This window comes from Cibotium barometz, chromosome 46, assembly GCF_041138505.1.
Source record: "Cibotium barometz isolate CiBa-2024 chromosome 46, ASM4113850v1, whole genome shotgun sequence".
Taxonomy (NCBI): Eukaryota; Viridiplantae; Streptophyta; class Polypodiopsida; order Cyatheales; family Cibotiaceae; genus Cibotium; species Cibotium barometz.
This window is the reverse complement of record NC_141091.1, coordinates 11,343,997-11,416,085: the sequence shown is the minus strand read 5'-3', so window position 1 is coordinate 11,416,085 and position 72,089 is coordinate 11,343,997. Positions and strand designations below refer to the sequence as shown.

At 40.4% G+C, this 72,089-nt stretch overlaps 3 protein-coding genes across 3 annotated transcripts; 1 reads left to right on the top strand and 2 right to left on the bottom strand.

The window, feature by feature from the left end:
• Positions 1–37,160: 37,160 nt before the first annotated feature.
• LOC147611885 (uncharacterized) lies at positions 37,161–38,105 on the bottom strand. Its single transcript, XM_086783918.1, has one exon. It carries the CDS (start codon positions 38,103–38,105, stop codon positions 37,161–37,163), a length of 945 nt encoding a protein of 314 aa, XP_086640044.1.
• Positions 38,106–40,339: 2,234 nt separating this feature from the next.
• On the bottom strand, positions 40,340–41,971 carry LOC147611884 (chalcone synthase-like). Its single transcript, XM_086784218.1, has 2 exons — positions 41,723–41,971; positions 40,340–41,592 (listed from the first exon to the last, which is right to left on the bottom strand). Exons 1-2 carry the CDS (start codon positions 41,907–41,909, stop codon positions 40,544–40,546), a joined length of 1,236 nt encoding a protein of 411 aa, XP_086640344.1. The 5' UTR covers positions 41,910–41,971; the 3' UTR covers positions 40,340–40,543.
• A 9,640-nt stretch (positions 41,972–51,611) lies between these two features.
• LOC147611883 (chalcone synthase-like) lies at positions 51,612–53,208 on the top strand. The gene is made up of 2 exons (XM_086784217.1): positions 51,612–51,876; positions 52,007–53,208. Exons 1-2 carry the CDS (start codon positions 51,690–51,692, stop codon positions 53,053–53,055), a joined length of 1,236 nt encoding a protein of 411 aa, XP_086640343.1. The 5' UTR covers positions 51,612–51,689; the 3' UTR covers positions 53,056–53,208.
• Positions 53,209–72,089: the final 18,881 nt, after the last annotated feature.

The following is a 72,089-nucleotide window of genomic DNA, read 5'->3' as shown; positions in this document are numbered from 1 at the left end:
CATCATTATATAGAGTAGGTCAAGTAGGTTAATGCAGCCATTATATAGAGTGGACTCACAAAAAAGCCCTCATGTTTTTTATGAGAGAAAAATGTAATCCGTCAAATCTTGTCTAATTTGAGACCATGTTTTTAGGTCAAGATAAGCTGTATACACACAAAAAATTACATTCAATGGGTTCCTTGAAACTCTCAATTTATTGGTACCATGCTCAAGGGGTATTTTTTAGTCCGTAGTGTCTTTTAAGGTCTAGAAACTTTATTTCTTATACCAAGGAAAAAAACCTTAGTAGCTACATAACATATATCTCTACTCCTTGAGATGAACATTTTAAAAAGTTCATTTCACATCCGTCTACATGACTTACCACCACTTCTTTGTAGATATATCCATGACCGTGTAAATTGTGGTGAGTCTAGCTATGGGGGTGAAGGACTCATGGAAGTTAATTCCCTCAACTTGTGTAAATCCATTTTCTACTTGGGAGTTTTGTATTTTTCTAATGAGCCATCAAATCTATATTTGGATTTGTACACCTAGTTGGTGCTGCTGATGATCTTACATTTTTATTGTCACTCCAAGTGGTAACACTTACTTGTCAAAATGTTATGGGAAATTTATCAAAGGGATGCCAAGGGAACTTCTCATTGTGGGTACAATAGCCCATCACACGGATCCTCCTCTTCTCCTTGCCCAACATGTCTATGAAGGTAATCATACCATATGGATCCCCAAACCTCTCCAACCTAAGTCCCTACCTTGTGTCACACCACAGTCACCCACACTTCAATGGGTACCTGAGGTCACATTTGCAGTGAAGATTACTCGGGACAAAGGAAAACAGAGGGTCCAGTGCGACACACCCACCCCCATGCTATTGCTAACACACTTTCTTACACATATACCTTCAACGTCAACAATTCCTCTACCTATCATTCAGAGGCTCAACAAGACTGCAAAACTCTCATCAACCCCCTCAACCCTAACTACTTCCTCACCACCTTCATCAGAATCTCTTCAGGAAGCGCTACCACCTACCTCGCCACCATTGCCTAATTAGAATAGACTCCTCTCCTTGGCAAACTAGGCACGCGGTTAGTACAAAACCCACAATGGAAAGCCTAGCCTCTGTGTACAAAACCTATTACAGGGTGCACACCAAAAAAAAAAAACTTTCCATAGCTGTACCAAGTTTGCCACACGGCCGTTCTCTTCTCAAAATCTAGATTTCCACAAATGTTTCAAGTTTGGAACAACCGTTCCTTCTTTCAACTGTTGCCATGGCCATACCAATTCTTGATCCAAATCCCTCACTGTTCCAACCATTTTTGGCAAGCCCGCGGACATTCCTTCTGATTTTATAAGATCCCATAGCCGTTTGCTGAAGTTCCCATGCCTATTTGCCTGACTTGCTATGCCTGTTCACTCACAGTGTCTAACTTTGCATGCCTGTTCGTTTATAGTCCCATGCATGTTTCCTAGATTTGCCTCCTAGATTTGCCACAGCCATGTCTTCCCCCCCAGAACTATAAATATGGGCCCACCCCATCCAATTCCTCACTTTTCACTTTCACCCTAGCCAAACTATTGCAAAATTTTCTCCTGAGCTTTTGCCTTCACCTACCAGCCTAGCAATATGTCAAAAGCTATGTCATAAGCTTCCGACTGAAGGGAATTTTTGTTATGCAATATGCATAAGGGTGGCAGGAAGAAATTGTAGCCTATATCATGTACATATGTGGTGGTCGCAAAAATTCATAGTATGCATATGTTGATGTTTGATCCAGATAGCCATTATCATGAACATAGGTGATGGTATATCTAAGAGTAGTGTAGGAATGAGCTGTAGTTATAATTATTTATAGTGCATGTGAAGGATTTTGAAAGATGGTATGTCTAAGGGTAGTGTAGAATGAACTCTGGTTATAATTATTTAGAGGATATGCAAAGGATGTTGAGAGATGCAATCTTCGCTCTCGCGACATTGTCTTTGTGTACAAAGAGAAAAGAGAGGAGCTTAGGGCTTTTGGAATGGTGGTAGAGAAGAGCTTAGAGCTTTCACGATGATGGTAGATTCAAGGTCCCCTATGCTAGAGAGCATACTACTACACAGGCATGGCAGAGTCCAGGCTCACATGCACCCCCCTCCTCGACATAGATGGTCGCACCAGGTGTATTTGCTTACAGTTCTTCAACTTTAAAATTAAATTATAGAACAAAAATCAGGATTGGTGAATCAATCGACTTATGGTATTCCAAATCAATGGAGCCTTGCACATTTGGATTAAAGCTAATGGATTCAAACCAATTAATTAAAACCAATGGATTACATATCATCATGGAAATCTTATCTAGCTCTTCTGTTATCATGATTTTTTGGCATCTACTGTGTAGCGATATTATTATTATTTATGATACAAAGGATACATGGTTACATAGACAAGCATTTTTTTTAACGATCTCCTCTCAAATTTGTAGTCAAAGGTTGTGACCATAAGTGTTTTTCACGTCCTTAGCCGTAAACCTATGTTCTACCTATATCACCTTATCCAAGGTATATTTTTTCTTTAATTCTATGCAAAACATCAAGTTTTATGAAAAAGTTGATGTTTTGCATAAAATCTATATAAAACATCAACTTTTTCATAAAACTTAATGTTTTGAGTTGTGTAGAAAAGTTGATATTTTGCATCGAGTTGATGCAAAACATCAATTTTTCCACACAACTCGATGTTGTGCATCGAGTTGATGCAAAACATCAACTTTTCCACACAACTTAATGTTTTGCATCAAAGTTGATGCAAAACATCAAATTTTCCACACAACTTGATGTTTTGCATCAAAGTTGATGCAAAACATCAACTCTACCACACAACTTGATGTTTTGCATCAAAGTTAATGCAAAACATCAACTCTACCACAAAACATCAACTCTACCACAAAACGTGATGTTTTGCATCAAGTTTCAGATGCTCTGGAGAAAAAAGTTAGAGGATCGGAGGTTGATTTTCACAAATATCATTTTTTAGTGATTCCGTCCGCAATGCCATGCTCAGACGACCTATTCCACAAAGTTTGAGTATGAACACGACTATGTTTTGATGCGCTTTACAGATGTCACAAAGTAACTTACTGATGCAGCAAGTCGCTTTGTGACGTTTGCAAATTACATCAAAACATAGTCATGTTGGTACTCAAAATGTGTGGAATAGATTGTTTGAGCATGCTTGAGCAGACAGAATTGCTAAAACAGGCCGTTTGTGAAAATCGATCTCCGATCCTCCAACTTTCTTTTCCTCCCCCCCCCGGAGCATCTGAAACTTGATGCAAAACATCAAGTTTTGTGGTAGAGTTGATGTTTTGCATCAACTTTGATGCAAAACATTGAGTTGTGTGAAAAAGTTGATGTTTTGCATCAACTTTGATGCAAAACATGGAGTTGTGTGGAAAAGTTGATATTTTGCAGCATCAACTCGATGCAAAACATCGAGTTGTGTGAAAAAGTTGATGTTTTGCATCGAGTTGATGCAAAACATCAGGTTTTATGAAAAAGTTGATGTTTTACATCGATTTTATGCAAAACATCAACTTTTCCATAAAACTTGATGTTTTGCATTAAAGTTGATGTAAAACATCAAGTTTTGTGGGAAAGTTGATGTTTTGTATAATGTTGATACAAAACATCAAGTATTGTAAAAAAGTTGATCTTTTGCATAGAAAGTTAATGTTTTGAATATAAAGTTAATGTTTTACATCAACTTGATGCAAAATATCAAATTTTCATAAAAGTTGATGTTTTGTATCAAGTTGATGGAAAACATCAACTCTTAGTTGAGAAGTTCTTACTCAGCATTAAGTTGGCCGCAAATGTTATAGCTAAAACATCCTTACTATGTGTAGTAACCAGTAGGATTCGAATCTAAGTCCTTGCCTGATATTTTACAAAAAAGTATTTTGGAAAGTATAAACTTTTGTTTCTTAAAGAGACATTTTTCATACTTTTTAAACTCATTTAATAACTAAAATTACCATTTAACCCTTTTTTTGTCATATCAAGGACACATCTTCTTTAAAATGAGTGTGGAATTATTTTTCAAAATTAGACAACTTTTAAATAGCTTATTCATGATATTTTAAAATTCATATGTACGTAACGAACTCTTTTAAAAAAAGTATATATTATCAATTAAGAAATTGTGATACTTAAGAGCTTCAAAATGGATTTTAATACTACTCTTATTGAGAGCCAAAATAGGGTTTTATAATTAAGATTATAATTGTATCAAGATAACGCTTTGTAATATAATTATACAAATAGTTTTTTATAGTTACACTCTGTAGCACATCCTCAATCATGCTAGCATGGCAAATGCCCCAAGGAGTCTAAGCTTCAAGTGTATACATAGAAGAAAAAAATTATATTTGTGGATAGTGAAGAAGAGGATGCCTCGTCTACTTTCTCAGGGAAAGACACATCGAGCCTCGTCTACCTTCTCAGGGAAAGACACATCGACTAGTGATGGTGTAGCAATGATTATGAGGAACCATACCTATGCCATAAACTATATGTTTAGAAAATGGCTTCTTTTATAGTTGTATCATTTTTTAATGGATTGAAGATGGAAATAATAAACATTGTCTCTATTTTGGCATGTTTTTTGAAAACTTATTGTTAGATTTTTAATTATAATCTCAAAAAGCAAGAAAAATGAAGTCCTTTTTTTCATGTCAATTTTTGTAAGAAACATGTAAAGTGCCCAAAATATTATCGTTTTTTGGCAGTGTTGTAAGAAACATGTAAAGTGCCCAAAATATTATCGTTTTGTGGCAGTGTTGTACGCATGCATAGACCACTTTTTAAAAAGAGGTAAAAAACTAAACTTTTTTGATTGAAAGATGCCAAATGTTTCTCATTTTTAGGAAATATTACCTATTTTGTCTGCAACAGTGTTATCATCACTTTGCTAGAGTCGTTTCCCACCTGGGACCATTAATTTGAAGGAGCCCAAGGCCTTGCCTTTGACATCAACAAAGGGCCAACTCTTAAGCAACTATTTGACTACTATGAGTGCATCATGTGGATGCCAATTTGGAGGCTCCAGACCTTTGAAGACATGATGGAGACCACATTTTGGACCAGCTACCGGGTCTTCCATCGTGCCCCTCCCACTCCTACCTCATAATGGGACTTTGTCCACACTTATTCCATCTACTACACACATAGCTTCTTTGACCAGTTTCAAGGACAAACATGCTATCAGGAGGGGGGTATGTTAACCACTCCAGTTAACATGACCTTTCTCGTAGGCTACTATGCCTTTTTATAACTCATCTTTTTGTAACCGCGCTAAGTGCTTATTGTAAAAGAGACATGAGATGACCGAGCTTACAGCTTGTGTAATGCCAATCACATAAGGAATTGATGTACATAGAGCTAGTTAAACTAGGAAGACTAGTTTTGGACCCCCATTTGTAATTGGGTGGCCGAACATTGTAAATATGAGCTCATGTATATAAGACATTTCATGAAATATGAAAGGGAAAATCCCATTTGTCTCAATTGAGTTTTTCCTTCTCTGTCTCTGTCTCTCTGTCTCTCTCTCTCTCATTTGAGTTTTTCCTTCTCTGTCTCTCTCTCTCTCATTTGAGTTTATGGTTGCTTTCTTGCTTGTGTTGTGCCTTGCTTGCTTAGATTGCTGGTGAATGGTAGTGCTCTCCCTTCTCTTCTCTTCTACCTTCTATCTACCATGCCCTATTTTCATACGATTGGCATGAGGAGGTAGAGATTGAGCTCTTCATAGCTCTTTCCCTCTTGCTCATTACCTAGCCTTAGATCTCTCTTTGGGTGACACAAGGAGAGTGTGGAGTGGCCTCACATCGGGGAGTTAACCATCATAAGGTTGGCTAAGTGCCATTCACTGGATTCGACCCTTGCATGCACCTTTCTCTTCTTCTTTCTCTTGTGTGTGTGAGGAAGTATGTTATTTAACATTAACAGGGGTGCACTACTAAGAAACCCTATGTATCACGTGCGTTCAAGGGGTATTAAAAAAACCCCTTACCTTTGATTTTTTCATGAATAAAATGACCCCTTTTTCTTTATATACTTATAATTTTTTTCAAAATCAATTAAAAAACCCCCTTCTATAAATGTATTTCTGTAATTCTACCTTAAAATTTTGAATTAAAAAAACCGTTCATTTGAACTCATGTTCTATACTTACATATTTCTAGATTAACTCCTTGAGAATGAGAGGAAAATGAAATGGTTATCTAAAGGGGTCCAATAGAAATTGTTGGGAATTGAAGGGACCAATAGGATAAAGCTAAAGGCCAAGTGGCATGATGATGTGTAAATACAAGGTGTTGAGTGTGCCTATCTTGTTTAGTGTGCCTATCTTGTCTACATCTCACTAGTGTGCAATTAGTATTATGGAGCTTCTTGACTACTATGAGCCTCCTTAAGCATGACATGTTTAATATGTAATTAGCACTGGCTTAGAACAATTCTCAAATTATTAACCAATAAGTAATTTTAAACCAATCAAAAGCAAGAGAAATACAAGAAAAAGGTAAAAAATGCGCTATAAATAGAAATAATATCACTTGGATTGGCTTTGGAGCTTGATGTAGATGCTATTAGAGATAATCAACGCCTACAAAACTCCATGTTAGATGACCTATAGATTTAGGGTTAGGGTTTATAATAGGAATGCACACACATAGTGATAGTCTCGGGAGGGAGTGAGAGGCATATAACTCAATATAGATTGAATAACAGGAAAATGTGCCCAAGTACTATAAAAATAAAGTATATCTTATATGTGGATAAGAGGATTTACGTGTTCATAGGAAAACCTCCTGGTGAGGAAAACGTGCCCCAGCCAACTAAGTGTGTTCACACACATTATTGCTTGTGACATAAATGTCTATAAAATCCCCTACAGTGATGATATGAACATGTATAGAGACCAAAGCTTTGCAAAAATCTTCAAACTTCTCATAGGGAGGAAGAGCCTTTGTGAACAAATATGGACGTTCGTAAAGCCCTGTACCGATCCTAACCTGGTCCCTTCAAGGGTGAAGGGGAACATTTCGGAGAAAGAGTGGAAAAATGGATCGAGGCAATGGAAGAGTATTTTGATGTAACCGGTTATAATGAGAGGAGCAAGATGGCTCTTGCCAAATTGAAAATTATGGAAACGGCCAGGATCACGCATGGAGGAACCATTGCGAGACAAACTGTCTCGATCGAAATACCCAGACCTGGTCAGATCTTAAAGCTTACCTCAGGAAGAGGTTCTGTCCTCTGGGCTTCCTCGAAACAAAAATGAATGAGTTCTTAGAATTGAAGCAGGATAGCCGGAAAATTGAAGAATACCATTAGGCATTTGCCCTTCTCCTTAAATATTCTCCACTTTTGGATGAAGAGCAACTGCCAGATTCATTCGAGGGATGAACGAGCCATTGGAAACTTTAGTGAAAAATGCCAAACTAGTCTCAATGGCAGAAGCTGTTAGAATGGCAAAGGACTTTGCCAAAGCATTTGTTGTTAAGGTCTCGCCAAAGCCTGCACCCTTAAACTTTAAAAGGTTCCAAACCCCGAGAAGTGCTTCAAACTTTCCACCCCCAAAAAGGTAGCAAGGCCCTAATCAGAATTAAGATGCTGGGAGATTCAGAAGTGAAGGAAGACCCTTCCCCCAGAACACTTTCTCAAGAGCCCCACCTTTTTCAAGGATTCAGAGGGATGAGCTTAGAAGTGAGAACAGGTGTTTTGGGTGTTAGGGTTTTGGTCACCAGCTTAAAGACTATCCGACTCCTACCATGCCAAGAGGACAGGGAAGTCAAGGATCCAGAGTGCAGAGACCAGCCCCTTTGTATTAGTCATCAGGGTCCGTCTCGCCAAAATCAAGGTAATCCCAGGAGGACTCCAGCTCATCAACCATCTGCCTCTGTTCAGAGTAATCTCAGAACTCCCTCTCAGAACAGGGGTAACCAAAGCGAAAGAGTTCCGCCCCAATCTGGAGCAACCAGAGCAGTTACGATAGCAGCAGTGGAAGAGGAAAGAGGTCAGATTTATGCCGCAATTGAAAACCAAGGGCCAAATCATCAATTCTCTGTCATCCATACTCCAGCTGAGTATAAGGGTAATCCATTTAAGCTTTTGATTGATTCAGGCAGTACTCATTCATTTATTTTCCCAGGATCCTTGTGTAAGCTAGTCTTAGAACAACAGAAATCAGGGAAACCTATGCAAGGATCAACTAACTACCAGTTCAGAGTCTTACCTTTGGGATTTTTTGACGGAATCCTTGGAATGGATTGGCTCCACAAAAATCAAGCTGACATTCACTGTCATAATAAAACCATTTCCTTCCGTGACCTTCATGGGAACAAAGTTCAAGGAACTGGAATTTTCGGATCCCTAGATCTGCAATTAGTAAAAGCTTCTAGGTTACTGAAAGGACTTAGAAAGAAGTAGCTCATTTATGTTGTCAAAATGAACCCAGTAGACACAAAGTTAAAGGCTAAAGAACCAGAATGGTTAAGTGAGTATGATGATTTATTCCCAGCAGTAGAGCTAATTGAGATGCCTCTGATTCGGGAAGTAGATCATGAGATAGAATTGACCCTCGGAGCTCAGCCCAGTAGCCCAGTGCACGTACAAAATGCCAGTCCCTGAAGCCATTGAACTCAAGGAACAGCTTAGGCAGCTGTTAGAACAAGGGTTGGTAAGACCCAGTGTTTCACCTTGGGGAGCGCTAGTTCTCTTTCAGAAAAAGAAGGATGGAACGTTAAGACTCTGTGTGGATTACAGAGGTCTCAATCAGCTGACAGTTAAGAATAAGTATCCTATCCCCAGAATTGATGAGCTTCTGGACAAGCTAAATGGAGCCCAGATCTTCACAAAGATAGATCTCAAATCAGGGTATTACTAAATCAAGATTAATGATCAAGATATCCCAAAGACAGCCATCAATATGCACTATGGGCACTATGAATTTACAGTCATGTCGTTTGGATTAACAAATGCCCCAGCTACATTCGATCGCCTAATGCAGGACATTCTCAGAGAATACTTGGATGATTTTGTTCTTGTTTTCTTTGATGATATTCTGGTTTACTCAAAGAATGCAGCTGACCATGAAGCTCACGTCCGTAAAGTTCTTGAGATTCTAAGGAAGCACAAACTCTTTGCAAAAAAGAGCAAATACACTTTCTCTGTCGGCCATGTTGAATACTTGGGCTTTCTGGTATCCAAAGATAGAATTTCTCCAGACTCTGCAAAAGTCCAAGCAGTCATAGATTGGCCTGAACCTAAGACAATGAAAGAAGTCAGGGGATTCTTGGGATGAACTGGTTGGTATAGAATTTTTATACCTAAGTATGCTCTCATAGCTTCCCCCCTGACTAATCTTCTCAAGAAGAATACCCTGTTTCAATGGTCTGCCAGGTGTCAGAGCCCTTTTGAAAAGTTGAAGACCGCCTTGGTAACCAATCCCGTTTTGAAGTTGCCGAATTTCTCTCTACTCTTTGAGGTAGTAAAACTGATGCCAGTGGTTTTGCCCTGGGAGGTGCGCTCATGCAGGAAGGTCATGCAGTGGCCTATGAATCCCGAAAACTCAGAACGCATGAGAGAAATTATGTTGTCCACGACGACCTGGAGCTACTTTCAGTAGTCCATGCCCTGAAGTTGTGGAGACATTACCTACTGGGTCAAAGATTCACTTTGATGACAGATCATCAGAGCTTAAAGTGGATCTTCACTCAGAAGGATCTCAACATGTGCCAAAGAAGATGGATGCAGACCCTGCAGGAATTTGATTTTGAAATCAAGTATCGCCCAAGCAAAGAAAATATGGTAGCAGATGCCCTCAGCAGAAAAGCCTCCTTGCTTGCAATCACAGCGGTGTCAAATCCAATGATTATTGAAGCAAGAGAGAAGATCATGCAGGATAGATGCTTTGGCTCTATTGCTACCCTACTTATGCAGGAAAGCAAAACTCCTTAGGAGTTGAACCGAATTCAAGGGTACAGAGCCTGGTTGAAGGAATTATGTATTATAATAGCAGGCTATGCATTCCCAATGATGAGGGGACTAAGGGTCAAATTCTGAATGAAGCCCATGATAGCCTTATAGCAGGACATCTAGGTTTCATCAAGACCTACATGTCTGTAAAAAAAAGCTTCTTTTGGCTTGGACTAAAAAAGGATATACTTAACCATGTACGTCAATGCCTGATATGTCAGAAAGTCAAAGTCGAGAGAGTAAAAATGCCTGGGAAGTTACATCCATTAGACATCCCCTAGATGAAGTGGGAATGTATCAGTATGGATTTTATTACTCGACTACGTTCAGTGCAATCAGGTTACAACTCCATCTTTGATCACCGAAGTATCGAGATGAGCCCTTTCCAAGCTCTGTATGGACAAGACTACGCCTAACACCATTAACTTGGACCAACCCATTGATTAGGGTCAAGATGTCTAGACAGATACTTGACGACATGGAGTAGCAGATGCAGTCAATCCGTAAGGATATAAAAGCTTCCCAGGATAGACATAAGCAGTATGCAGATAAGAAGAGGTCAGACAGAAAATTCAAAGAAGCAAATATTGTCTTCATTCGAGTACGCCCCAAAAGAAGTTCTCTATCTCTTGGGAAGTACAAGAAGTTATCCCCCAGATACTATGGGCCATATCTGATTACAAAGAAAGTAGGCGACTTAGCCTATGAACTTCTTCTGCCTCCTCATCTCAAGTACATAATGTATATCATGTCAGCCTACTTAAGAAGTATGTACCGAGCCCGAATCATGTGCTTAATGAACTCTTAACTTCTTCAACCCAAGGGCAGATGGAACTCCAACCTGAAAAAATCCTTGATGTTCGAGAGAAGGTTCTCAAGAATAGATTTCTGAGAGAATTATTAGTCAAATGGAAGTTCTATACTTTTGAAGACGCCACTTGGGAGAAAGAAGCCGAACTGATGCGGGATTACCCCCAATTTGCGAGATGAGGACATCTCGCGTTTTTCAAGTAGGAGAGGATGTAAGATTCCTCCCCAACCCCTCAAGATGTCCAGTTTCTTCCCCTGTAATCAATCCCCTTTTTAGAATAATAAAAGATCTTATTTCTACCCGTTTTGGTCTAGAGAGAGAAAATATTCTAGAGAGAGATAATTCAGTTTTTAGATATCTTTGGATAGAAAAATATCCTTTCTTATTAAAATAAATTCCCTCGAAACAGAAGTTTAAAAAGAAATTCCTAAGGTGCATTAGCAATAAATTATAATCTGCACAAAAGACCTTAGCAAGGGTCTAGATTTTCTGAAAATTTTGGATTAAGGTTCTTATGGACCAATAAGATTAATCCAAATCTAGGGAGGAGATAAATTGAAGAATAAAAGAAAAACCCCCCAAAAATGAGTAAATGGTCACATAGTGGACTAAAGAAAAGATTAAGAAAACTGAATTTTGACACTTCAGAGTGGGGATCTCCCCTCATGAAGTAGGCACCTTTTTCTCATCATTACCCCCCAATTTTAAATCAATTAAATGAGATATTTTATCTCTCCTCTCTCCTATTTCAAAACTAGATCCAAAAAGTAAGCTGAACTAACCCAAAAATGGTCAAAATTTGACCCAATTGATATGGAAAATTCTAGAATCAGTTTGCTTGGTTTGAGGCTCACTTTTTCCTATAAATAGAAGCGTCCCCCTTTGTAAAAGCTTAATGGTGTTTATGCACTGTTACTCTACTCCTGCCCTGAGCCATCTACATTGAATTTCTTGATAATTCAATTGTTTTTGGCCTAATACTCTCCAAAGTGAATTGGTGGCCACTCTTGCTTCAAACAAGACTAGAACCCTCAATCCCTCAAGCTAAAAGAAAGCTTACAAGCTCCATGTGAGCCAATTTTTTTAACTTGTTTAATTTTTAAATGTATGGTTTTCTTGATTTTCATGTTTTACTGTTGATTGAATTAAATTTAAATGCTATGCCTTTGAGGAAAAGCCACCCCCTTCTCTTCTTTACATTCTAGCCTTTCTTAATCCTAGAAAGATTAACTAAGAGATTAATTAAACTTTTCTTATTGTTTACTCTCTTAAATTTTAAAAATTGTGTAGATTAGAGTCCTATACATCTAATTTGGGTTAATTTAAGTCAATTAAAGAATGATAAAAATGAGAAATGGTCAGCCATACAAAAAGGAGGTTATGGCAACATTTTCCAAAATTTTGTGGAAAAGAAAGTTTATTTTTATGTTATTTCGAAAGAGTAATTCCCACCATTTTTGCATCTAAAAGAAATATTCTAATTACTCCATGTACATATTCACCTATGAATATGCATGGATATCACTGACATTAATTATTAAAATTGATTTCTATGCATAAAAAGATGCATGATGAAATTTTTTTATTATAAAAGTGTTATTTTTATTAAATTTAATTTCTATGCATAGAAAGATGCATAATGGAAGCTTCTTTATTGTAAGAGTGTTATTCTCATTAAATTTAATTTCTATGCATAGAAAGATGCATAATGGAAATTTTTTTAATTATAAAAGTGTTATTCTCCTTAAATTTAATTTCTATGCATAGAAAAATGCATAATGAAATTTTTTTAATTATAAAAGTGTTATTCTCATTAAATTTAATGTCTATGCTTAGAAAGATGCATAATGGAGTTTTTTTTAATTATAAAAGTTTTATTCTCATTAAATTTGATTCTTATGCATAGAAAGATGCATAAAGAAAATTTTTATTATAAAAGTGTTATTCTTGTAAAACTTGATTGTTATGAATAAATAGATGCATAAAGAAATTATTTTTATTTTAAAAGTTTTATTCCTATTAAAATTGATTTTATGCATAAATAGATGCATAAAGAAATTATTTTTATTTTAAAAGTGTTATTTCTATTAAAATTGATTTTATGCATAAAAGGATTTTTTCTAAGTGTTATTGCCATTGAAGTAGATTTTTATGCATAAATAGATGCATAAAAAATTTTTATATCAAAAATATAATTCTTTTAAATTTTATGAGAAATTGATAAATGAATAATTAAATACTATAAGAGAGAAATTTCTATCGTTTTATACTCACACGGATTGTAAAAAGAAAATTCAAGAAATCTATCGAGATCGAAATATTCAAATAAATGATTAATTTATTCCTCATTGGAATTCATAACTAATTTAGAAATCAGTTAATTGAATATTCAAAGAAAGAAATTCAGTAAAATAGTAACTGAATTATCAAACCTTTTCGAGAAAGATAGTTAAGGAAAAATCTTATCAGACTCGAACCTTGAATCAGACTATGACCAAGACCAAACTCTTTTCTCAGTTTCGAGGAAAGAAGATGTGACCAGTTTAGAAAAATACCCTCGAAACTCCCGCCAAATCTGAAACTACGTTTGAGACCCTTCGAATTGATATGTGGATCAAGGTTACAGAATTTGAGGAATTCTAGTATAAAATTCATAATTCCGTTCAAAAAGTTTTGGGGATACTGATTCAAGATATACTTATTGTAATCAAAAGAAAATCAAATTGAAAACTTGCATAGAAACCCTATTTTCTTAAAGGACTGTCTTACGCCAGAATGCTGGAGCGAGCATTTGTTGGTATATGTTTTTCTAAGGGAAGTTCGGTTTTGCAACAGCTGGCGGAGAGTGTTCAAAGGACAACTCACGCGGCAAAGCCTGCCCAGGTTGACCAACCTTGGTACAGTTAAAATGGTGCGCTTTTGGTACGATGGATGTGAGATCCTTGTTCCCACCGAGCAACGGATTCGGGGTACTAGCAACGGAAGTAGCACTTCTCGCGTGGGACAGGGGTCCCACATTCGGGGCCTCGCCCACGAATATCCAGACAAGAGACTAATTCGTCGGTTTCTCCAAAACCGAACCCGGAAAAACTTCCTTTACCCGGAAAGCACGGGCGATTCCACCAGGATAACTCTTTACTCTAACGTAGTCAAGACCATTACTGATCAAACTGATCCGACTGCACCTATAAAGGTACTCGGTCGTCAGATTAAGGAAGAAACTTGCACTTGGATCATTGGGATCAACGCTTTTTTCCCCATCAAGAGGCACAGCCGTTGATTCCTATCCATAGAACAATTACTATCCGGGATTTACTTCATCTATCATCGTAATAACAGAAATTTAGTCTCGATTTACGGATCCATCAGTCCAGCCTAACCCCATCCAGTCCCATGGGTTAGCCAACTGCCCAACCACTGTAGTGATGGGATCCAATTAGGAATTTGGTTAGGTTTTGTCCCGGGTACCAAGGAAAAGAGTTCCAAGGCCCCCTAGCCGGAAGTTCATGCAAACATAAAACTAGTCACACCACTTACACACCCATTATGAAATTGCCTTTTTCTCAGCATCAGCTGACTTTAAAACAATCCTTTAATAAAACCATTATGTCACTGATGACAATCCTCAAAGTCTCTGGTTGAATCTTTATTTCCAGTCATTCATTCATCGGGGTACTTATAGCATCATTGGCAACCAGAACGCTCACCACCTGTTCACTCAGGGGCCTTTTCAATAGTTCCTAGCTCATAGTACCCGACAATATTTTCACATATAAAATCAAGATGGAATCCTCGTTGAAGATCAGCAAGATCAACCAACAGACCTATATAAAAGAGCCATGGACTCATCCGTTGAGGACCAGCAAGGTCAGTCAACCAGATCCATGCCCGATTTCAGAAAACAATTCTTACTCTTGTTCCAATATCTTCCATGACGCACGTGTGGGTATCTTCGGCGACCCAGAGCCCGAGCACCGTATGGTCAGCACCCTCTAGGATCCTTCGTAGGTGACCTAGCGCTTCACTCATAGGCCGCTTCCTTGGTCCCTAATCCACCGTACCGGAAGCTCACCATTTAAATCGAACCGAGGCTGGTCAAGACCTCGGCCGACCTTGCTACGCGAGATGTCATCCATTGACTCTCCGTCAGCAGTTGCAACTTTATCAATTAGGTCTTCATGACCTTAATCCATAAGACGGTCAAAATGCTTTCCCAGCATTCTTGACATAAAACAGTCATTTACAAACAGGTCACAAAATACAGTTTCTATATCGACTCTCGTCTTTCCACATTATCCCTCCTCAGTCCACATTACTTATTCCATTTTCCATTCATATGTGTACTCTCGTCTTTCCACATTATCCCTCCTCAGTCCACATTACTTATTCCATTTTCCATTCATATGTGTACTCATTCTCATCCATTCACTCATATCGACAACACATTATTTCACATACACATTCACATTTATTATTCTACATTCACCTCCATATTCGTACATCCACATCATACCTCCAATCCCACATCCACATACATACATCCACATCCGCATTCACACATGTACATCTATATGCATACATCCACATCTCCATGCATAAATCCACATCCACATTCTCATTCACATCCATACATCTACATCTACATGCATACATCCACATTTCCATGTATACATCCACATCCACATTCTTATTCACATCCATACTTCTACATCTACATGCATACATCCACATCTCCATGTATACATCCACATCCACATTCTCTTTCACATCCATACATCTACATCTACATGCATACATCCACATCTCCATGTATACATCCACATCCACATTCTCATTCACATCCATACTTCTATATCTACATGCATACATCCACATCTCCATGTATACATCCACATCCACATTCTCATTCACATCCATACATCTACATCTATATGCATACATCCACATCTCCATGTATACATCCACATCCACATACTCATTCACATCCATACTTCTACATCTACATGCATACATCCACATCTCCATGTATACATCCACATCCACATTCTCATTTCCACATCCACACATCCACATACATACATCCATTTCCACATTCCCATTCATATAGCCCCATACGCCTTCACATCTATTCTTTTACATCACATCCATTCTCACCCTATCACAATCCATATACATCTTATCTCATCACATACACTTCTTATCTCATCACATACACTTCTTATCTCATCCCATACGTATCTTATCACATCTGAACTCATCTTATCGCATCCTAACTCATCTTATATGCATCTTATCACATCTTAACTCATCTTATCACATCTTAACTCATCTTATCACATCCTAACTCATCTCATATGCATCTTATCACATCTTATCACATCCCATACACCTCTTATCACATCTCATACACCTCTTATCACATCCTAACTCATCTTATCACATCCTAACTCATCTCATATACATCTTATCCCATCACATACACTTCTTACCTGATCCCATACACATCTTATGATATCTTAACTCATCTTTTCACATCCTAACTCATCCCATATGTATCTTATCACATCTTAACTCATCTTATCACATCCTAACTCATCCCATAAGTATCTTATCACATCTCATCACATCTCTTATCACATCCTATCCCTTCCCATATCTATTTATAGAATACAAGGGAATTCTTATATTGATATAAGATTTCTTTATGCATCTAATTATGCATAAATTTCATTTAAGGAGACTAACACTTTCGAAATAAAAATCAATCTTTTATGCATCTTCCTATGCATAAATTCATTTTAAATGAGAATGACACTTTGAATTTCAATCTTTTATGCATCTTCCTATGCATAAATTCACTTTAGATGAGAATGACACTTTTGAATTAAAATCAATCTTTTATGCATCTTCTTATGCATAAATTCAATTTAGATGAGAATGACACTTTTGAATTAAAATCAATCTTTTATGCATCTTCTTATGCATAAAATTCAATCTTTTATGCATCTTCTTATGCATAAAATTCAAATGTGATAAAAGTAACACTTTTATAATAAAATAATTATTTTTTTGTAACATTTTTATAATAAAATAATAATTTTTTTTCACCTCTATGCACGAAATTCAATATGATAAAAGTAATATTTTTATAATAAAATAATTATTTTTTTTCTTTATAGATTTATAATAAAATAATCATTTTTTTTCATACGTCTATGCATGAAATTCAATTATGCTAAAAGTAACACTTTTATAATAAAATATTCATCTTTTATGCATACCTCTATGCATGAAATTCAATTATGCTAAAAGCAACACTTTTATAATAAAATATTCATCTTTTATGCATACCTCTATGCATGAAATTCAATTATGCTAAAAGCAACACTTTTATAATAAAATATTCATCTTTTATGCATACCTCTATGCATGAAATTCAATTATGCTAAAAGCAACACTTTTATAATAAAATATTCATCTTTTATGCATACCTCTATGCATGAAATTCAATTATGCTAAAAGCAACACTTTTATAATAAAATATTCATCTTTTATGCATACCTCTATGCATGAAATTCAATTATGTAAAAGTAACACTTTTATAATAAAATATTCATATTTTATGCATACCTCTATGCATGAAATTCAATTATGCTAAAAGTAACACTTTTATAATAAAATATTCATCTTTTATGCATACCTCTATGCATGAAATTTAATTATGCTAAAAGTAATACTTTTTTAATAAAATATTCATCTTTTATGCATACCTCTATGCATGAAATTCAATTATGCTAAAAGTAACACTTTTATAATAAAATAATCATTATAAAAAACTTGACATTAATCAATTAACCATTCACCTAGGTTAGAGAATGGTTGGTTTTGTTAGAAAAGAGAGGGAAATATCTTTTTGTAATGGAAATTTATTTTAATAATATGAGAAATTTTTCTATCTAAAAATATTCAAAATCTGAATATTCTCTCTCTAGAATATTTTCTCTCTCTAAGTCAAAACAGGCAGAGACAATATCTTTTATATTTCTAAAGAGGGTATTGATTATAGGAGAAGATGCTGGACATTTTGAGAGGCTGGGGAGGAATCTTACATTCTCTCCCACTTGAAAAACGCGAGATGTCCTCATCTCGCAAACTGGGGTAATTTCGCAAGATGCACGAATATGAGACTAAGAGAAAATTTAATTAAGATTAACCACTAAGAAAAGTCTCAAAGAGAGCAAGACTCAAGACAAGAACAAAGATTTCAACTTTATTCACTCTTGGAACATCTACAGCAAGATAGAAGAACTTTTTACAATTCCATAAGCCCATCCATCATATGGTCACAAAAGCAGCACTCACAAGCTGCACACGTATAAGGTAACTCATCTATGGGAATAATTCGGCTGGTTATTGCAGTACCTATCTCATTGGTATGAGGTGACCTATTAAAAGGACCTCTGAGAGGCAAGCCAAAAACGGGATAAAGGCATATCTTCTGATGAGGAAGAAAGCACGCTAGTAAGAAGACCCGCTCAGAAAATCCACCATGCCTTGATCTCATCACGCAGTAGTATCAGGGACCCAAACCCAAAGCTTCAATAACCATGGCCAAGCGGACATTGTTACGAAAAAGCTGTCGACCCCACGGTGTTACCCTAGTTATGTCTCGACAGGTCCGCCATTTGGTCTGAGCTACAGAAGTTCCCAAGTGAGGGAAAAGTGAGCGCTCATACAGTTCTATAAAATCCTTCTTCACAGACTCGCTTGCGTCTTGAAGGTGAGAAATCGTCATGGATAAAACTAAGTCTTGCTGCCAAGCCATAAGAGAGATTAAGAAGAAAGGAGATCGATAGAAGTAAGATTACTGCGAAAGCGAGCGACAAGTAAGAGTTACGCTTATATAAAAGAAAGAACTAGCGTAACCTAGAAGCCAACGGGGTATCTTGCCACTAAAGTTTTACCGTCTTTCCACGATTTGGTTTTGGCACATATTTCTATAGAAGGCTTACATGAAATACATTATGAACTTTGAGATGAGGAGGTAAAAGAAGCTCGTAGGCTAAGTCACCTACTTTCTTTGAAATCACATATGGCCCACTATATCTGGGGGATAACTTCTTATACTTCCCAGAGATAAAGAACTTCTTTTAGCCGTACTCGAATGAAGACCATATCTGCTTCTTTGCATTCTCTGACTGTCCTCTTCTTATCTGCCTACTGCTTTTGTCAATCCTGGGCAGCTTTTATATCTTTATGAATTGTTTGCATGTGCTGCTCTATGTCGTCAAGTATTTGTCTAGACTTCTCGACCCTAATCAATGGGTCGGACCTAGTTGGAGTTAAGCAATCTTGTCCGAGACGGACCCTGATTAGATTGGTATGAAGGAATCGGTCTCTGAATTTGGGTTCTTGACTTCCCTCTGCCCTTGTCATGGTAGGAGTCGGGCAGTCTTTTAATTGATGACCAAAACCTTGACATCCAAAACACCAGTTCTCACTTCTGAACTCATCGTTCTGAGTCCTTAAAACAGGTGGGGCTCCTGAGAAGTATTCTGGGGAGAAGGCCTTCCCTTTTTAAACAGAATCTTTCTTTTATTTTAGAGAGGGAATAATTATAAGATCAGAAAGGGAGGTTCTTACTCCTGTATACCTCGAAGGCTGGGGGATGAATCTTACATTCTACCCCACTTAAAAAGTGCGAGATGTCCTCATCTTGCAAAGTAGAGGACAATTCTTTTTCTTAAGATCCAGTTTATTCTGGGGTTCCTTATATTAAGGTCAACCCAACAAAATACGGGGATAATTATCCCTTATATAGAACTCATCATTAAGTAACAATTCATTCAGATCATATATATCTTTAACACGATAATGGTCCATTAGACCGAAAAATTTCCTTCAGAACATTCCTCCACGGAAATTTCAGTTAAGCAAGTTCTCAATTTGTTATCCCTTAACTTGATCTACCGTCAAGTGTTAACAGTAGCAATTTGACAGCACAATCCACTAATCTCATAGTGATTTGCTGAAATCATTATCATCATTCTAGTTATGAATATCATCACAGGGACTCGTCCCATTCATCCTTATTGTGGTTTCGCTCAGCTTATTACATTTCAACCAATTTTCAGGAATCATCATTTTCAATTCAGAATCCAAATCAACTCAACCGTTCTCAAACAGAATTAAAAATCATATCAACCACATTCGAATTCATCAACTGGATAGCATTAATGCTTATAATTTCAAGTCTTAGATTTACTCATATATACTGCCGGTAAAGAGCTGCAGTTATACCCTTAGTATATACGGGTAGTCATGATACTTGGAACTATAAGGTAAATACCATCATGTCTAGGCCTCAAGCAAGTCAGAGTTCCATACAATTGCGGTACTTCCATCTGAAGACCCAATTACTAATTTACGAATTTTTCAGTTTGAATATCAAATTGTATGAATTTATATCACACAATTCGCTTCTTAGTTGATCTTTATTAGCCAATTTGCTCTGATACCAACTGTGAGATCCCTATTCCCACCGAGCAACGGATTCGGGGTACTAGCAGCGGAAGTAGCACTTCTCACGTGGGACAGGGGTCCCACATTCGGAGCCTCGCCCCCACGGATATCCGGACAAGAGACTAATCCGTCGGTTTCCCCAAAACTGAAACCCGGAAAAACTTCCTTTACCCGGAAAGCACGGGTGATTCCACCAGGATAACTCTTTTCTCTAACGTAGTCAAAACCATTACTGATCAAACTGATCTGACTGCACCTATAAAGGTACTCGGTCAGATTAAGGAAGAAACTTGCACTTGGATCATTGGGATCAACGCTTTTTTCCCCATCAAGAGGCACAGCCATTAATTCCTATCCATAGAACAATTACTATCCGGGATTTACTTCATCTATCGTCGTAATAAAAGAAATTTAGTCTCGATTTACGGATCCATCAGTCCAGCCTAACCCCATCCAGTCCCATGGGTTAGCCAACCGCCCAACCACTGTAGTGTGATGGGATCCAATAAGGAATTTGGTTAGGTTTTGTCTTGGGTACCAAGGAAAAGAGTTCCAAGGCCCCCTAGCGGAAGTTCATGCAAACATAAAACTAGTCACACCACTTACACACCCATTATGAAATTGCCTTTTTCTCAGCATCAACTGACTTTAAAACAATCCTTTAATAAAACCATTATGTCACTGATGACAATCCTCAAAGTCTCTGGTTGAATCTTTATTTCCAGTCATTCATTCATCGGGGTACTTATAGCATCATTGGCAACCAGAACGCTCACCACCTGTTCACTCAGGGGCCTTTTCAATAGTTCCTAGCTCATAGTACCCGACAATATTTTCACATATAAAATCAAGATGGAATCCCTATTGAAGATCAGCAAGATCAACCAACAGACCCATATAAAAGAGCCATGGACTCATCCGTTGAGGACCAGCAAGGTCAGTCAACCAGATCCATGCCCGGTTCCAATATCTTCCACGACGCACATGTGGGTATCTTCGGCGACCCAGAGCCCCCGAGCACCATATGGTCAGCACCCTCTAGGATCCTTCGCAGGTGACCTAGCGCTTCACTCATAGGCCGCTTCCTTGGTCCCTAATCCACCGTACCAGAAGCTCACCATTTAAATCGAACCGAGGCTGGTCAAGACCTTGGCGACCTTGCTACGCGAGACGTCATCCATTGACTCTCCGTCAGCAGTTGCAACTTTATCAATTAGGTCTCCATGACCTTAATCCATAAGATGGTCAAAATGCTTTCCCAGCATTCTTGACATAAAACAGTCATTTATTTACAAACAGGTCACAAAATACAGTTTCTATATCGACTCTCGTATTTCCACATTATCCCTTCTCAGTCCACATTACTTATTCCATTTTCCATTCATATGTGTACTCATTCTCATCCATTCACTCATATCGACAACACATTATTTCACATACACATTCACATTTATTATTCTACATTCACCTCCATATTCGTACATCCACATCATACCTCCAATCCCACATCCACATACATACATCCACATCTGCATTCACACATGTACATCTATATGCATACATCCACATCTCCATGCATACATCCACATCCACATTCTCATTCACATCCATACATCTACATCTATATGCATACATCCACATTTCCATGTATACATCCACATTCACATTCTCATTCACATTCATACTTCTACATCTACATGCATACATCCACATCTCCATGTATACATCCACATCCACATTCTCTTTCACATCCATACATCTACATCTACATGCATACATCCACATCTCCATGTATACATCCACATCCACATTTTCATTCACATCCATACTTCTACATCTACATGCATACATCCACATCTCCATGTATACATCCACATCCACATTCTCATTCACATCCATACATCTACATCTACATGTATACATCCACATCTCCATGTATACATCCACATCCACATCCACATTCTCATTCACATCCATACATCTACATCTACATGCATACATCCACATCTCCATGTATACATCCACATCCACATTCTCATTCACATCCATACTTCTACATCTACATGTATACATCCACATCTCCATGTATACATCCACATCCACATTCTCATTTTCACATCCACACATCCACATACATACATCCATTTTCACATTCCCATTCGTATAGCCCCATACGCCTTCACATCTATTCTTTTACATTCTCGCCCTATCACAACCCATATACATCTTATCTCATCACATACACTTCTTATCTCATCCCATACACATCTTATCACATCTTAACTCATCTTATCGCATCCTAACTCATCTTATATGCATCTTATCACATCTTAACTCATCTTATCATATCCTAACTCATCTCATATGCAGCTTATCACATCTTATCACATCCCATACACCTCTTATCACATCTCATACACCTCTTATCACATCCTAACTCATCTTATCACATCCTAACTCATCTCATATACATCTTATCCCATCACATACACTTCTTACCTCATCCCATACACATCTTATGACATCTTAACTCATCTTATCACATCCTAACTCATCCCATATGTATCTTATCACATCTTAACTCATCTTATCACATCCTAACTCATCCCATAAGTATCTTATCACATCTCATCACATCTCTTATCACATCCTATCCCTTCACATATCTATTTATAGAATACAAGAAAATTCTTATATTTATATAAGATTTCTTTATGCATCGAATTATGCATAAATTCCATTTAAGGAGACTAACACTTTTCAACAATCAATCTTTTTTTCTTTTCAATCAATCTTTAAAAATCAATCTTTTATGCATCTCCTATGCATAAATTCATTTTAAATGAGAATGACACTTTGAATTAAAATTCAATCTTTTATGCATCTTCCTATGCATAAATTCACTTTAGATGAGAAGGACACTTTTGAATTAAAATCAATCTTTTATGCATCTTCTTATGCATAAATTCAATTTAGATGAGAATGACACTTTTGAATTAAAATCAATCTTTTATGCATCTTCTTATGCATAAAATTCAAATGTGATAAAAGTAACACTTTTACAATAAAATAATTATTTTTTTCTGTAACATTTTTACAATAAAAATAAAAATAATTTTTTTTCATCTCTATGCATAAAATTCAATATGATAAAAGTAACATTTTTATAATAAAATAATTATTTTTTTCTTTATAGTTATATAATAAAATAATCATTTTTTTTCATACCTCTATGCATGAAATTCAATTATGCTAAAAGTAACACTTTTATAATAAAATATTCATCTTTTATACATACCTCTATGCATGAAATTCAATTATGCTAAAAGTAACACTTTTATAATAAAATATTCATCTTTTACGCATACCTCTATGCATGAAATTCAATCATGTAAAAGTAACACTTTTATAATAAAATATTCATCTTTTATGCATACCTCTATGCATGAAATTCAATCATGTAAAAGTAACACTTTTATAATAAAATATTCATCTTTTATGCATACCTCTATGCATGAAATTCAATCATGTAAAAGTAACACTTTTATAATAAAATATTCATCTTTTATGCATACCTCTATGCATGAAATTCAATCATGTAAAAGTAACACTTTTATAATAAAATATTCATCTTTTATGCATACCTCTATGCATGAAATTCAATTATGCTAAAAGTAACACTTTTTTAATAAAATATTCATCTTTTATGCATACCTCTATGCATGAAATTCAATTATGCTAAAAGTAACACTTTTATAATAAAATAATCATTATAAAAAACTTGACATTAATCAATTAACCATTCACCTAGGATAGAGAATGGTTGGTTTTGTTAGAAAAGAGAGGGAAATACCTTTTTATAATGAGGTATAACATTTTTAGAGAAGACATAAAATATAAGAACCATTAAAGTCATAAAAATCATAAAATAAGTGAAAAGAAGAATCACCAACTTACTAATGGCTTTGAAAGCTTTCCTTTGGCTTGATGGTTTGAGGATTCAACTCTTGTTTGGACAAGAGTGGCCAACCAATCTTTGGAAGAGGAAAATGTCAAAAACTAATGAATAATTGTCTGGTTCTACCAATTCCAGTGGTTGGGTGGTGGCTAAGGGTGGTGGCTAACCCATGGGCCAGAGGCTGGAATCAGTGGAGTAATCCATGGGGTCACACCAATGGCTCTCAACACATTTCATTCAATACACAAGCCCTGTTACGACATATTTGAAACCATGGATGTAGTAAGTAAAGAAGCTGTCTTGTTGAATGCATGTACAACTACATTCTCCTTCCTTGTACTTGATCTCAAAATCAAACTCTTAAACAATATTTATCCATCTTTTCTTTTGCTCATTGAGTTCATTATATGAGTGAAAATCCACTTCAAGCTCTTGTGGTTAGAGTCGTTAATGTGAATTTATGTCCTAGAAGATAATGTCTCCATAATTTCAAGGCATATACTACTGCAAGTAGTTATAAATCATGGATGACATAATTTCTCTCATGGGGTCTGAGCTTTGTGGATTAATATGCCACCAGATTTCCTTCTTGTATAAGAACCCCTTCTATGGTAAATACACTACATCGCTAACCACTTCAAAAGTGTACCAAAATTTGGTAGCTTAAGAACATGGTTAGTCATTAAGGCAAGCTCCATCTTGTCAAAAGAACTTTGTCACAAAGGGGTTCACTCACATGGGATATTCTTCTTTAGAAGAAAGGTCAATGGAGATGATATTTTTGCATATCATGGTATGAAGATTTGATACCATCTAGTCAACCCTAAGAATCCTCTAACTTCTTTTTACTACCTTGGGTGTTTTGGCCAATCTATGACTGCTTAAATCTTGGTGGGATTTACAAATAGGCCATCCTTAGATACTATGTATCCCAAGTATTCCACACGATTATCGCTAAAGAAATTACACTTACTCTTTTTGGCAAAGAGTTGGTGCTTCCTTAGGATTTCTTGGACTTTGTACACATGAATCTCATGATTAGAAGCATTTACGGAATATACCAAAACGTCATCAAAGAAGACAAGAACAAAATCATCAAAGTCTCTCAAGACTTCTTGCATGAGGTGGTTGAATGTGGCAAGATAATTTATCAACCCAAATGGCATACTTAGAATGCCTATACAGAGTATTAAAACCTATTTTTGAAATCTCTTGCACCCTGAATAAAATTTTGTAAAGATTTGGAGGACCATCTAACAGCTTATCAATTCTAGGAATAGAGTACTTATTATTTATGGTTAATTGATTTAGCCCGTGATAAAATATGCATAGCCGAAGCATACCATCCTTCTTCTTTTGAAAAATAACTAGAGCCCCCTAACGTGATACATTGGGTCATATTAATCCTTGCTTGAGAAGGTGTTGTACCTACCCCTTAATCTCTCAATGGCCTCACAAACTGCCATTTTTATAAGGTTTCTTGGTTGTAGGCTTGGATCTAGGCATTAGTTTTACCTCATGATCTACTTTTGAAGGCGTTTCAGGCAACTCCTCAGGAAACACATCAACATAATTTTTTAACCATTTTGGCTCGGGATTTTTCTCCTTGGTTTTTGGATTTAGTTGATGATATGAATTTCTTGCCACCTTTTCTAAAGCCCCTTTAATAATTTGGAAGCTTTCACTAGCTATAGTTTGGGCGATCCAGACGTTTGAATAGCTTGCACCTTATTCCCTTGGAGACCCAAAAGAAGTGGATTTCCACTTGATTCTTGGTAAACAACCCATACCTGAAATGCCATCATAAAATCCTAGGGGCAACACTTTGAAATTGCATTTAGTAGAATTTCCATCCACCAAGATAAAGTGAATTTCCATCCATCAAGATAAAGTGAATTACATCTGTCTTGATGGCATCATAGAATCCTAGGGGGAAACACTTTGAGCTTACATTGAGTAGAATTCCAACCAAGAGATAGTGAATTACATTTGTCTCATGGTGATAAGTGAAGAGAAGCTTTCCACTAGCTAATTCCACTTGCATGGGTGATCTTGCTTTTTGATCTAGAACTAATTTACCACACATCCGCTAGTGATATGAAAGGATGCATACTACTAGAATTAATCAAAGGTTAAAACTTCTTACCCTGGTAGTCTGTTGGGTTTCGAATCACTAAAATTGTTTGTTCTAACCCTAGAGCTCTATGGCTACACGGACTTTTCCTCTTTCCTCCTCCTATTGGTGTATAATTGTGACAACTTTTGGAAGTGGCTGGCTCAATGGGAAACTGACCCTTAGGATTTCTTCGATTTGGTGGTGCAAGACCTTGATTACTTTGGATAGAGACTACTAATCTTTGGTAGTGAGGGTTACGTGGTTACTTTGACCAATCACAAATAAATTCTTGCATTCTTGACTAGATGGTCAAGAATGAAAACCAGATATGGCCATACTACATAGCTTTGAGATTGATGTGTGGGTTTTGCAGTCTTGACCAGATGGTCAAGTGGCTTGTCAAGCTTTATAACAAGCCAATTTAGAAGAGCAACTTCATCCATTATACTAGAGAAAATAGAAGGAGATTTGTAAAAGCCTAGTGGTACTCTTCCTGCCTCGGCTAATTTCATTCACTTAAAGTGTTCATCTTATCTTCATGAAACCTTAAGGGAAAAAATCTCTTACAAAGATACCTCTTCATGTCATTCCACCCCATATGATTTTTCTCGAGCCATTTGAAATCAAAATAATTCCTCCATCTTGTTTGAGCTATCGGAATGACCTTCCATCGAGTGAGAGCCATTTAAATTCTCTCATTATATCCGCATACCTCAAAATACTCATCCTTATAATTGATCCATGTTTCTAGGCATTCAACTAGGTTGTTTCCTTCACCTTTGAATGGACACAGGTTGAGCTTTATGGAGTGCCTCTCTTTGATGTCATTGTTGGGGGTCCAGGATGTCATCGATTTAAACTCATGATTTTGAAGTGAATCAAGAGAAAATTGTCACACAAAGTTACTTTGGCAAAGTTGAATTTATTTTTCTTATAGCTTTGGGGAGGTCACTAACCAAATGCTTTAACGCGATGCATGTGGCTTCTTGTTATAGTGCCAAGGCTTGAATTTGAGCCATAGACTGAAACAACATATATTACAACAAGTACATGAGACTATAGCTAAATCCCAAACAAAATATACTACTCAAGAAAATAAGAAACATAAGCCATTTTTATTCAACCAAGATGATCATGTATGGCTTCGTGTTGAAAAAAGAAGACTCAAAAGTGTTGACATACATCCCATAATGAAATCAATCCCTAGATTTTATGGCCCATTCAAGGTTCTAAAAATAAATAAATGACAATGCTTATCATGGATATTCCATCACATTGGCATATTCATAACTCTTTTCGCATTAGTCTACTAAAACCATTTAGAGGGACCTTGTTAACCACTCTGGTTAACATGACCTTTCGCACATGGCTACTATACTTCCTTTGTAACTCATCTTTTTGTAACTCCGCTAAGCACTAATTGTAAAAGAGACATGGGATGGTTGAGCTTATGGCTCAGTCATAAGGAATTGATGTACATAGAGCTAGTTAAACTAGGAAGACTAGTTTTGGGCCCCCATTTGTAGTTGGGCGGCCAAACATTGTAAATATGAGCTCATGTATATAAGAAATTTTACGAAATATGAAAAGGGACAATCCCATTTGTCTCCATAGCTCCTTCCCTCTTACTCCTACCTAGATTGCTTGGATCTCTCTTTGGGTGACATAAGGAGAGTGTCGAGTGAGCCCCTAGTGGCCTCACATCGGAGAGTTAATCCTAATAGGGTTGGCCAAGTGCTAAACACCAAATTCGACCCTTGCACTTCCTTCTTCTTCTCTCGTGCTTGTGAGGTAGTATGTTATTCCTGAGTGAGCTCCTAGTGGCCTCACATCGGAGAGTTAATCCTAATAGGGTTGGCCAAGTGATAATCACCAAATTCGACCCTTGCATGCACTTTCTTCTTCTCTCGTTCTTGTGAGGTAGTATGTTATTCCATTAACATCTTTGGCGCCACTACTGGCTCGGGGAGTGGCATTTGGCTTAGGGTGCTCTATTTGATTCATTAGCTAGAGCTTGATTTAGCTTGGTTGGAGTGAAAATCCACCAGTTGGTTGATTGACATTGTTTGTTTTGTGTTTTGTTTGAGATTACTTGGAGTTTGGATCGTGATAGAGCATCAAAGCATTCGAGTCTTCACCAAGAGAGCAAGGAGAAGCTAGTAAGTGCTCCTATTTTCCCTCAACATTTAAGAAATTTTAATTTTTGTGGTTTTTCTTCATGTTTGTATGTTTATTTAATCATTCAATTAATCTCAATCCATTAGCTTAAACTATGCATTGTAGGTATCAATAAGTAGCTAGAGACTAGCTCTAGCTCCTTGTAAAACCAAAAACATTAAAAAACCATGGAAAGGTGTCTGAATTAGCTGCTGATTGAAGAGGTTCCTAGGATAAATTACATTTTTCTAGGCTTCTCTGAGAAGCAAATGTTCATGGGCAAGTTCAAGGAATGCCCATTCCAACTCTAGCGCGCTCTTTCCTTCTGCCTCTACTACAATCCAAATTTGGTAGATTTGATGCCTAAATTTGGTAAGAGCATTAAAATTAGTTTAATTGCATTTAATTGGGCCTCATGTGCATTTAAGTGCATTTAAATTAAGAGAATTTTGTACTATCAGAGTGGTTGTTAGACTTGCAGAGCAGCCATTAGGCCACTCAAATTTGAAAATTCCCTGCCTAATAGTGCAACGGCCGTACGCTCCAAAGTGCACGTCTATTCCAAAGATTGCCATGCTAGTTCACTCCTCATCCTAGAGAGAATGCCCGTTTGAGTTCCCTTTTGCAGCTTGCCACATATATTCCACTCAGACCCCATACACTTGCATGTCCGTTCCTTCTCCTCTTGGTGAGCAAACACCCATGTGGCATCTGCTTGCCTTGCCCATTCAAATTTGTTTCATCTTGAACACCCGTTCCTTCCTGCCTTGAAAGCGAGCACCCGTTCCTTCCTGCCTTGAAAGTGAACACCCGTTCCATTTTGCAATCTCATTCCAAACATCTGTTCCCTTCCTCACCTAAATTAAACACCCATTCCATGTCAATTTCTTCGAAGCGCACGTCGTGTTAGTCGAGAAGCAAACGTTCGTTCTTTCTCTCACCAACTGAGGAGCATACGCCCGTTTGCTCACAAGTGTACGGTTGTTCCTTTAAAAAACCAAAAAAATTTCTTTGAGGACTCAACACAATACTTCTATATTCCCATGCACCTACGCTTGGGTAGGTTGGTGAGAAATAACCCTCTCTTCGATGAAGTGAGCTCTCTAGATGCCCCTTCGCAACAAGTTAGATTGGACCCATCGGTAAATACCGCGTGGAGTCAAACGATGCTTGTCTTTCACAATACTAGAAAGAGCGAGGACCTCCTTCCCAGTAGTGGACGAGGGACTCTAGACCCTTAGGTAAGAGGGCCTGAAACCACAGTGTATGGATGACATACCATCTTTCTAGGAACCCGCTCCTATCTCCTCTCAAACTCATTCTCAGCAAAGCCTTGCATCAAGGCTTCACAATTTTATCCTAGGAAACACACAATTTGTAGAACCACAACCCAGGGTGAGAGATATGGATCAACCTCAAGAAAGTGGGTCCACTCCTACTTTTAGACCTAGAGTGGAAGTCGGCCAGAGCGAGAGCCATCAAACCCAGACCTAGCTACCAAACTGGAGAGCCATAACTATCTCAAGGGTGGCAAACTCATTCAGATCTCTGGAAACCTTGCCAAACCAAGAACATGGTCCATCTTCCCAAAGGCTTGAGAAATCATACCAAAGAGAATGGGTCTACCCAAGCCCATTGCCACAAAAGGGCCCGTTGATGTATCAGCAGTATTACCCACCTCAAGGGGCACACCCAATGTACCAAATTGGACCACGTGGGACATAACCTGGTCCTCCTAGAGGGCAAAGACCCTCACTCGTCTACTATCCACTCGGTCTCACTCCTCCACAACCTATTCCCTAACCTGCATGCACCACTTGCTCCCACCATGACAGGGTTGATACCTAAAATGGTAAGGATTGCCATGAAAATAGGGAGGGGGGTAGCCATTGGCATTACTCCCCTTGCACCAAGTCAACCTAGGTAGGAACAAACCAAACCAGCAAACATCTCTATCCTCATTGTGAAGTTTGATGGAACAGGTGACCCTATTACACACCTGGAGATGTTTAATCAGATTTGCAAAGCATTTGGCCTTACCTCCTTGGATAGAAAAGCTGGCCAATGGTTTAGATATCTGAAAGCAGAAGATAAAGCTTCCTTGGAGGCTGTAAAAAGAAGCTTTTAAAGTGGGGTATTCTCGTCAAGGTACCTGATGAAGCCCTGTTGAACAACTCAATAATGTCAAACAAAATGAGGGCGAAACCATTAGAGATTACATAAATAGAGTCAGATATCTCCACTCACGTTGTAGTACTGCAGACAAGTTCTCTGGTGAGAGACTAATTGGGAGATTTTTGGAGGGGCTTGAAGATATTCACTTGCACACCTCCTTGTTTGCCTTGGCTCACACCTCTTCTGAACAATGCTGTAGGAGTGCTCTGAAGTTTGAGGATAACTTCAAGGAAACATGTTCCTGACAACTCCACGAAGGTGCATCAGAAGCCTCCTTCAAGACCACCACCAGAAAGCCTAATGAAAAGGGTAAGGAGTCCACATCTAAACAAAGTGTGGAGCAACTAGCTGCCACCCTAATGCAACAAATGACCCAGCAATGTAGAATCAACCAAGGCTGGGATTGAGGGGGCCATACACATCTTTATACTAGAAGGGCACTCGTATGGTGCCCGACTTGTCAAGAAAACCATACTGGCACCAAATGTCCTCATCTGAGACCTCGACCAAGTCTCTATTGTACCTACTATGTAAAGTGGGGTAATCATGAGATATCTAATTGCTACCATCAGAAGGCTACTTTAGCTCGAGTGATGCCTCAGCGCAGCCAGGTAGCGCAGTCAGGTACTACCCTGCAAACCCCAGGTAACCACTGGCTTTGCGAGCTCCTGCACATCATAATGCTCCTCAACCTGGCCAAAAAGTGGCCCAAAGAAGAATCTTTAGGGTACCAAAAATTCCCTTGCCACCCCTAGTTCTCCCACCTCAACCCCCGTTGCCTAGAGTTGCACCAGCTCGTTAGATAACCCTGATAGAACTCTCTGAGGATGGGAATGAAAGAGAAAATCCTAGAGACTCCCACTTATGAAACCCAAGAGCCCATGAGCCTTCCCTCACAAATTCGCCAGTCACTATGTTATGGAGGGAGATCAAATGTACCATGTGTTCTTATTAGCAGCCCTAATATTGCAGGCTAGGGATATGAATTGGACAACCACCAAAAGACCGCCCATACAATGTTATGATTGTGGTGGACCTCACCGAGTGGCTAAGTGTCCCAACATGAAAAGAACTACGAGTGCCCTTGCAGGTGCTCTCCCCTTGACTCCACTGTCTATTGGATGTGGTATCGATCATATATACAAGGATTTCCCACTAAGACCACGAACAAATAGAAAGTCTCATGGAGCTAATCCCAGCACTAGCCTTAACCTGCTGAGTGTTAGAGAAGGTTTCATTCGAGCAGTCCCTCTCAACACGGTGACCAAGCTACAAAATAGGCAAAGGGCTACGGCACATGTTGCTACAGGGGCATTCACCTCTCAAAACCAAGACCAAGCAAGAGCCTCTCAAACAAGCCCAAATAACTCGGCACATTCATGAAAGAAAGCCACCAAGGTTGGGAGGAGAAGTGAGAAAGCCGAGTGATTATCAAAAGTGGTTTTGACTCTGTCACAACAACTCATCCTTTGACTTCTTCATCTGAAGAAGAAGATATGCTACGTGCCACCACCCACGCCCAAGAACCCATTGACACCCGTCAACTATACCCAAAAATCTTATGGAATATCCAAATCCTATTGAGGAAAAAGAAAGACTCCAAGCCACCCAAGTGTTAGCTCATGAGTGCCAAGCTCAGTTTGGAAGCTGATCCTCCTACTGCCTTGAACCATGCCCGTCTGTCTCAAACCAGAGAGACATGTGCATGATGTTGAGGTTTTCCCTTGCAAGCTTCAAGAACAACCACTCCCACAAGAGTTAGCAGAAGAAGATGCTACCCCCCAATAGAAAGATAGGGCGACGAAATATCTTAGAGAATTGGGAGATGAACATCATAGGGGAACCAATGAAGAAATCCCTGTCCCATCCCATACACCTCAAAAAGCTTGAGACAAAGTAGACCTGACCTTCCTCAAAGGACAACCTCCGTTCCAAGAGAAATTGCAGGTCTCTCTTCTTAGGTCCAAATCTCTATCGGCACCTTGCTCCAAGGTAGCCCAAGCCTATGGAACAACCTGAAAGACTAGATGGAGGGATTGGATGTGATGTAATGTGGATGGAATGAATGAGATGTGATATGGAGGTATGTGGATGTGATGTAATGTGGATGGAATGAATGTGATGTGAAGTGGATGGATGTGAACGAGACGTGACAAGATGAGAATGGATGTGAATGAATATGGGATGTGAATGGGTGTGATGGATGTGAATGGATGTGATGTGGTGTGGATCTGGTTAGATATGAATGGATGAGATATGATGCGGATAGAATGTGATGTGATGTGGACTTGGGTAGATGTGAATGGATGTGAATTGATGTAAATAGATGTGATGTGGTGTGGACTTGGGTAGATGTGAATGGATGTGAATTGATGTAAATAGATGTGAATGTGATGTGATGATATGTGGATGTGATGTGGATCTGAATGAATGTAGATGGATGTGATATGATATGAATGGATGAGATGTGATGTGGATATGTTGTGACGTGATGTGATGAGGATAGATGTGATGAGATGTAATATGATGTGATTGGATGAGAATGGATGCAGACGATGGGAATACGTATGACTTGATGTGGAATAAGCAATGTGAATTGATGTAGAAGAATGTGGAATAACGAGAAATGATGTGGAACAATGTGGAAAGATGAGAGTTCGTTAGAAACTATATTTATGAAACTTGTTTTTAAATGACTGTTTTATGTCAAGAATGCTGGGGAAGCATTTTAACCATCTTCTGAATGAGGTCCTGGAGACCTAAGTGATAAAGTTACAACAGCTAAGTAACGAAGAGTCCATGGAGGACGTCTCGTGTAGCAAGGTCGGCCGAGGTCCGCCGGCCGAGGTCCGTTGAATGGTGAGCTTCCGGTATATGGTCGATGAGGGACCAAGGAAGCGGCCTATGAGTGAAGCGCTAGGTGACCTGTGAAAGGAGCCTAGAGGGTGCTGACTATACGGTGCTCGGGCTCTGGGTAGCCGAAGATACCTACACGTGCGTCGGGGAAGAAAATGGAACAAGGAGTTAGAGTTATATTTTGAACTCGGGCATGGATTGAGTTGATTGGCCTTGCTGGTTCTCAACGGATGAGTCCATGGCTCTTTTATAGTATGGATCTGTTGGTTGATCTTACTAATCTTCAATGGAGAGTCCATTTGGATTTTCTTATGTGATTATATTTCTGGGTACTATGAGCTAGGAACTATTGAAAAGGCCCCTGCATGAATAGATGGTGAGTGTTATGATTGCCAATGATGCCATAGGTACACCGATGAAGGAATGATTGGAAATTAGAATTAAAGCTAGATTTTTTAGAGTATTATGATCAGTGATACTATGGTTTCATTAATAAAAGATTGTTTTAAAGACAGCTGAATCTGTGAAACAGGCAATTTTTTAGAGTATTACGATCAGTGATACTATGGTTTCATTAAAAGATTGTTTTAAAGACAGCTGAATCTGTGAAACAAGCAATTTCATCTTGGGTGTGTAAGTGGTGGGACTATCTTGAAGTTAGCTTGAAGCACCGGCTAGGGGGCCTGGGAACTCTTTTCCCTTATACCGGGGAAAAAACATAAGCAAATTCCTAAATGGATCCTATCACTACAATGGTGGTGGGCGGTTGGCTAACCCGTGGGATTGGATGGGGTTAAGTGTGACTGATGGATCCCAAAAATAAGACTCAATTCTGTTAAGTTATGATAGTTGAAGTAAATCCCAGATAGTCCTTGTTTGATGGAAACGAATCAATGGCTGTGTCTCTTGATGAGAAAAAAAGTGTTGGTTTCTATGATCCAAGTACAAGTCTCTTCCTTGATCTGACCATGTGACTTACGGGTTCGGTTAGATCAGTTTGGTTGGTTAAGGTTCTTGACTACATTAGAATAGAAGTTTTCGAGTGGAATCGCCTGCGCTTTCTAGGAGAGGGAAGTTTTTCTAGGTTCGATTTTGAAAGAACCGAGGGATTAGTCTCTTGTCTAGATTTCTGTTGGGTGAGGCTCCAATTGGGAGACTCTGCCCTACGCAAGAAGTGCTACTTCCGTTGCTAGCACCCCATAATTCGTTGCGCGGAATGGGCATGGATCTTTCACATGCAGGCAGTTTCAGTTCTAGCCCTAAGGATGCAGAGAGCATTCATGCGGCCCAGGAGATGTGCCTAACTTTGCCCATGGATTTGACAACATGGCATGGGAACTAATCCAACAAATGATAGGCTGCATCTCCAAAGAGCAAGAAGTAGCACAACTTTCACAGAGGGAAATGCTATTAGCCAAATCCCAGGAGAGAGCAGTGTCTAAGGAGTTATACTAGACCAACGTAAAGTTCATGGAGCTATAGAAAAAGTTTGACCAACAAACACAGTAGTTGGGCATGGCTATCAATAGAATCACTGAGCTCCAGCAACAACATGTCATCAACCAAGGCCATGTAGTAGCCACGACAACATGTAAAGAGAATACAATCATTGAAGGACTACATTAGGAGGCCATGAGCCGGGCCCAGATAGCAGAGGATGCTCTAGTCTGTACCACTACAAATTTTGCAAATATTGCAGCACAAACATTGCCTTTCGCTCCTGTGGAGGAAGATAGCCTCCAATGATGCCTGCTTTAGCATTTTCCTCTCAGGGGTCTTCTTAGGCTTGGGTTCCTTACCCCCTCAACTAGAGCTAGGACTCTTGTCTGTCTTAGTATCTTTAGAAGACAAGTTACCCTTCCCCGGTTGGGGTTTGGTACTGCACTGTGATGACTGCTTGGGCTTGCCTCCGTTCTTCTTCATTTTGAGCGAGAGTCAAATCCCAGTCATATGTACTAGGTTCAAAGTTACAAACTGTGAGCCGAATGTTAGGATCCAACCACAAATGAATTCCTCCATCTTGGCCTGCACAGATAGCCTTAACTATTATACTAAAGTAATAACCTTTTCGAAAAACTGAAGCACTGGGGATCTGTTCTGTCTGAGTCCATAGAACTCATTTGCCAGACCAGTCATGTACTCGGGCGGGAGGAATCTAGTCTTCAGGTCATGGACAAAGGTATCCCAACTGAAAGCTATGACGCTTGTGGTCTTGTTTGTATAGAGATTAGACCAATCCTGCCACCAAGTGACTGCCTCACCAATGAGATGGAAAGCCACTACGTGGACTCTATCCTGAGGATCAGTGATCCTAGCCAATGGAAAATGAGAAGTAAACTGATGAATAAACTGATTTACTACTAAATGATCACACTTACCATCATACTTACTGAAATTTGGTTGACTGCGAATGATGCTGCTAGACTGCTGGCTGGTGGCATGCACCTGTGAGGTGGAGGATGCTGAAAAGAGGCACCCGGGTATCTAAGATGGATGGCCTCCTTTTCCCTTTGGTGCTTGAGTAACGTACGTTCTCGATGGGCCTCTCGTTGGTGCTCCCGAGCGATGAGTTTAGCCTGACACTAGTCTTCATCGATCTTACGTTGGGGCTTCCTCATAGTCCCGTCTTTTTGCTTTTTCTTGTTGCTTTCTAGCTTCTGCTTCTACTTTTGCTTTTTCTTCTCTCCTTCGGGCCTCATCTTCTCTTTTTTCTTGTTCCATCTGAAAGAAGAGGGAGATGTAGTCGGGTGCTATTGGAGGCGGAGGAGGACATGTTGTTGCTGCCTCCAAGAGTTGGAGACGCTCCATGAGCAGCTGGTTCTGAGCTCTAAGAAGAGCTATGGTGTCTGCGGTACACGGAAGAGAAAGGTCTCCTTCGGGGGAGACGTCTTCTGTGGTGGCTGATGAGTACTCTCTTCTCTAGACATGATGCTGAAGTCGGTGGTCATGCTGGAATGCAATCTGACCATCCAAGGATGCCCTCACGCTAGGATACGACATGTGTGGACAAGATGAATCTGATACCAATGTAACATGTAGGGGAAGTCTTCGTGTTGGAGGATCCTATCACACAAATGCTCACACTGTCTTTTGTATCCTATGGGCTAAATGAGACAATCAGCTGGATACAGAGCTGGCCGACTATTCATGTCCATAAATAATGTATAAATGCTATGAGAAATGCTGAAAATAATGGGAAAAATATAAAAAAAAATCCTACATAAATACTGGATGCTATCTGGGGTTCCTGCAATGGTCTAGATGCTATGCATGAATGGTGTGCAATGTGCAGGATGCTTTCTGATGCAAGCCCTAAGGTTTCTATTGACTGTATATGCATGAATGCGTCTCTTTAAGTGGGTTAAGGGACTTAGACTGACTGACTGACTCATTATGGCTAAGAATTTCCTACGTAGCTCGTGCTTGACTTATCCTCGACTAAGGATATACCATGGGCTCATGGCGTACGACAAATATCATCCTGAATGGAACTAATATTGTACAAATGTTGCACTGCTGATGATGAGGCAGTTTGTCACCATGCACTATAGTGCAGAGTGCTTGTGACACATAGCATCCTTAAAACCTGGTATTTATGTTTATCTTGCTCGTTGTGCTCTAAATTTTTCACCATTTTGTCTATCCCCTCGTAAATCTTTCCAATGCATGGCTCAAGTGAATCTCTCATCCTCAACGAGTGGATGATTGGCGTTCCCAAAGCTATGATGCGTCTCACCTGCTCCCACCAAAGAGGGTTCCCAATATTTGACGCACACGCCTTCCCTACAGTAGTTTCAGACAATGCATGCCTCTCATACTTATCACTCACTATCAACTGCTTTAGGACACTAGACCACTTGTTAAGGGGTCCCAACATGAGGAAGTTGTATCCGTAGTATTCGCGTATCTGAATACTTGTGCAAATCTCTAGATGACTTCTTCCTGAACTCAGCCACAGCAAGAAAGTGTGCTTGTAAATGAAGGATACAATCTGGGTGGCTTGCTCTATGATGGGAGCAATCGAGTCCAACTTCCCAATGTCCTTGAGAAGATTGTTGAGACAGTGTGCCATGTATACAGAAAATGTGATATGAGGAAACCTGTCAGCCAACAATCTACCAGCTGCCTTGTTCGCATACTCTACAAACTGGATCACCTTCTCTTCACCCATCGCTTGTACGACTGCTGACCACTCTTGGAAAAATGCTTCTGCACTCTTCCCTATCTCGGACGCATCATGCGATGAGTTAAAGTAAGATTGCCCTCCAGAATAGGCCATGACACCATGAATGGATCTGGACCGAGTGTTGCTCCACCCATCTGCAACAATAAGTGTGATGCCAATCCTATCCCAAGAGGACCTAAAGTTCTCTATAGTTGTAGCAACTATGCCCTTTTCCTTTGCTAGTAAAGAGGTTGTCAATGCCTCTGATGATGGAGGAGTGTAGGTGGATCCATACTCTGCAATCTTGCGCACCATGTCCTTGAAGTAGATCCTACAAGTAGCCTGAAAGGCAATGGCATCATGGTAGAAGAAGCACGCAACACTACCATCCACCTCCTCCTTCTTTGGTTCCCATATACTTTGAAGTGTACTCTTTCTTCTCGATGAGCGAACAGTACCCCTCGCGCCCACAACTAGTGGTGGTGCTCCAAATGGACTTGCAGTAGGTCCAAAAAATGAAGACCTAGTTGTTCCAGAGGTTTGTCTTGAATTGCCCACATATGTGCAATTCACCAAATGAAGACCTAGTGGTTCTAGAGGTTTGTCTTGAATTGCCCACATATGTGCAAGGATCTACTCCCACCCCTGCTCTCTGAGTTGATGAAGATGGCCGTGTTGCTTTGTCTTTCTGACGAAGCTCCTCTCGTGCTTTACTAGTGACGTTAGTACCGAATGCAATTTCATGTCCATGTTGTTGAAGCAGGTGTGCTCGAATACGAGTTGTACTACCTACTTTGTAAGGAGATAATATTAACATGTCCACTTTTTTGCACCTCCTGTTTTGTAGGCACCCTCTGCCAGTACCTCATCCCACCAAGACCACTCTGTGGATTTGGACTTCTTTGAGGGGGAATGAGACTGATAGTGGAATGTAATCATTTTTTGGACCCACTGTGCAAGTCCATTTGGAGCACCACCACCAGTTGCGCGAGGGGTAATGTTCACTCGAGATAGAGTACACTTCAGTGTAGATGGGACCCAAAGAAGGAGGAGGTGGATGGTAGTGTTGCGCGCTTCTTCTACCATGATGCCATTGCCTTTCAAGTTGCTCATAGCTTCTACTTCAAGGACTCTGTGTGCAAGATTGCAGAGTATAGATCCACCTACACTCCTCCATCATCAAAGGCATTGAGAACCACCTTACTAGCGAAGAAGAAGGGCATAGTTGCTGTAGCTACAGAGATTGTTAGGTCCTCTTGTGATAGGAATTGCATCACACTTATTGCAGATGGGTGGAGCGACAGTCAGTCCAGATTCATTCACGGTGTCAATGCCTATTTCGGAGGGCAATCTTACTTTATCTCATCGCATGCTGCATTTGAGATAGGGAAGAGTGCAGAAGCACTTTTTCAAGAGAGGTCAGCAGTCGTACAAGCGGTGGGTGAAGAGAAGGTGATCTAGTTTGTAGCTGATGGAGAGTATGCGAACAAGGCAGCCAGCAGATTGTTGACTGACATGTTTTCTAATATCACCTTTTCTGTATGCATGGCGCACTGCCTCAACAATCCTCTCAAGGACATTGGGAAGTTGGACTCGATTGCTCCCATCATAGAGCAAGCCACCTAGATCGTATCCTTCATTTACAGGCACACTTTCTTGTTGGCTGAGTTCAGGAAGAAGTGATCTAGAGATTTGCGCAAGTATTTAGACATTCGCTTTGGATACAACTTTCTCATGTTGGGATCCCTTAACAAGTGTTCTAGTGCCCTAAAGCAATTGATAGTGAGTGATGAGTATGAGAGCCATGCATTGTCTGGAGCTACTATAGGGAAGGCATGTATGTCAAATATTAGGAAACCTCTTTGGTGGGAGCAGGTGAGACACATCATAGCTTTGGAAACACCAATCATCCACTCGTTGAGGATGACAGATTCCCTTTAGCCATGCATTGGAAAGATTTACGAGGGGATAGACAAGATGGGGGAAAAGTTGGAGCACATTGAGCAAGATGAACAGAAATACGAGGTTTTAAGGACGTTATGCCAGGATAGATGGGATATGTACCATTCACCTATGCATGCACCAGGTTTCATGGTCGATCCCCAGTTTCAAAGATTCAGAGAGATGGCAGATGGATGGGACATGATTCTGACACTGCAAAGCAGAGAACTATCAAGGATCAACCGGCAAATTGCAAGGCTTGCAAGAGGAGGTTTGGAAGAGCCAATGATTTGGCAGATCGCTTCGCCACTGATCCATGTGTTTGGTGGGAGGACTATGGGGCAGACACTCCAGAGAGTTGGAACAATTGGCCATCAAGATTGTGAGCCTGGTAGTCAGTTCCTTTGGTTTGGAGCAATTATGGAGCTCATTTAGCCCATAGAAGCCAGGTACGCGAGGGTACGTATAATACGGCGAAGTATAATACACGTACTTGACGTCTTTTATACATATCATCATGATGGGTCTTGTAAAGAAAAGAATGATATTCAACAAATCCACTTGCCCTTTTTAGTGCACTCTGTATTACAAAGTTTAATAGATTGGCGTTATAGATATTGAAAGGTTATTGTCTTTATTTATGAAGGAGCAAGTAATTAGCTTGGAGAATGCATTGAAGTCCTCAAAGCGTGTTAGGAGCCAATGATTGGATAAATGTTTCTGTGGATGACATAATGTGGGGGAGGTGAGGAGGAGTAGACTGTGGATGGGTAAGCCTGCCTAATGAGCACAAACAATCATTTGATGGAAGCCTATGAGCTATCACCTGCATGTGGGTCGTCGAGGGGAAGACTTCTGAGGAGGATGGTCTCGCAGGTGAGGCCGGGACCAAAGCCGAGGAGGAGTCCCCACTCGTAGCCCTCTCCCGTGGTGGTGAGCTTCTGCTCCAAGGACTTCTTGCGCATGTGGTCCATGATGAAGAGCACGCAAGCACTAGACATGTTGCCGTACTGGTCCAGTACATGCCTGCTAGCAGCCATCTTGTCCTTGTTGAGCTGGAGCTTCTCTTCGACTTGATCGAGGATTGCGGGGCCGCCGGGGTGGGCGATCCAAAAGATGTCGTTGTAGCTGGGAGGCGGCGCCGCCGCCTCTTCCGCCGCCGGGAACACCTTGGCGAAGGCATCCTTAAGGATGGAGCCGATGTTCTTGGAGATGATAGCCGGCACGTCTTTGAGGAGGTGGAACGTGAGGCCGACTTCCCTGAGGTGACCGTCGATGGCGCCGTCGCTGTCTGGCATGATGTCAGCTCCAGTCCAATGGATTTCGAACCAGGGTCTTTCATGAAGCTCAGGAATGGGATCGGAGCCCACGATGACGGCGGAGGCGCCGTCGCCGAAGAGGGCTTGTCCCACTAGGCTGTCAAGGTGGGTGTCGCTAGGCCCCCGGAAAGTGATGGCGGTGATCTCGCTGCACACCACAAGCACACGAGCGCCCTTGTTGTTCTCAGCCAGGTCCTTAGCAATCCTAAGCGCCGTGCCGCCTCCATAGCAGCCTTGCTGGTAGAGCATGAGCCTCTTGACGGAGCTCCGGAGACCCAACAGCTTGGTGAGTGCCCAGTCCGCACCGGGCATGTCCACCCCGGCGGTGGTGCAGAAGACGAGGTGCGTGATCTTGGACTTGGGCTGGCCCCACTCCTTAATGGCCTTGGACGCCGCCTCCTTGGCCAGCTTGGGTACCTCAACCACCACCATGTCCTGCCTCACGTCCAGCGACTTCTCCCAGTATCCGCAAATGCTCGGGTTGGCCTTGAGTATCTCCTCGTTGAGATAAAGGTGCCTCTTCGTGATGCACGACTTGTCACCTGTAAGATAAGTGGCGCATATGCAAGCAAAATTACGATACTAGTGTGATCCATGTGAATCAAGCAATGATCAGCACAGCAATATTGCTCATGATATCAATGACCATTACTATTATTATTATGCACTTACACATGCGCTGGAACTTCTGTTTGAGCTCCGTCTTGTCGCTGCTATTGGTGATGTCGAAGTAGAAGTCCGGGTAGTCCTTCTGGTAGAACACGTTGGGCGGCACAGCCGTGCCCATGGCCAGCACAGTGGCAGGACCGTGGGATCGCTCCATTTTGCGAGGGATGGAGTTCAGCTTGCAGGTCGCCATGCTTCTCGAATAATAGGAAGCAGACTGGCCGAGCTGAAAGAAAGAAGGTAGCTCTGGTGCGATTAATTAATCGGTGATGAGGCCCTAATTGCAGGCGCGTTTTATAGAGGTGCCCCATCATATACGACACCCTTTTTTCCTCGTAATGTCTTTGTTAATATTAATTATATCTAAGACAACCTTTGACTATGACTATAGTTCTACGACCAGTACTGTTTCTAGAAGAAGAAGAAGACGACTTTTTCACTCCCTAGACGCAGATGTGGATTAATTTATTACCTCCCAATCTTCCGTAATGGGCTTGTCTTTAGTGAATGTTTGAAATTCAAGCACCCCCACAAGCATATTCTGTGATCGATTAATCATTTCTTAGACAAGTCCAACTTTGAATAGTATCTAATCTAACTTCTCTTAATCAATTCATTCACATAACCCTTGTAGTTCAATTTTGAATCACAACTTTGAATAACATAACTTCTCTAATTAATCAACTCACTCACATAAGTTATACTCAACATTGAATCACAATTGCCGTGTCAACTATTCCACCCTTTGAAAAATGAGCACCTTCAACATAGCATATTGACACTTGACATGCTAGCTTCATTGTCATACTAGTTTTCAAAAATTACATTTTCACCATGCCAAAAGCATCAAGACTGATCACCATGTTTTCTACTTCTTGTAATGTTAACATAAATCTCGAGAGATAAGAGTTCTTGCATAAACCTGCACCCAGCACTATGTAAAGAGTGGCATCCATTCCTCTTGTTATTAACGACAAACTCATCAAGTGCTATCCATTAAACAAAAGAAGATATAAGTCAAAGTATTGGCTGAATGAAAAGAGATCATAAATTATGCGCCACACAACTCACAACATCGAATATTCTACATGTACATGGCATTAAGCGTTGATGGTCCCTCTTGCATTAAGATCAAGGTGAGAACTTTGTGAGAGGACATGATCCCTTCTTCTTCTGCTATAATATTGTTGCCTTGGTACCTAGATGTTCTGGCACTAGACATCTTGAAAAACCACTAGAAGAAGCTCGAAAATCTCTCCAAAGAAGCTATGAAAGATGAATGCAAACAAGGTGAATGGGTGCCAAGGAGTCAAACATAGTAGAGTTAGAGAAGTTGTGAAAGAAGTTATACCATGACTTTCGCCATACGATGGCATGTAGATGGTCGTTATTATGTTATCTTCTATGTACATACTAGCAGGAGCGGACATCCAACAAATTGGTGAGGATTTGGGGAGGAATGGTGAGAGGGTGAGAAAAATTGTGTGGCAACATCCATAAGCATGTCCACTTTCCTTTTGGTTTCTTGTGTGACCTCCCCTTTAGTGCTACCTTGGCCTTTGCCAAAGCTTCTCTATCCTCATGCCCTTATCCTCAAGGGATTTGAAAAATACTCTCTTCTATTCCAATAGTTGGTTGTGGCGGTCATCCATGGCCTTTAGCAATTTTGTCATTTTTCTTCTCCATGGTCCTAGTGCTTACCATACCTTGCAAGCTTGCCATAGCTTGAGGTAAAGCCTTGGGCACTTGTTATTAGGCATTGAAGTTGTCTCCATAACACAAGCAAAGTCGTTTCCATAACACAAGCATCAAGCTTGTTGGCTTGGTTTATGTGTGAAAGCTATATTAGGCTTCTTATTTGTGTGGATTCAATCCGTCTTTTTGCCACTTGGGTTCTAAAGGCTTCTCTATAGGTTCCCAGGTAGCTACCTCCTCATCCCTATCTGTCCATTTAACAAGTACCTCCTGGTACACTTTATGTCGGGTTTGTCTGTCACGATACTCTAGAATCTTTTCAAGTTCATGTGGTATCTTTGGTGGCTCTATCAAGTCCACCAAAATCTCTGGAGAAACTGCGTTCTCTAACCCGTGAACTGATTTCTTCAGTTTACTGACATGGAAGACAGGATGGACTTGAGAACTCTTCGGTAACTCAAGTTTATATGCTATGTCCCCAATCTTCTTAAGGATTTTAAAAGGACCATAATATCTCGGAGAAAGTTTATCACACTTTCCCGTTTTCATGGTTTCTGACTGCGCAGGAGCCTTGAGGAATACAAAGTCACCTTCTGCAAAGGTCACCTTTCTACGTCCTTTATCCGCATAAGTTTTAGCGCGATCTTGAGTGCTACGAATGCTCTCACGTGCGGCTCTGAGCATATCATTCATATCTGCAAGAAAATCCTTGACAGATTGAATCTTCTCCTTTTCTAGGCCTACAGCCATCGGAGATCTCGGCTGGAATCCATACATTAACATGAATGGTGTAAATTTAGTCGTCGCTGAGTGTTTGGAGCTGTTATAGGCAAACTCCAATAAGGGCAAGTACTCTTCCCAATTAGATTGCTTCTTACTAACATAAGAACACAACATATCCTCTAGAATTTGGTTAACTCTTTCAGTTTGATCATCAGACTCCAGATGATCTGTCGTACTCATACTCAGAGTAGTATCCAACTGTTTGAAGACTTCCCTCCAAAAATGACTGTTGAACTTTCTATCTCTATCTGACACTATATCTGCGGGCAGGCCATATAGCTTGTAGAGATGTTCAATAAAGAGTTTTGCCAACCCTGGCATTTTAACAGTTTTCTTCGTGGTGATAAACTTTGCCATTTTAGTTAGCCTGTCCACTACCACCCACACCGAGTCATTCCCTCGACTCGTCTTGGGTAAACCGGTAATGAAATCCATGGAAATGCTTTTCCATTTCCCTTGAGGAATCTCCAGCGGATGGAGTAGTCCTCCAACCTTAAGACGTTCATATTTATTGACCTGGCACTTATTGCATTTCAGCACATAAGTCTGGACGTCCTTAAACAAACTAGGCCAATAAAACTGTCTTTTTACTAGTGCATAGGTCTTCTGAATCCTGGGATGACCCGCACTTGGACTATCATGACTTTCTTTAAGAATTTGGGCCTGAAAGTCACCAATAGTTGGTACACATACTCTACCCTTGTAGAGTAAGTACCCATCGTCAATGGAGTAATTAGCATATTTCTCCTCCCGACGAAGTTTATCACTCCCCTTTGAAGCCGTGGCAGTCAAAGGTGATGAAGGGCCTATGTCAGAGCTCTCCGGCTCCAAACTATACCCAGAAGACACGGCTAGTCTCTCCGGACTAACTCTCGCTTCCCTTCCTTTTGCACCTTCGGCCAGTCTCTCCGGACTAGCAATATGTGCCAACGAGGGAGGTGGTCGCGTCTGTGAAGAAGTGCGTACGCGTCCAGCGCGCTAGACCTTTGTAAAAGATGGATTGTGCTCACATCAACCATGTAGTGACTCCAAAAAATCATTCTTTCAAAGAGATTGTGAAACTAAGTTCATTAATTTGTGGCATGCGACTAAGTGCATCTGCCACCACGTTATACTTACCTTTCTGGTAACGTATCTGAAGGTCAAACTCCTGTAGAATCTCTGCCCACCGAGCTTTTCTACCCTTCAGTTCATTTTGACTTGAAAGCCATTTCAGACTTTCATGGTCCGTCCGGAACTCAAAAGTAGCACCATATAAATAGTGTCTCCAGTGCTCCACTTTTTCAGTGCATGAACTATCGCTAGTAACTCTCGCTCGTAAGCTGAGTAGTTACGCTACGCACGATCTAACTTTTTACCCTCAAATGCAATTGGGCGTCCCCTTTGCATAAGTACGGCGCCAATGGCCTCATTACTAGCGTCTGTTTCCAAAACAAACGGCTCATTTGGATCAACAATAGTCAAAATAGGTGCAACTGCTACGGTCACCTTGAGCTTATCAAAGCTTTTCTGTTGGGCTTCCCTCCAACTAATGTTTTTTGTTTTGGACCATAACTGGTCATTTAATGGGATTGCGATCTTTGCGTAGTCCTTCACATACTGTCGGTAGAACCCCGACATGCCAAGAAAAATCTGCAGTTCCTCGAGATTCTTTGGCGGTGGCCATTTAAGAATAGCCTCTACTTTTTCTGGCTCCATCTGCATACCATCGGCGGATATAATATGGCCAAGGTAGTGAATTTTTGTTTCAAAAAATTCACATTTGCTCTTCTTTGCAAATAGTTTGTGCTCTCGCAATAACTCGAACACTAGACGCAAATGCTCTATGTGTTCTTTCGTGTCTTACTGTACACAAGAATATCATCTAGGAAAACTACTACGAATTTTCCCAGATATGGACGTAAAATGCTATCCATCAGCGTCATAAACGTCGTTGGAGCATTGGTTAGCCCAAATAGCATAACCAAAAACTCAAAATGCCCGAAACGGGTCCTAAATGCTGTCTTCGCAACATCTTCTTCTTTAATTCTAACCTGATGATACCCTGATCTCAGGTCTATTTTTGTGAAGTATCTCGATCCATAGAGTTGATCAAACAACTCATCCATGCGTGGCATCGGATACTTGTTCTTAATCGTTATCTGATTAAGAGCCCTATAGTTTATGCACATCTGCATAGATCCGTCTTTCTTCTTTACCAGAAGAATAGGCGATGCCCACGGACTTGAACTAAGCCAAATAAAGCCTTTGTTCAAATATTCCGTCAATTGTTTTTCCACTTCCTGTGCCTCGGAGTGGCTTATTCTATAAGCAGGTTTGCTTATAGGTTTTGATCCTGGCATAACTTCGATGCCATGGTCTACTTCTCTAGATGGTGGTAAACCGTAAATCATCAAGAAAAACATCCTGAAATTCCTCTAATAAATTTATTAAAGTATCTACGTACATTTTCTTTAATGTCTCTTTCACCTTGGATATTTTCTTGTTTGAATCACATGCATGTCAAACAGGGTTTTCAAACAGTGGGTCTCGTCCAAGGCTATTTTGTTTTCCTTGTTTGTCTACGCAAACATTATTTACAGTTTGTCTTTCACCTTGGATATTTTCTTGTTTGAATCACATGCATGCCAAACAGGGTTTTCAAACAGTGGGTCTCGTCCAAGGCTATTTTGTTTTCCTTGTTTGTCTACACAAACATTACTTACAGTTTCATCTACGGAAATAGAATTTAAAAGAGGGTAACAAGCATATACCTCTGCTATCTGGTCTCTGCGGACCGCTGTACACAGCTCCATAGAGGAAATAAGTGGTGTGGCGGGGACAGTACGGTCGCCCTGCAGGGTAATGGCTCTACCTCCGTGCTCAAAACATAGCATATTATGTAAGTAATTCCGAGCTAGACTAGGGCCCAAGCCATACAACCACTCCCTGCCTAGATATACGTTTGCTCTGGCTAAGTGCATGACCTGAAAGTCAAGTGGAGCCTCGTAGTCCTGCATAGATAATGGGACCCCCAATACTACGATATTCCAGACCGTTTTGTCATATCCGTTGGCTAGGCCAACAGTATACTCATGATCACTCCGGGTCTCAGTCAACCCCAATTTCTTGACTAACGAGCAGTTCAAGAAGTTGTGGCTAGCTCCATCATCAATAAAAATCGTGACTCTACGGCCACCTATGGTGCCATACATGCGCACCATGTCATGTGGACCTACAGTAGGCTGCCACATCGCTCGTGTCACTGAACAAGCGTGATGCTCATCACAATGACACACTATCACCTCTCTGAACTCTGCGGAACTGAGAGGGAGTCTCTGCACTGTATGCAACTGCCTAGAGGATTTACCATCTTTTTTGGCTTGTTGCCACTCATGCCGGCTTTAGGCTTTGGACACTCAGCCTTCGTGTGCCCTACATCATTGCAATTGAAGCAGCGATTTTCCTTTCGTGCTTTAATATACTGCTCTTTCTTTTGGATTTCGATGTCTCTTTTCTTCTTGGATGGTCGTGCTTTTTTAGACCAATGACCATCCTGTCCTTCCTGGTCCGTCCTATCCCCTTGTTTATCAGTGCGAAACCCTTTTCTTTTAAGGCCTGACCTCCTCTTTTCACTACCCTCGGCCCTGCTAGAACCACCACGCGCACTACGGCGCTTGATGTCATCGAATATCTGTGCATACTTAATTGCCTCTAGTAAGTTTTTAGGCTGTAAGGGTTCTACGCACTCAAGGTAATCATCTTTGAGGCCTCTTTTAAAGCCTCGCAATGTCTGGAATGCATCGATCCCCTTTAGTTTGAGTACTATCTCCCTATAGTCTGAGATGTACTGAGTCAGGGATTTGTTCTCCATGGAGCATTTGTCCTATAACTCCCAGCTTCTCTCCGCCTCATTAACAGGCAAAAACTCTTTTCGAAACATCGTTTCAAACTTCGTCCAAGTGGCAGGACGAGTTGTCAAACTCATCCACCACTTGTACGCTTTGCCAGTTAATGAGAGGCTAGCCTCCTCTACGGGCTGTATCCAGCTAGGCTGCTGTCGCAGCGCATGCAAATCTGGCCACTTCGCTTAGAAACATGTTGATCGAGTCCTTGTTTCTCTCTTCTCCTCGCCACCAAAACTAGGCAGCTTTAAGTCTTTTAATAATGACGAAGCTATCGCTACTACGGATGGCCACACATGCGCATCGGCCTGTACTCCTGCAACCACTGGCGAGGCTACGCTCACCCGTGCCGTAGGACCCGTGCCGCAGGAGCTCGGCTACCATGAGGAGTCGGAGTACTAGCCGAGGTGGCTGTCAGTGCATCAAACCGTGTGGAGATGCTCTGTAGCATCGTGACTAAATCAGCCTGGACTTTACCCATATTGTTTAGTTTGGCATTAAGATATTTAAAAAGTCCACTAGAGAGCTCCGTCTCTGTCAGGACGTCGGCAGGGTCCAATAGGTCATAATCATCGTCGTCATACTCCAAGAGGTCCTCCTCGGTCCCCTCGGCGACGCCGGTGTTCATGTCATCTGGCTCATCGGCCAGAAAGGGGTCATCTGCTAATGCGATCGTTGCGGGCTCGTTGGGTCCTAAGGCGGGGTCAATAGACGAGGAGGGCGCTGGCGGATCACGCGTGATCGCGAGCGCACCCCGGACCGGACAACGGTCGGGCGTATACGGACTGACAATTCGGTCGGGGTAAAACCCGGGACCGAGGACAAGAGACCTGAAAACCCTAGAGAAGTAGAAGGCGGTGGGGACACACTACGCCTAGCAGACATCCTTAATTCTTGCACAAAGAAAAATGCGAGAACTCAAAAATTACAAAAAAAAAATGCTAATAAAATGAGCAGTGGTGGAGAGAGAATAGTCACCCCCCTTACGGTCGCCTGCGACTGTCGTCGACTGTCGATTTGTGTTGCGCTGCGAGCCTCTACAAGCGTCGCTACTCCGGTATGCTTCGATGCGAGAGAAAAGTGCCTGCAACTCATTAAAAAAAATTAATCTCCGCGCGAAATCCGTGACCAAAACACCCTGGATTATCCCTTGCCAGGATTATCCCTCCCCAGCGGGGAGAGAGGGTCCGTTTGATTAACAAAAAAAAAACAAAAATAAAAAATTATTTTTGTGTTGGTGGCATTCGTTGGCTGGCCGCCCGCTATTAAAAAAAAGAGATGGTTGGCCGCCGCCCGTTGTGCGCGGGCAAGCCGCCCGCTGGGCCAGGCCGCTCGCCCGTTAGGGCTAGCCGCCCGTTAGAGCTGGTGGTGGCGTGGCTGGCCGTCGTTAGAGGTGGCGTGACTGGTCACCATTCCGCCTGGGTGGCTACGCCCCCTCTGGTTCGTCCATTCACAGTCGACGGTCGCCTGGGTGGTCTTCGCCCCCCCCTGGTTCGTCCATTCACAGCCGACGACTGCCTGGGTGGTCTTCGCCCCCCCTCTGCACAACAGCAGTTTACAGTCGGGTCGTGTTTAGGCTCTGGCCGCCACCGGCAGCACAAGGCAGCTGTTTGTTATTTTTCATAGCCGCACTCACCCGACGCAATGATCCAGCGGCATTTCTCTCTTCACAGCCACTTGTTCTACACCTCTCTCTCTACACCAAAACGAGAACGTTTTTTTGCAGACAAGCTTCAACGCCAAAAAAAAAGAAAAATGCTTACCTATAGATTCGCTTTGGTGCGTGCGACGGAGAGAGAGAGAGAGAGAGTTCTTCCTTTCAGTTCTGGCCGCCTCCCTCCACCCACTCCATTGTGGAGATAAGGATGAGATTTTGAATGGTTGAAAACCATTGAGTGGGCTCCGGTCCCTCGGTCACGCACAGACCCTGACAACCCAATCGAACCGACGCTCTGATACCAGTGTTAGATCGCTGTAACACCACTACGGGCGTTACCATAGGAGGGGACGGCCTCTGGCTCACCACCCAGCCATAGAGGAAGAATGAGGATTGCCCCTCATCCCCCAGGCTATATAGTGTGTGGCCTGCTGTCCACACTAGCCTAGCCGCCCATGACTCCGCACGGGCGTCCTCTCCCACTGAACCCCGGATGGCCACGTCCTTGGCCATCCGGTCTGTCGCCGTCGGTCACAGGCGGCGTTACAGCCTACGTGACAAGAAGTACATGTATTAGATGCCTCACAGTTCATTATCGAGGGCATCGTGAATGCAAGAAAGTCTATCTCTAGATCCATATCCCCACCCATGGCCATTCCAAGGTAAAAAAGAGATCTAATCCACTACTAGTGGTGGAATCTGCATCATGATCATCACCACCAATATCATCATCATCACCACTAATATCATCATCCAGTGTATTTTTGCATGAAACATGTTCACCTATATTGGTAGTTGGTAGCTGATCATACTCCACATCTTCCATTTTCTCATTGACATGTGCATCTACCACTCCCACCATGCTTCCATAAGCTCCTCAATTTCTTCATCTTCGAAAAAAGTCCACCACTTCTTGGCATTCATGTCCACATCTATCAAGGCAACGTTATTATAGAAAAAGAAGAAGGGATCAGATCCTCACAAAGTTCTCACCTTATTCTTAATGCGAGAGGGACCATCAACGCCTAATGCCATGTACATGTAGAATTTCAATGTTGTGATTTTTTTGTGCATATTTTATGATCTCTTTTCATTTAACTAATACTTTGATTTATATCTTCTTTTGTTTGATGGATAGCACTTGATGAGTTTGTCACTAATAACAATTTGGAATCATTCACAAGAGTAATGGATTCCGCTCTTTGCATTAGTGGTGGGTGCATGTTTATGCAAGAACTCTTATCTTGCGAGATTCTGGTTAGCATAACAAGAAGTGGAAATCGTGGTGATCAAGTCTTGATGCTTTTGGCATGGTGCAAAAGTAATTTTTGAAAACTAGTATGACAATGAAGCTAGCATGTCAAGTGTCCATATGCTATGTTGGAGATGCTCATTTTTCAAATAGTTTACACTGCAAGTGTGATTCAATGTTGTATAAGTTATGTGAGTGAGTTGATTAATTAGAGAAGTTGAACTACAATATGTTATTCAAAGTTGGACTAGTACAAGTGTGATTCAAAATTGGACTACGAGGGTTATGTGAATGAATTGATTTAAGAGAAGTTAGACTAGACGTTATTCAAAGTTGGACTTGTCTAAGAAATGATTAACATAGGATCGATCACTATCAAAAGCTAGAATATGCTTGTGGGGGTGCTTGAATTTCAAAGACGAGCCCATTACGCAAGATTGGGAGTAAATTAATCCACATCTGCCTATAGGAAACATGGGACGGGGCCATGAAAATCGTCTTTTTCTTCTTCTAGAAAGAGTACTGTTCGTAGAAGTGCAGTCATCAATATGGCGAAAGGCGAGGAAAAAAGGGTGTCGTATATGATGGGGCACCTCTATAAAACGCGCCTGCAATTAGGGCCTCATCACCGATTAATTAATCGCACCAAAGCTACCTTCTTTCTTTCACCTCGGCCAGTCGGCTTCCTATCATTCGAGTAGAATGGCGACCTGCAAGCTGAGCTCCATCCCTCGCAAAATGGAACGATCCGACGGTCCTGCCACTGTGCTGGCCATGGGCACGGCTGTGCCGCCCAACGTGTTCTACCAGAAGGACTACCCGGACTTCTACTTCGACATCACCAATAGCAACGACAAGACGGAGCTCAAACAGAAGTTCCAGCGCATGTGTAAGTGCATAATAATAATAGTAATGGTCATTGATATCATGAGCAATATTGCTGTGCTGATCATTGCTCGATTCACATGGATCACACTAGTATCGTAATTTTGCTTGCATATGCGCCACTTATCTTACAGGTGACAAGTCGTGCATCACGAAGAGGCACCTTTATCTCAACGAGGAGATACTCAAGGCCAACCCGAGCATTTGCGGATACTGGGAGAAGTCGCTGGACGTGAGGCAGGACATGGTGGTGGTTGAGGTACCCAAGCTGGCCAAGGAGGCGGCGTCCAAGGCCATTAAGGAGTGGGGCCAGCCCAAGTCCAAGATCACGCACCTCGTCTTCTGCACCACCGCCGGGGTGGACATGCCCGGTGCGGACTGGGCACTCACCAAGCTGTTGGGTCTCCGGAGCTCCGTCAAGAGGCTCATGCTCTACCAGCAAGGCTGCTATGGAGGCGGCACGGCGCTTAGGATTGCTAAGGACCTGGCTGAGAACAACAAGGGCGCTCGTGTGCTTGTGGTGTGCAGCGAGATCACCGCCATCACTTTCCGGGGGCCTAGCGACACCCACCTTGACAGCCTAGTGGGACAAGCCCTCTTCGGCGACGGCGCCTCCGCCATCATCGTGGGCTCCGATCCCATCCCTGAGCTTCATGAAAGACCCTGGTTCGAAATCCATTGGACTGGAGCTGACATCATGCCAGACAGCGACGGCGCCATCGACGGTCACCTCAGGGAAGTCGGCCTCACGTTCCACCTCCTCAAAGACGTGCCGGCCATCATCTCCAAGAACATCGGCTCCATCCTTAAGGATGCCTTCGCCAAGGCGTTCCCGGGGGCGGAAGAGGCGTCGCCGCCGCCTCCCAGCTACAACGACATCTTTTGGATCGCCCACCCTGGCGGCCCCTCAATCCTCGACCAAGTCGAAGAGAAGCTCCAGCTCAACAAGGACAAGATGGCTGCCAGCAGGCATGTGCTAGACCAGTACGGCAACATGTCTAGTGCTTGCGTGCTCTTCATCATGGACCACATGCGCAAGAAGTCCGTGGAGCAGAAGCTCACCACCACGGGAGGGGGCTACGAGTGGGGACTCCTCCTGGGCTTCGGTCCGGGCCTCACCTGCGAGACCATCCTCCTCAGAAGTCTTCCCCTCGACGTCCCACATGCAGGTGATAGCTCATAGGCTTCCATCAAATGATTGTTCGTGCTCATTAGGCTTACCCATCCACAGTCTACTCCGCCTCACCTCCCCCTAACACGCTTTGAGGATTCCAATGCATTCCCCAAGCCAAGTACTTGCTCCTTCATAAATAAAGACAAGAGCCTTTCACGTATCTATGACGCCAATCTATTAAACTTTATATTCCAGGGTGCAGTAAAAAGGGCAACTGGATTTGTTGAATATCATTCTTTTTTTTACAAGACCAATCACGATGATATGGGTTCACTCACTACAAAGCTACTTGCCCTTAGCGAAAGTTTTGTCGACACTATGTGCTGTGTCATTTTAATAGTTTCATTTCTAACATGCCATTATCGTTTAAATGACATTTTTAGGTAGCAGATTTAATAATATAATATCATTTAGTATATCACCTAATGACATCTTTTTTGTTGTTATGTGACGCTCTGGTTTTTTTTTTAAAACCCACAAGCGATATCCAATTATATATATATATCTCTCTCACACACACACACACACACACACACCCCCCCCCCCACACACACATCTCCTTTTCTCTCTCTCTCGCTATCTTTCTCACACTCCTCGCTCTATCTATCTCACACTTAGATATCTCTCTCTCTTTCTCCATCAATTGGTTGAGTGACTAAGACAAAAAGTATATATACATATATGTATGTACTATAACTGTATGGATCCATGGCCATGTACAAAAACTCTGATGGATACATCATCATGAATAAGTAAACTACAAAAACTCTCCGAATGGAGGAGTATGACTAAAATAAGCTAGCTAAGCTAATCTAATGGTCCTCCTCATCCGAGCTATGTAGGCATCATTATGTTGGATATGTCCTCTCCAAGATGCTCAAGAACTCAAATTTAGGAATTTTGGGAAATATGCACAATTTTGGGACAATTCTTTGTTAGATCCAATACAATGTTTATTGTGCGATATGCGAGATTTATTATTAGATGTTCTCAACAAGCATTTGAATAATGCGATATGATTTATGTACATTTGTAACAAGTATATATGATGTTGGTGGGATGTAAATTTGCCTGCACACACACACACACACATGCACACCAAGAATTAAGTTTGTTTATATCACATAGCCTCCAGTTGACCATCAAAGCACAGAAACTTTAACAAAGAAAGGATATTCAATGTAACTTTAAGTTATAAGAAAGACTAGGTGATAGAATTAAAAAGATCACCATCTGTATTGAATCAAAATTCTTGAACAATGGGTGAAGCATAAATCTAAAAGCTTAAGAAAGCCTTACAATCTGAATAATGATTGAACTATGAGTTTGGTAGCTTCATACAACATTGCTAAAAGATTACGAAGCTAGTTGCCCATGTGCTAACAAATAATTCTTGCTCAACTGTACTGACGTGTGATGGTGCCTCACTTTCATGTTGATTCAATTGATTCTATTTGGCCTTGAGTATTATAGCCTTTGGAATCTTGATTTTCTCTGGAAGTCGTCCACCCTTGGGCTTCCATGCCCAAATGATGCAGCTAGTGTCTTCCCAGCGCTGAGGATCATTTCTGTTCTCTCGCCAATACTTGTTCCAGCAATCCTTATAAACCTCCACATCACTTGCATTCTTCTTCTTTTTGAAATTGGTGCCCAATATTGTATCTGAACTTGTAGTAGAGGTAGTTTATCGAGTTGTTGTTTTGATCAACATCACTTGTCACTCCCAACCATATTGGGTAATTTGCATCACAAGGTTGTACAAGCACAAAATCTCCTTTAGACACATCAAGAGTCGGGTTGAACTCTTCAGCAGGTCTGTTGCGCATTGGACCACAATAATGGTCCTCATTTACATCAAACCTTTCATCTACATCATCCTCCACTTGAAGGTTAAGAGGCTCAACTTTTTTCGCATACACTCCTTGGCCAAAAGTTATGAAATCCAATGTCTTCCCTTGCACTAGGGGTTTGCATGTTTAGCATAAGATTCTCCCAATAGGCAAGGACCGGATTGATCCACTTAGCATAATCACTTTGGTCTCCTTTCTCTTGCAAGTGCTCTTTCCACCAATTGACATGTTTTTTTAAGCCCTCCACAACCTTCTCATTTTCCTTAACATACTCAAAGGGTGGCAATACTTTTGGAAAACCTTTAGGAAGCTTGGGTCCTCCCTGGTCATTTCTCTTCCATGACTCTATACCGCTTTTTGCTGGTAACCAATCAACATTTTTGGGGTGTACTTTGTATTGCATCAAAGGTATTCCATCACTCATATAAAACCTGAATTGCAATGGCTTTGAATGTCCAATCAAGCTATCAGCTCCATCATGTAAGCATCCCTTGACAAAGCCTTTGAAGTCTCCACCTTTTGTAGGAGAAAGGGTGCTAGATGCATGCTAACACACTCATTAAAGATCTTCATCAAATGTGGAAAATCCTCACCTCATGTATATGCTAGTTTCCCAAGAGGTAGGCTTCATCACCCTCTGCATCTAGCCACACCGTTTCATTGGGATATTGAGTCAAGGTATGGTGTCAGTTAGCCATGAATGTTTCATAGCTACAAAAGGCAAAGGTGAGTGGTTACAACAGCAACAAAGGCAAAGAGAAAGCAATAGAGAGAAACAATATGCTAGTGAAGAGAATGTGACATAGAAATGAGCAAATGGACATTGGATTTGAGACTCTTCTCCTTCGTGAGGCTCAAACTCAAGTTTGAGCCATTGTGCATTATATAGATTTTAGTTTAATTTTTAAACCCATAGTTTAAAAGTATATTTGGGTGTATGGGAAAAGAGGGAAGAAAAGAAGAAATCTCAAGCTTAAGCTCAAGGCTCAAACTCAAGCTCAAGCTCAAGCTCAAGGCTCAAACTTGAGTTTGAGCCTTGTCTATTACACAAGCAAGTAGGAATAGAGAGGGAATCTAGGATAATCCCAGAGAACAAGTGGGGTGTGGGTGAAGAAGGGTATATAAACAAAAGTGAAATTAACTATAATCAAAAGACCTGGGACCTGGGCCTGGGCCTGGGCTTGGGCTTGGGGAAGAAACCGAAATCGAAACCTGCTTTCTGCTGCACTAGGACGACGCTCCTCTCCCAATCGGCACCCTGCCACACTCCTCCCGCTAATCGGCGCCCGCACCGCACGGCTGCCCAGCCCCGCCCCTCGTTCAGCGGCACTTTAGTAAATGAAGCAGCTTATGATAGAGAAACTTTGTACGTATTGGAGCAATACATGAGAAAACGCTATGTTTGAGATACAATTTGTACTTAATTATTATCTTGACAAAGTGTCTACGAAGGGTTTTTGTCTTTGGATGAATTGTAAACTTGAATGTAACAATCTCATTGAAATTTGATTGCTTCTGGTGTTTCTAAACACCACACTCTTTGGAGATCCCTCAATTCTAAGGTTCCTTTTCCAAATGTTCTTTGGCATTATTATCCCATGTTTTTACTTCAATGTCCCTCAAATTTGAGCATATATATCATGATTTATAATCTTGATATAGTGTCTAAGATAGGTTTTTATCTGTGGAGCAATCGTAAACTTAGCACATTGTTACTGTCATTGAGATTTACTTTTTGTTTTGTTGTTTCTAACACCACACCCTTTAGAGATCTCTCATTTCTAAGGTCCCTTTTTAAGTGATATTTAGAATTCTTTTGGCAAATTAAATAAAGCCCATGTTTTTACTTCAATGTCTCAAAGTGGAGATAGTATTTAACATTATCTTCTTCATATGAAAGGTGTATAATCTCAATTAAGTTTAGTGTCATGTTTCCCTTGTCCTTCCAATATTGTTGCATTGACGTATGTATCTATACAACTACAAACAAATACGCCAAATAGCTGTGTCAAGATATAATCTAATGGCACAAAGAGTGCACCAACAACAAATAGATGTTAGCTCAAACTACACAAAAGTTTCCAACCAATCCTATAAGAAATGGGACTCGAATAATTCCCAAAATTCCTAAATTTGTCTTCAAGGGAAGGTGATGCTATGACCTCCTACAATGAAGCACATACAAATGAAACACTTGTTACTATTTAATTAAATACCACATCACTAAGATCAAAGAATATAAATAATTTTACGCTATTTGATCGCATTCCTCTAGTACATGCTCCTCTCCATGCCATGAGAGCTTTTCTCCTAGAGCCATCTCTATCTATGCTGAGTCACATCTTGAATCTTACTAACGGTTGGAGAACGAGCATAATCTTTACTTTGTATTTTTTCAAACAATACACTTATTAATTTTTATAAATACGCCTTTATTTTAGCACTAAGTATACATATATAAACTAAGTGTATATAAAAAAATTTAGTAGTAAGTATATATATATATATATATATATATATATATATAAACTAAGTGTATATATAAAACTTATATACTAAGTGTATATATAAAATTTATTTTAATCCTAAGTATATATATAAACTAGGGACAACCGTTGTACTTATAAAGCATGCGATGACACCATGTTTGCCACCCTTATTGAGGCGAGTGATGATACCTCTTCTCATCATCTAGTCCATTACTCTTTGTTGATGCATCCATCTCTTCTTTCTCTTGACCTCATCATCTAGTCCATTACTCTTTGTTGATGCATCCATCTCTTCTTTCTCTTGACCTCATCTCTCACATGTGTCCATTACCACAACTGAGCTCAAAAGGATATGTGCTCTTTTCAAGCCTCCCTTGTACATTTTTCAACAATGATAAGATTAAGTAGTGAGAATAGAAAAATTTTAAATCAAAACTTTTGAGATTGTCGTGTATCTCACTATCCCAATTCAAATCATTTGTAAAAACACGTAACTATAGATCACCCCCTAGCATAGAACAACCCATACATTTGTGTACCTTGGCGGTATCTGAATATGTGTTTGATAGCTTGCTAATGCTTAATCCTTGGGCCATGCATAGACTTGCTCAACAGGAAATACCATAAGTTATGTCTAGCTATGCCATACAAAAGTAGACATAGCCTGGCTATACATGGTAGCATCAAAAGGCTCACCTATATCAAAGATATTTAGCTTTACACATGTCTCAATCGCCCTTGGCAATATGCTTCAAATCCTCCATGAAAAACTATTTCAAAGTCCCATGAACATGTACTTTGATTCAGACGTAACTATTCCACCATTATGCTGCATAAATTGTATGCCCAAATAAAGCTTTGAAATTTGAAATTTTATTCTCACTATTTTATGTCAAAATCAAGTCCCTACACTCAATGATTTCTACATGCATGTATAAGCTTGACCTAGTGCCTTTACATTTGGTTGAAAGCCTATTGATTCCTGAGACACCATAACATGATTCCATAGGGTGACTACTATCACTATTACAGGCGGATTGATTTCCGACACTTTTTTCGATAGTTTTGAACATAGAGAAAATCCTCAAAAGCATAGATATGCGTGTCATAAAAAGCATCGATATCATACCATTGATATAAGCATCGATATATGGGTTGTAATAACTATCAATGAAAGCGTCGAAACAAATGTCGAAAACATCTTATTTGTTTGACACCTAAATCGATGCTTATCCGACCCACATTTCGACGAAAACAACGATGCATATTCAGACACTTATTTCGATGCGCTTAGCAACACTCTTTTTGACACATATTTCGACACGTGTTTCAATGATCATATTGATGCTTATATCAACAGATGCAAGTTTTACTTTTTTTTAATAATGGTACACCTAGGTGCAGTCCTGCAGCAGCTGGGTGTACCTATATACCACTATTACAAATTACATCTATATTATGTACTAAAAAGTCATGAAACAAAAATTGTATTAAGTTACAAAAGTTACAATGCTCATAATAGAGCAAAGAAAAAGTACACAAAAAGGAGTACACCGCTGAGGCCCACCAACTCATGTACATAGCTTCTAATCATCAGTGTTATCCCCAGGGTTTGGCACTGGTCCCTGCAAAAGATTATTAAAAAAAGTATTCAAGAATATGCAAATGACAAGTGAGGAAAAACTAATGATGAGTGAAAAATGTAGAGATTTACCATGTTCACCACATCCGTCCATTCACGTTCTGGTCCTCTCGCTCAAGTTGCTCGAGGAGGGCATATGTCCCGTGCACTAGGGCGTACCTTTCCTCCGCATCAGTACCAACATGACCAACCACTCATAGCTGAAAGCATGAAGCATGAGTACTTATTTTTAAAAAATGAAATGCCCATTTTGCCACAAAAAAGTGAGTGATATGTGTATTAACACTTACAAAGTAGGTGTGGAAAGCATCCCAGCCACTCCTTCCAAGATGGGAGCTCCCTATGATCTCCATTCACTTCGTTGTGCGGCCTGCTCTTGCTGCTTATATCTTTGGGGATTTGCACGGTGCTTTCTACACTCCTCTTTCCAAATCTCTTTATGAGCAATTCCAAGGCTTTTCTCCCCATAACTTTACCTTGCGTGTGATGTTGCTGCCCTGCTAGTGCTTCATCGCATTCACCATGTGATCTTTTATCCATCTAGGATGGACCTCTTCACTACCTAGTGCTGGAAAAAACTCACTTTTGACTTGATTCACGATTCGTTCCTTCTTGGCCTAATCAAGTTTATGCCATGTAGTCATGCAATTGTGAGCAAATGCTACATGGAATAACTCGCAAATTTGAGACTTCATCTCATTGCCAACATCATCTAAGACCACATTTCCATCCACTACTTGATAGCAAGAATGAGGGGGTAGCCGGATTTGTGTCGAAGCGGCGAGATGAGCGCGAGTGCGGTGTCCCGTCACAATTGGCAATGGGTGGGCGCTCTATGCATTAAGGGGAAGAAGCATCCATGGAATCACCACCATGGCAACAACCCAAAGAACGATCTCGTCTACAATGACTAGTAATCGAGTGAGCCATGGGTGGGGTTTGTGTGACATGCTGTGGAGTGTCTGAGGGTGTGGCATGTGTAGTGGTGGACTATGATGGTTGTTCAGAAGTGCCAATGCCTCCCCAAAAGTAGGCTTGCACCAGAGCCTTTGCTCATGGCTCATCTGCGACATGAAATGGTGAAATTGCTGTGGGGACATCAACTTTGGTGTAGGGAAGGTGGAGAGGTTGGGACTATATGCGGGTGTGTCACAGGTGTATGATCCATGGTCTACATAAACAAAACAAGAAGAATGTTTAAAGCTTAAACAAAAAAGGCAATATGTAACATAAGGGCTTATGCTTAAGCTTATGCATAAGTTCTTATGTGTAATCCTATTTCATAAGGTCTTATGCATAAGCCTATATGCATAAAGGTTATGCATAAGGACTACGCATAAGCCTATATGCATAAAGGGTTATATATAAGGGCTATGCATAACCCTTATGCGTAAGCCTATATCATAACCATATGCATAAGGTCTATGCATAAGGGCTACGTATAAAGGCTATGCATAACCCTATGCATAAGGACTACGGATAAGGGTTATGCATAAGGCTATGTGTAACCCTACGCATAAGGGTTGTGCATAACGGCTCTGCATAACCCTATGCATAAGGGCTATGCATAACCTATCCCTAATCCCCAGCACCCAAGGCTGCAAAAAAAAGAAGCATATATAAAAAATGAAAAAAGGGAGCTTACCTCTTCTTTGAGAAGCCATATAAGTCAGGTAGCCTAAACACTTGATAGTTTGAGGCGTCTATAAACCTAAAAAAGGAGAAGAAGCATAAGCCTAAATACTAAACCCTAAGCCTTTACATAAACCCTATTGCGCATAAGGGCTATGCATAACCCGATGCATAAGCCTTATACGTAATCCTATGCATAATAGCTATGCATAGCCCTATGCATAAGGACTACGCATAAGCCTATACGCAAAAGAGGATTACCAAAATTTGAGCGACTGCGTTCGAGCTAGGTGGCGGTTTGAGCGAGGACTTTTGTTGATTTTCACAATAAAGTGCAAGTTATTTATGTTCCAAATAGAGGTATCTCTCATTCATTTTTGGAGAAGAGCTTATGTACATGAATTTTTTTTAATATGAAAAATCCACAGAAATATGGGAGCAACAGTCTTCAGAATCTATATCCAATATCAAAAGTATAATTTGTGGTTAGTTAGCTCTGTTTGCATCTATATGTTATAAAAAATTACATTGTAGTTATATCCCTAGTCAAAATTTATTTATTGAAAACATCTCTAAATATAGGCCTCTCTACTTTATTTATGGTTAATGTTTTGCCTGCGTTATTTTTAACATCAAGAACTTCAAGGATTAAAATTTTAGTAATTACTTTTCCTTCATTCAAACAACAATAGTCTCTTAAAGATTGAAAAACCAAAACCACTTGAGCATCTATATCATTGTCAATATGTACAAATCAATTCATTATCCTTAAGTCATTTATATTCCAAATATAGGTATTTCCCATTCATTAATGTAAAATCCAAAAGTCCACATGATTTTATTGAATACAAAGAAAGCCATACACATTTAGGAGTGAATACAAAGAAATCCATACACATTTAGAAGCAAGGGTTCTTAGACGGTTACCCAACATCAAAATAGCAAAATTACATCAAGGGTAGCGTTGACGCTTCTATACATTCCCAAAATTACATTGTAGATATATCAAAACATATATAAGCGTTTCTCAAATTCTTCTCCCAAAATAAGCTAATGCATCCTCATACCTATTCTAAATACATAAGGCTGGTCCAAAATGATCCTATGCAGTCTCAAAATTCAACCAAGTGGCCAGCTAATACTTGGCTGCCGTATACATGTTATACAAACAGGTGTACCAATCGAATGGAAGGTGCCCTTATTGTGATAATGTCTTTTCGTGTGGATGCTAGTGGGCTAGAAGAAGCCAAGATGCAAAATGATCCAATGAGATACACACACACACACACACACACACACACATCTCCTTTTCTCTCTCTCTCTCGTTATCTTTCTCACACTCCTCTCTCTATCTAGTATCTATCTCACACTTAGACATCTCTATCTCTTTCTTACTCACACAAGCATTTTCACTCTCTGTCACACTATTATCGATCTATCATTGTGATATGACATACACCAACCATCAATTGGTTGAGTGACTAAGAGGACAAAAAGTATATATATATATATATGTACTATAACTGTATGGATCCATGGCCATGTACAAAAACTCTGACGTATACATCATAATGAATAAGTAGACTACAAAAACTCTCGGGATGGAGGAGTACGACTAAAATAAGCTAGCTAAGCTAATCTAATATTGGTCCCTCTAAAAGATTATTCAAAAGAGTATTCAAGAGTATGCAAATGACAAGCGAGGAAAAACTAATTGATGAGTGAAAAATGTAGAGATTTACCATGTTCACCACATCCGTCCATTCATGTTCTGGTCCTCTTGCTCAAGTTGCTCGAGGAGAGGATATGTCCTGTGCACTAGGGCATATAGGTTTCCTTCGCATCAATACCAACATTACTGACCACTCGTAGCTGAAAGCATGAAGCACAAGTACTTATTTTTTAAAGATGAGATGCCCATTATGCCACAAAAAAGTGAGTGATATGTGTATTAACACTTACAAAGTAGTTGTGGAAAGCATCCCAGCCACCGCTTCCAAGATGGGAGCTCCCTATGCTCTCCATTCGCTTCGCTATGGCTTGCTTTTGCTGCTTATATCTTTTGCGACTTGCACGATGTTGTCCACACTCCTCTTCCCAAATGTCTTATGAGAAATTCCAAGGCATATCTCCCCCTAACTTTACCTTGCGTGTGATGTCACTACGCGCCAGTGCTTTATCACATTCACCATGTGATCTTTTATCCATCTAGGATGGAAGTCTTCACTACCTGGTGTTGGAAAAAACTCATTTTTTACTTGATTCACTCACGACTCGTTCCTTCTTGGCCTAATCAAGTTTATGCCATGTAGTCCTGCAATCATGAGCAAAGGCTACATGGCATAACTCACGGATTTGAGATTTCATCTCATTGCCAACGTCATCTAAGGCCACATTTCCATCCACTACTTGTTAATAAGAATGAGCCGGATTGGGGGTAGCCAGATTTGTGTCGAAGCGGCGAGATGAGCACGAGTGCGATGTCCCCTCACAATTGGCAATGGGTGGGCGCTCTATGAGCTCAGGGGAAGAAGCATCAGTGGAATCACCACCACGGCAACAACCCGAAGAACGATCTCATCTACGACAACCAGTAATCGAGTGAGCTGTCGGTGGGGTTTGTGTGACGTGATGTGGAGTATCCGAGGGTGTGGCCTATGTAGTGGTGGACTGTGATGGCTATGCAGAAGTGCCAACGCCTCCCCCAAAGTAGGCTTGTGCCATAGCCCTTTGCTCAACGCTCATCTGTGAAATGAAATGGTGAAATTTCTCTGGGGACATCAACTGTGGTGTAGGGAAAATGGAGAGGTTGGGGCTATATGCGGGTGTGTCACCAGGTGTACGATCCATGGTCTACACAAACAAAACAAGAAGAATGTTTAAAGCTTAAACAAGAAAGGCGACATGTAACATAAGGACTTATGCGTAAGCCTACGCATAAGTTCTTATGTGTAATCCTATTTCATAAGGTCTTATGCATAAGCCTATATGCATAAAGGTTATGCATAACGGCTATGCATAACCCTATGCATAAGGACTATGCATAAGCCTATATGCATAACCCTTATGCGTAAGCCTATTGCATAACCATATGCATAAGGTCTCAACCGTTGTTGGAAATATGCTTCAAATCCTCCATGAAAAACTATTTCAAAATCCCATGAACATACTTTGATTCAGACATGACTATGTCACCATTATGTTGCATAAATTGTATGCCCAAATAAAAGCTTTGAAATTTAAAATTTTACTCTCACTATTTTTTGTCAAAATCAAGTCCCTACACTCAAAGATTTCTACATGCATCTACAAGCTTGACCTCTAGTGCCCTTACATGTGGCTGAAAGCCTATTAATTCTGGAGACACCATAACATTATTTCATAGGGTGACTACTATTAATATTATAGGCAGATTGATTTCTGACATTTTTTTGATAGTTTTGAACATAGAGAAAATCCTCAAAAGTGTCGATATGTGTGTTGAAAAAAGAATCGATATCATACTATTGATATAAGCGTCGATATACGGGTCGTAATAACTGTTGATGAAAGCATCGAAACAAATGTCAAAAACATCTTGTTTGTTACACTTATCCGATGTGTGTTTTGACAAAAACAACGATGCATATTCAGATGCGTATTTCGATGCGCTTAGTAACACTCTTTTTCACACATATTTCGACACGTGATTCAACGATCATATCGACACTTATATCGATAGATGCAAGGTTTATTTTTTTTAAATAATGGTACACCAAGGTGCAGTCCTACAGCTGGATGTACCTGTATACCACTATTACAAATTACATCTATATTTTGTACTAAAAAGTCATGAAACGATAATTTCTATTAAGTAACAAAAGTTACAACACTCATAATAGAGCCGGCAAAAGTACACAAAAATAGGTACACCACTGAGGCCTAACTCATGTATATAGCTCCTAATCATCAGTGTTATCCCTCGGGTTTGGCAAGTCCCTGCAAAAGATTATTCAAAAGAGTATTCAAGAGTATGCAAATGACAAGTGAGGAAAAACTAATTGATGAGTGAAAAATGTAGAGATTTACCATGTTCACCACATCCTTCCATTTATGTTCTGGTCCTCTTGCTCAGGTTGCACGAGGAGAGCATACGTCCCGTGCACAAAGGCGTACCTTTCCTCTGCATCAATCCCAACACGATCGACCACTCGTATAGTAAAAGCATGAAGCCTGAGTACTTATTTTTTAAAAATGAGATGCCCATTATGCCACAAAAAAGTGAGTGATATGTGTATTAAGACTTACAAAGTAGGTGTGGAAAGCATCCCAGCCACTGCTTCCAAGCTGGGAGCTCCCTATGCTCTCCATTCCCTTCACTGTGGCCTACTCTTGCTGCTTATATCTTTTGGGATTTGCACAATGATTTCTACACCCCTCTTCCCAAATCTCTTGTGAGAAATTCCAAGGCTTTTCTCCCCCTGAATTTACCTTGCAGGTGATGTTGTTGCACCACCAGTGCTTACCATGTGATCTTTTATCCATCTAGGATGGACCTCTTCACTACCTGGTGCTAGAAAAAACTCTTTTTTGACTTGATTCACGACTCGTTCCTTCTTGGCCTAATCAAGTTTATGCCATGTAGTCATGCAATCATGAGCAAAGGCTACATGGAATAACTCGTGGATTTGAGACTTTATCTCATTGCCAATGTCATCTAAGACCACATTTCCATCCACTAATTGATAGCGAGAATGATCCGGATTGGGGGTAGCAAGATTTGTGTCGAAGCGGCGAGATGAGCGCGAGCACGGTGTCCCCTCACAACTGGAAATGGGTGGGCGCTCTATGCGTTGAGGGGAAGAAGCATCCGTGGAATTACTACCATGGCAACAACTTCCAAAATGATCTCGTCTACGACAACTAGTAGTCGAGTGAGCCGTGGGTGGGGTTTGTGTGATGCGCTATGTAGTATCTGAGAGGGTGTGGCCTGTGTAGTGGTGGTCTGTGATGGCTATGCAGAAGTGCCACCGCCTCCGCCAAAGTAGGCTTGCGCCAGAGCCCTATGCTCAGGGATCATCTGCGACATGAAATGGTGAAATTGCTCTGGGGACATCAACTGTGGTGTAGGGAAGGTAGAGAGGTTTGGGCTATATGCGGGTGTGTTGCCACGTGTACGATCCATGGTCTACACAAACAAAACAAGAAGAATGTTTAAAGCTTAAACAAAAAAGGCAACATGTAACATAAGGGCTTATGCATAAGCATATGCATAAGTTCTCATGTATAATCCAATTTCATAAGGGCTTATGCATAAGCCTATATGCATATAGGTTATGCATAAGGGCTATGCATAACCCTATGCATAAGGACTACGCATAAGCCTCTAGGCATAAAGGGTTATGCGTACCCCTTATGCATAAGCCTATTGCATAACCATACACATATGGTCTATGCATAAAGGCTATGCATAACCCTATACATAAGGACTATGCGCATAAGGGTTATGCTAAGGAGGCTATGAATAACCCTACGCAAGCATAAGGGTTGTGCATAAGGGTTATGCTAAGGAGGCTATGAATAACCCTACGCATAAGGGTTGTGCATAAGGGCTATGCATAACCTAACCCTAATCCTTGGCACCCAAGGGTGCAAAAACACAAAAAGAAGAAGCATATATAAAACATGAAAAAAGAGGGCTTACATCTTCTTTGAGAAGCTGTATGAGTCTGGTAGCCTGAACACTTGATAGTTCGAGGCGTTTATAAACCTACAAAAAGAGAAGAAGCATAAGCCTAAATACTAAACCCTAAGCCTTTACATAAACCCTAAAGCCTATTGCATAAGGGCTATGCATAACCCAATGCATAAGCCTTATGCATAATCCTATGCATAAGGGCTATACATAACCCTATGCATAAAGGCTATGCATAAGATCTATGCATAACCCTATACGTAAGGCCTACGCATAAGCCTATATGCAAAAGAGGATTACCAGAATTTGAGCGACTACGCTCGAGCAAGGACTTTTGTTGACAAAGTGCAAGTTATTTATGTTCCAAATAGAGGTATCTCTCATTCATTTTTTGAGAAGAGCTTATGTACATGAATTTTTTTGAATATGAAAAATCCACAGAAATATGGGAGAAACGGTCTTAAGAACATATATCCAATATCAAAAGTATAATCTGTGGTTAGTTAGCTCTGATTGTCTCTATATGTTATAAAAAAAATACATTGTAGTTATATCCCTAGTTAAAATTTATATATTGAAAACATCTTTAAATATAGCCCTCTCAGCTTTATTTATGGTTGATGTTTTGCCCGCGTTATTTTTAATTTCAAGAACTTCAAGGATTAAATTTTTAGCAATTACTTTTCCTTCATTCAAACAACAATAGTCTCGTAAAGATTGAAGAACCAAAACCACTTGAGCATATATATCATTGTCAATATATGTACAAATTAATTCATTATCCTTGAGTCATTTATGTTCCAAATATAGGTATTTCCCATTCATTAATGTAAAATCCAAAAGTCCATATGATTTTATTGAATACAAAGAAAGCCATACACATTTAGAAGAAAGGATTATTAGACCATTACCCAAGATGAAAGGGTGGTTGCAAGATGAGGTTATCTAGTTTCATGTAGTGGGTGCCCTTGGCTTTAGCCGGAAAACAGGCAATTTTTCAAGAAGAATAGCCAATCTCTCCTAGTTAGCCAAGGAGTTTCACTTCAAGGTCTTCTAATGAAACATCATATGCAAATTTGGGCACCTAAAACTATAATCTGATCGAATATCCAATAATTGCAAATCCCCTTTTCTTTGGGAACCAAAATTGTATACAGGCCCTGTCGGAGGTTTAGACAGGTACAGTGAATGTGAGTAAACTGCCTATAACTTTTACATTATTGCTCATATGATGTTCCCACTTTGCATATCACAAATACAAACAACATAGAGCTTAACTTGATTTATCGAGTAATTTTTGATGTGTTCTACTATTTTCTATATTATTTAAAAGGTATTAGAATTGTTAAAAAACATACTATTTTTTCCTCCCACCACATCTACCATTTAAAATGCTCAAATTGTATGGATCTAGTGATGATTAGGTTGGGAAAGATTAGTATAATGTGGGTATAGGGTAAATTAAAAATCTAACGGTTGGATTTTTGTAGATTTACTTTGGAAAATTTGTTATGTCTGTCGGCCCATTAAATCAACTGTAATTTAATTCTAGAAAATCAAATATTGAATCTTTCAATCTAAAAACTCTAGGGATACATAAACTTGTTGCCATGAATTTATTAAAAAATTTGGCTTAATTTGAGTATGGGAATGTCCATTTTCAATCCTCCCAAGTGAAAATTCCCATTTTGTGTCCACTCTCCTCTTTTCAAGTCTAGAACCAATCCTAGTTAGGTTTGGAAATCTAGGCTTGGTAAACTTCAAATCTTAGATATCATTCCATGTGTGAGTCTTGGGTAGGCACAAATTGTATATATGCATGCCACTTTACGTCCACATCAGCTTCAAGAGGATCCACATAAGCAGCTTGCCACCTCACCTTGCCACCTCCACCCTCCATGTCAACATGGTCAACCTAGTTGACTCCCCACCTCATCATCCTAGTCGTCATTAATGCCACATCTTCTTGCCACCTTTGCATGCCACCTCTTCTTGCCACCTTTGCATGCCACCTCGCACTTGGTGACATGGCATGCCACATCATGAAATTGTCACATCAACCATAATAGTGCCACATGTCAAGATAATGCCACGTGTCATGCACGCATGTGACATGTGGCACCTTCTTCCCACCTCCCCTTTTTAAAAAAAATATATTTTTGAAAAAGTTAATTTAGTAATTTAGAGAAATAGAATATAGAATTTTAAATAATAAAATATATATAACTTATTAAATAAAAGAATTTAAAATCACTAATTTTAAAGGATTATATTTTGGAATTAGATCAATAATATTATTTTTAAAGTTCATGTTATTCAATTTAAAAAAATAAACTTTTAAGTTTAATATTTCTTGAAAATATTTTGTGTAGAATAAACCTTTGAATAAAATTTGAATAAAATACATTGATTTTTAAGTGGATAATAGTTTATCTTTATGTTTATCTTAATTATCCAATCAATCTTAGATAGGAAATCCAATGAGATTTGAAGTGGATAACCTATTTTTCCTATATAATCACACATCTCTAGTACTATCCCACACTTATCTCATCATTGAGCCTTCATAATTTTTTCTCTCTCAACTTCCTTGAGAATGGGTTCTCAAAGTCATAGGAGTTGGAAACGTGATAGAACTAGACTTCCCCCCGTCCACCAAGTTCAAGAGGAAGAGAGGAAAAGGGTAGCTCATGAGAGAAAGAGAGAGTGGAGAGCACGTCAATGAGCAACACCTTCTTTTGACGATGATCCAAGCCTTGCTCCTCCTCTTCCACTTCCTCTCCCTCCACCCTCTTCCCCCCCACTACCCCCCTTAGTTTAGATAATCCACATGAACCCGCCCTTCCTGAGTCCCCTTCTCTTCTACAAGAATCCACTCCCCCTCCTTTGGGCACCCATCGTGTGGATAGGAAAGAACTATCAAAGTCAGGGGCACATCGTCGTGCCCATGGTTAAGCTTATAGATGCATGTAGAAATCATTGAGTGTAGCGACTTGATTTTGACATAAAATAGTGAGAATAAAATTTAAATTTCAAAGCTTTATTTGGGCATACAATTTATGCAGCATAATGGTGGAATAGTTACGTCTGAATCAAAGTACATGTTCATGGGATTTTGAAATAGTTTTTCATGGAGGATTTGAAGCATATTGCCAAGGGCGATTGAGACATGTGTAAAGCTAAATATCTTTGATATAGGTGAGCCTTTTGATGCTACCATGTATAGCCAGGCTATGTCTATATGGCATAGCTAGACATAACTTATGGTATTTCCTGTTGAGCAAGTCTATGCATTGCCCACGGATTAAGCATTGGCAAGCTATCAAACACATATTCAGATACCGCCAATGTACACAAACGTATGGGTTGTTCTATGCTAGGGGGTGGTCTATAGTTACTGTTTTTACAATGATTTGAATTGGGATAGTGAGATACACGACAATCTCAAAAGTTTTGATTTAAAGTTTTTGTAATTCTCACTACTTAATCTTATCATTGTTGAAAAATGTAGAAGGGAGGCTTGAAAAGAGCACATATCCTTTTGAGCTCAGTGGTGGTAATGGACACATGTGAGAGATGAGGTCAAGAGAAAGAAGAGATGGATGCATCAACAGAGTAATGGACTAGATGATGAGAAGAGGTATCATCACTCGCCTCGACAAGGGTGGCAAACATGGTGTCATCGCATGCTTTATAAGTACAACAGTTGTCCCTAGTTTATATATATACTTAGGATTAAAATAAATTTTATAAATACACTTACTTTACATATAAATATAAATATATATATGTATATATATATACACTTAGTTTATAAATTTTATATATACACTTAGTTTATATATGTATACTTAGTGCTAAAATAAAGGCATATTTATAAAAATTAATAAGTGTATTGTTTGAAAAAATACAAAGTAAAGATTATGCTCGTTCTCCAACCGTTAGTAAGATTCAAGATGTGACTCAGCATGGATACAGATGGCTCTAGGAGAAAAGTTCTCATGGCATGGAGAGGAGCATGTACTAGAGGAATGCGATCAAATAGCGTAAAATTATTTATATTCTTTGATCTCAGTATTGTGGTATTTAATTAAATAGTAACAAGTGTTTCATTTGTATGTGCTTCATTGTAGGAGGTCATAACACTACTACATGTTAGCCTAATACCGGGGCTTGTACCGGCGCTATTTAACGGGGTCTAAAAAAGCCTCGTCATCGGTATAAGCGCCGGAACCACAGCGTCGGTATAAGTGTCGGGTAACAATATCGGCGCCTATACCGGTGCATATTCCGACGCTCACCGAGGGTAATACCGACGCGTAAACCGGCCTCTATACCGGTTCATATACCGACGGATAAACCGGCGTCTATACCGGTTCATATACCGACGCATAAACCGGCGTCTATACCAATGCATATACCAACTTCGGTACCGGGGCATATACCGACGCTGTAGCAGAAATTTTTTTTTGGGCAGAATAGTGCTGCCTGGCTGTTGCCTAGCTGCCTGCAATGAGCAGGATCAACAACAGCAAACAGACAGCACCATTCTGTCTACAATAGAGCACAAAAACAACCGTGCTCGTTTGCATATTTTCCTGATCGACAAACAAGAAATTAAATTAAACATTAATACTCAAGAATGTTTTGATCATATTTCATTAGTTTGAAGGTCATCTTACATCATGGTAATGCCTCCCAATTGACGGTCTCTCCTTCTTCTTCAAGCATCTCAAACAAGGCCACAAGGCCATGTTTGTGAGCGTACTTCTCCTCTCGCCTACTTGGTGGGCGATTCATGGCCAACTCCTGCACACACGATTAACAATTATAACTTTTAGAAATCAACATTTAGCCCACATACATACATTTAAATAAATAAAATTGCTACAAACACTTACGAATTCATGGCGCATGGTTTCGTAACCACCACTCCCGAGATGAGAAGCCCCTACTGTTTGGAGTCTTGCCCTTGCCGCCTCTCTTTGTTGTTGAAACCTGTCTGGTGTCTCGGTGAGCTCTTGAGCAATGGCTGCCCACTCCCTGTCATCTAGCCAAACAGGTTTCTCCTTCCCCTCTCTAAATGCGTCCCTCGCCTCTGACCTACGATGCCCCATCAAAATGCGAGCTGTATACTGTATCCACTCATTAGAGACGACATTCATAGGGTCAGATGGCTGGAACTCTTGCTTTATCTTTGTGTTTATATAATTTTTCTTCCCCTTGTCTTGCTGATCCCATTTAGTCATGACAGAGTCATGAAACTGTATAGTGCACAATTGTCGAATGCGTGTCTTCATTGCCTTCCCTGCACTATCCATTATTGGTGCCCCATCCCTAATTGTGTAAATCTTGCTGTTGTCATGGTCATGTGCACCCCAGGGAGTGGAAGGTGACCCTATGGGTGTGCTATCAACAGATGAGAGCGAAGGACGACGCTCACGTGGTGGTGGTGTCACAGCATCTGTGGCACTACCACCACAACAACCTCCCCTTGAAGACCTACTACGTGAGTGCCGTCTATGTGAAGAGGTGGTAGATCGAGCTGTAAGAGGAGTGGAAGGCTGTGTGGTATGAGGTGTGGGAGCTGCTGTCGTACCCACGGGTGTGGGAACTGGCGTCGGGAAGCCAGATGGTGAGGCAGATATCCCTGCTCTAGAACCCCAATAACTCTGAGCCATGGCTCTCTGCTCTGGAGTCATGGACGAAAGAAAACCATATAACTGCTCCTGGGGACTCATGCCCTGCGGTGTAGG

Coding starts and splice junctions, on each gene's coding strand:
- LOC147611885 (XM_086783918.1), bottom strand. CDS start 38,105: ATGGTGCGCAAGATTGCAGAGTATGGATCCACCTACACTCCTCCATCA.
- LOC147611884 (XM_086784218.1), bottom strand. CDS start 41,909: ATGGCGACCTGCAAGCTGAACTCCATCCCTCGCAAAATGGAGCGATCC. Junction 41,593..41,722: donor ACAGAAGTTCCAGCGCATGT/GTAAGTGCATAA, acceptor CTTATCTTACAG/GTGACAAGTCGTGCATCACG.
- LOC147611883 (XM_086784217.1), top strand. CDS start 51,690: ATGGCGACCTGCAAGCTGAGCTCCATCCCTCGCAAAATGGAACGATCC. Junction 51,877..52,006: donor ACAGAAGTTCCAGCGCATGT/GTAAGTGCATAA, acceptor CTTATCTTACAG/GTGACAAGTCGTGCATCACG.